Source organism: Vicia villosa, linkage group LG5 (genome assembly GCF_029867415.1).
Source record: "Vicia villosa cultivar HV-30 ecotype Madison, WI linkage group LG5, Vvil1.0, whole genome shotgun sequence".
Classification (NCBI taxonomy): Eukaryota; Viridiplantae; Streptophyta; class Magnoliopsida; order Fabales; family Fabaceae; genus Vicia; species Vicia villosa.
This window is the reverse complement of record NC_081184.1, coordinates 128,643,403-128,715,491: the sequence shown is the minus strand read 5'-3', so window position 1 is coordinate 128,715,491 and position 72,089 is coordinate 128,643,403. Positions and strand designations below refer to the sequence as shown.

Below are 72,089 nucleotides of genomic sequence, written 5' to 3'. Positions count from 1 at the left end.
GGATACAGTTCTGTATATGTCATGGGGATAGGATCAAAATTAGGCTTTCGTCTTGCTGGCTGTTGACTAGCCTGAGCCACATGAGCTGTATTTACAATGGGAGTCACTGACGCCACTTGCTGAGGTTGATGACTAGCTTTTCCCTTGGATCGACTACTCCTTCCGTGAGAAACAACATTAGCATCCAATTCATTCTTCTTCTAAAAAGATGAACCATACTTCTTCACAATGCTAGATACACTGTCATTCTGAACCAGACGTCCTTCTCTTATAGCTTCTTCAAGTCTGACACCCATTCCCACCATTTCGGTGAAGTCTACAGGAGCACTTGCAATCATCTTCTCATAATAAAATGGACCAAGAGTCTTCAGGAAAATCTTAGTCATCTCTTTTTCTTCCATCAGAGGAATCACTTGGGCGGCAACCTCACGCCATCTCTGAGCATATTCCTTGAAGGATTCCTTTTCTTTCTGCATCATAGCTCACAATTGATCTCTATCAGGAGCCATGTCCACATTATACTTGTATTGCTTCACAAACGCTTTAGCTAAGTCATTAAAGGTGCGAATATGGGTGCTATCGAGGCCCATATACCACTTTGAAGCAGCTCTAGTCAAACTATCTTGGAAATAATGGATCAACAGACGTTGATCATCAGTGTGAGTGGACATCTTCCTTACATACATCACCAAATGTGCCTGAGGACAGGAATTTCCTTTATACTTCTCAAATTCAGGTAACTTGAACTTAGCGAGTACTTTCACATTGGGAACAAGGCAAAGATCATGCACATTCTTTCCAAACAGTTCTTTCCCACGCAAGGCTTTCATCTCTTTCTACAGTTCTTCAAACTGATCTTGGAAGCCATCCATTCTGTCATGAATTTCACTTGGAGCAACATCATAAATGGGCTCTGGGACAAATGGACCAGTATGAACAATAGGAGATGTGTTGACCATAACAGGAGTCAACGGACGAGTCATCTCAGGAACAGACAAATAACCTTCAGGCATGCCCCAAGGATATTCATTAGGCATACGTTGCTGAGTAGCACCAACAGGAACAGCAGGAATTGTTATAGCAGCAATTTCAGAAATCACAGTGGTCTGACCCTGAGCTTGGGCATTGGGAGGAGGAACTTGATTCTGATTCTGATTCTGATTCTGAGCAGCCATCAATGTCTCAACTAAAGCAGTGAGACGTTCCAAACCAGATCTCAAAGTAACAACCTCTTCACGTAGCTCACGATTCTCTTGTTCAAGACCTTCCATATTCTTCTTGCAGTTGGCTCGAGTATTTTACCGGTGAGACAGCTTGATTCTTTCACTTCAATATGAAGAACACTGAATAAGACCTCGGGAATACTCTCGGAAGCAAGACCATAATGCGGAATGATGCATGAAATGCAGATGATTTATTTTTTATTATTATTTGAGTTTCAAGGAAATTAAGATATTAACTTGTAAACACTCAAACATTGGACTAAAGTTTCGATTAAGTTATCATCAAAATCAATCATCCATTTTGGTGGATTAAAGTTTTCACCCCATCAACACCCAAGATCCATTGAGTTTGATGAAACTTATGATGTTTACAAGGAAAGACCTCTAAGTTCCTTGAAAATCAAAAGAAAAAGAGTTTTCATGGATGCATGAATGCATGGTTTATGCATCAACCACAACCAAGAGCACGCAAGGTCACATAAGATCACACAAAATCACACAATCGAGGTTCAAAGGTTCGACGTCACGAGCATGGAGCCATGGGTCTACCCATCCCACAAGGCGTGATCTAGGGAATTCTGTACCTGCCAATCGGGTTCTACAAAAGGTTCCCAGAGTTTTCAATCTTCTATCGGATATTACCGGCACGCACAATTGCGAATGGGCGCTAATAATATGCCTAAAAAGACCTCGTCTGAGCGTAGTATCGCATGACAACAAGCTCAAATTGGTACTTGATCTTGTTTCTGCACTACATCCTAAAAAGGCTTAGATTGGTTAAAAAGGTTCTAGGCCATTCAGCTTCTACGGACACTCACTATTGAAAGTAATAGCGTTATCACGATGGTTCGTAACAACCTCTACTACCTTCCATGAGGCCTCCACTGATTGGGGTTCCACCATATGACGCTCATGGTAAGGATTGCTCCTGACATGCGACTATTGGTCTTACCACCTCCTATCTCAAGTTACTCACCAAAGTTCAGGTTAGAACTTTGTCTCATTACAGAGGAACCATCGAGCACCAAAAAGAAAAAAAAGAAAATAAACACACAAAGCACACAACAATATATACAGATAAAAACACAGATAAACAAAAATAGGCTTAACACACTTAAAACTGGATCCCCAGTGAAGTCGCCATTTTTCTGTAGCGGGGAAAATCTGATATCGAAGCCATAAGATTAACTCGAATCAATATTCCGTTTGAAATCGCCACCGCGCTTTATTGTTTCCAAAGGAAAAGGGAAAAGAACGAAAAACCCAAAATTTTGTTTTTAAAACAAGAAAGAGATCTCAGGTACGGGTGTTGATTATATGAGGGGAAGGTTTAAAGCACCCCTCATATCTGTGGTATTCCACAAGAACCTTTTTGAAAATCTGTGTTGTGTGTGCTAAAAAAGAGTTTGTTTTATTTTAAAAATAAGCTCGGCAAAGCGTTAAGCTTTGTGCCTACATACCTCCTTGGTGCAATGGAGAAATCAGAGCTAATGTAGTTCCGCTTAAAGGGAAAACGTTTTTTAAAAAAAAGAGAATAAACACTTTATCATCGTCGGACAGAAATACTCAGCCATTGATCTTGAGCATGAGAACAAATGAGTTCTTTGCATCGCAAATGAAAGAAGGGCTCCAACTCGGATAAAATCAACGAGTATGCCACTAGCTCTCTCACGCGGAAAAGATCTCATTTTATCAATCAATTTCAACATCGTGGGGTATAACCACTCGTTTCGACAATTAGTCGTGTCTAAACTTTTGAAGAAAAGGCCACTAAGGGAAAAAGATATTTTAAAGAAAAAAAGGTTTTGAAAAGATTGCAAACATAAGGTTTTTGAAAAAGGGAGAAGATTTTGAACTTATTATCTTTAGCACCACTTTGCATTAAGCACATTAAAAATTCTGACAAAAATCGGGCAGAGTAACAGCTGTTTTCGGGTAAAATCCTTATCTCAATGCCTTGGAATTAACCGCCTAGGGCTTTCAAGGAAATACCTGCATATACAAACAGACAACAATCCAATGCCAGACAGACAGAACAACCACAGAGTAATAACAGAATAAGGGTCCAGAGGCCCTAAGTCCATAAGTCCGAATCTCCAAAATGCTCAGGATAGTAACCAATATCCGAAAGAGAGCGTTATGTGTTTTTTAGATTTTTGTTAATTATTAGTGTTTTAGCATAAAAGTAAATTATGGTCCAAGTGGACAAAAAGAAAATGGCGGAAACATAAACATAGTGTCCAAATGGACAAAGGGAAAATAGCGGAATATAAACGTCCAAATGGACAAAGGAAAAATAGCGAAATGTAGATATGATGAAATGATAAAATAAAGTGATAAAGCGAGAAATATAAAGAGCAATATAATAAAAGTGCGGAAATTAAAGTCAATTGTTAGATGTTAAAGATAACCATCTTGAAACTTGTCAAGTATGTTATCGAAGTTAGTAATGAAGATCGATGGTGAGTGAAGGATGTTCTCGGATTTAAAGTCAATGGAAACTTATCAGAATCTTGATAAAATCATAGCGACTACTCGATAAATTTCCATAAGTCTTAAATCAACCGCATACAATTCTCTTCCATATTTGATCTTTTTTATTCGGGACACGAAATATTGCGCTATGTTAAGCAGATCGCCAAGTGATTTATGTAGAAATCACCCTACAACGAGGCCGGTCAAAACTTTATGTGCTAATGCATGCGAGAGAAGCGTTATGTAGATCACTCTCCGAAAGCAATACCGCACGAAAAGAAAATAGGTAACGATTTAGTCTTTACCAAGAATCCATAAGAATTCTCAAGGTATTAAGACTTTCATCCATCAAAAGAAAAAAGAAGGAGAAGAAGAATAAAATGCATAAAAGATAATCAACTCACACTATCATTAATATCATTCATCTATTATTATGGATTTGGTCATTTCAAACCTATCAACATCCTAGATCCAATGATATTAATGAAGTGGAGGAAGTAGGAAGCCAAAACAAGCATAAAAAGGCAAAAAACCACATTCTGCCAGCAGGAAATCGATTTCATGCAGGGGAAATCGATTTCCTGAGTGCAGAGTTGAAATTTTGAAGATAAAAAAGGTGGAAATCGATTTCCTACAGAGGGAAATCGATTTCCTTCACGCAGCATTCAAAAAATCAGCATTAGGAGGCATAAAACTTGACTTAAGCAAACATACAAACACCTTATGATCACACATCTATTGGAGCACGGATTTTCCATCAATTCACCATCAAATAAGACCAATATAGCATCAAAGATGCATCACACACAAGCACAAAAGAATCACATTATGATGGATGAATAAAGATGAAGAAAATTACCAAATCTTGAACAAAACTTAGATCTACTTCAAGAATCACCAACACAAATCTTGATCTCTCAACAATTGAAGAAAAACGAGTGAATGGATGGTGGTTTAGCTCAAAGTTTGTGAGGTTCAAGATGTGACTCACAAACTTTATGAAAGAAAAAGAGTGATTGGAAAAATAGCAAGTGTACTATTTTTACCGATGTAGTAATAATGGGTGTTACCCCAAGTATCGATCACGAGGATTGCGTAGGAAACACAAGTGATTAGAATTAGTCAGTTAAACAAAAGTTCATATGGTGTGTTGTTTCATAGAGATTAAACTACTAAGAAATAACGGAAGTGAAAGCTGAATTTAAGAATGTAATAAAATAATGCTAAGGTAGGGTGTGTGATTCTTTCTCTAATTTTCTCTGGATGTAGATTTCATTAACCGGATCATGTAGTTCAAGTATTCATTCTCAAGAATGATAATCCTAAGTCCTTAGTGAAAATCTTATTTGATTTGAACTCCGATTACTTAAGTCCTTAGAGAAAACGGATAAACCAAATCATTTATTTATCAAGAATTTCCGAATAACCAAATTATATCCCTAGTCCTAGGTGATGATCATGAGGTTCAATTGCATACAAACCCTAACAATTGTAGTCCTACGAATTGTCAACCACAGAACAATCCTCATCGGTTTGATAAAGAAAGCATTAAAAACAGTATACAATTGACATGAACAATATATAATTTCAATTAACGAAATACCAAATCCAGAGTTATTACAGATCGAATCAGGGACACCCCCTAGCATTGGGGGGTTTAGCCTCTCATAGTATTTAAAAAACGCAAATGAAAAAGTTTAGACATTGCAATCAATTGGGAGTACTAAGATCTTCAATGGTGTCCACCGTTGAATCTCTTTGATTTCCAAATTCTCTCTTCCGTCTCTTTCTTCTCTGCAACTCTCTATTATGATTTGTCAAAAAGTGCCTCTTTCTTTGCCTCAGGTTGTTTTTATATTCACTCTCATATTCAGGTTGAAGCCAAATACCAAAAGTACCCCTAATGATCACATTGGAGCAAGAAACATAAAAAATCAAAATCAGCTCGCATCTGCAACACGGGCCGTGTTGCTGCACACGGGTGCCCGTGTTGCTTGTCTGGCTCCTTTATTCAAAACTTCACTTTCCACGCAGCTTTCCACGCGGACCGTGTGCCTGAACACGGGTGCCCGTGTGAAACCTCTGTTTCAGCTCCAAAAATCACTTTTCTGGCCATATTTCAACACGGGCCGTGTTGCTCCACACGGGTACCCGTGTTGACATCTGAAATCAGGTTTTTCCAGCTTCTTTTATCCGCTCGTGCGCGCCATAAGTTTCTATCTCTCCCTTGCATCAACCTGGCCAAAAACAACCTAACAACCAGCGCATAAAACGACACTTTTGTAATACTCAAAACACAATAAGATGCAAGAATGTCACAAAGACGAAAATATGAAAACTTACTTGAAAACATATGCCAATGCCACTTAGTATTACCAAGATTACGAATTTCGGTCGGAAAAAGATGCGGAAACTTACTAGAAATGGTGACCGATCACAACCCCACACTTATCTCATTGCTTGTCCTCAAGTGATGTATCGAGGCAAACAGAGGTCAACTACGAGATTCTTTTCTCCACAACACAATCAGGTTTTTCGCAAGATTCCCACACTTAGCAATCGTGTTTCTGGTTTCCTTCTTCAAACTATCTACTGCATTATCACTTTCGAGCACGTTTTCACCTGCAAGCTTTTCACAATCTCACAAAATCTCTCAGGGTTAAAGTGTCTACACTCACAGTACCAAGGCAAGCATATTACTTTCAACTTTGAATATATTCTCTAATCACTTCACACACAGATTGCACACACTTCATGAGGTCTTAGGGTTGTATCGTGGCTTGGGTTTGGTGGGTAAACAAGAAACGAGATAACAAATGGTTTGGTGCTCGGCATTTATATTGGATTCACTTCTCTACTCATACTGATTTGAATCGTAAAAATGGGATTTGGACCTTATTTGGTCTTTCTCAAAAGTGGGCAAAGGTAAAGATTTTTCTTGCTTTGAATTTTTAAACCTCTTTTTTTTTTTTTCACAAGATCCATATTCATCTTTTCTCTCTTTTTTTTTTCTTTTGAGATATTAACTTTTCTTTTCCCCTTTTCTTTTTCAATGGTTTACAACCCCACACTTAGATTCTTTAGTGTCCTTTAAGTGATTAATATAAATGCCGAGCGATAATATGAACAATGGGAGTGCGGGTGGTAAGAAAAATAACTAACAACAATGAAAAAAACACACATTACGGCTCAAAAGGGTGACAACTGATATCATGCATACGGGTTGGCTAGAAAGGCTTGGGGTTACAAAAAAAAACTTGCCTTAGTGTGCGCTTTCGTAGTGTGCTTGTGTTATGAGAACGTATGCAAAATCAAAGTGAATAGTGCCATACCTGACTGGACTCTCATGTGGAGTTATGAATTTGGCTCTGATATCTCACCGGGTCGGTTAAGCTTGCATGCTTTAAGGTGCTCTTGGTGTCCTGCAATTTCCTTTCATCTAAAGTATACCATACTCCTCTCTTGGTTCAGTGTCGACTTCTTGCGTCCTACCTTCTTCTCTTTGATTGTGTCAGCTTCCGTAGTGCCTGCGGAGATCAAGTGTGGAATGTGTTGTTCAACCACTAACTATTAGCTCGCTCCCTTCCGACTTGTATCCTTTATCTGGTAACACCATGCTGGCACTGCACCCACAAACTTGAAAGAAACACACTTAAAGGTAAAAGTAAGAGAAATAAAACATAAACACACTAAACAAACTATTCTATGAATTCAAAACGGAAAGCAAAGCAATAAAATAACAAAAGAACCTCCCCCACACCTGAACGAAACATTGTCCTCAATGTTTCAATTCCAGTGTGACTGAGATTACCTAGCTCACTGATAAGGCGGTGGAGGAGGAGGATCCTGAGGAAACTGCAACATAAGGCGTCGCATCACCTCTTGGACATCATCCACCACAGCTCCTTGTCTGAACAACTCAACACCTTGTCGTGTTTGCTCGGTGCGGAGAGCGCCAATCTCCGTTTGTACCCACCCCCATTGATCCTGAGTCATGGAGGATGATCCAACAGTGTGCTGGAAGAACTGCTGAGGAGGCGGGACAGGGTGATCTTGGGCTGGAAGGTCATCCTCCATGTCGTCACCTGCAAAATTATGGTCATGTGGAGGGCTTTCACCCATATACTCACCTGTAGCTACATACAACCAGTTAGCACGATTTGCAATAGAAACAGTATCAGGTGCAGGTAGTGCCATAATATGCTGTCCATGGACAGTCAGTGAGAAGTACCCGGGCTTTACTACAATCATCCTCTGATTTACAAGAGTTTGCAAATCAATTTTCTTACCCGGTATTGAGGGTTCATCATTCAACAAGTGGCCATAATCCAAGTGCTCAGCCAATTGAGAGATCATTCCCCCAATTGAAATCTCTCCGAAAGAAGCATAACCAACTTGCTTCAGGTGGTTAGCAGCAAAGGCCGCGACATTCACCCGACTCACCTCAATCATGTTATGCAACAAAAATAGCTCTCTTCTCGCACAAACCCCTGTACTATCTCCCCTCCCAAACAGGGTGAAAGCCAAACCCTTCTGAGCATAACGGAAACAAGGGTTATGAATCCCCGAGGCCTTAGCCTTGCTTGGATTGTACCCAGCTGCACCTGTGATGGCTTCCCAGAATTCACAAGCAGGAAAAGTTTCGGGGGGGGCGCCCGGTCCAGAGGACGGTAATTTCAGTGCCTCCCCTACCTCTTCCACAGACAAAGAGTGCTTATGTCCAAACATATAAAACTCCAGATCACCAAAATACTCCATTTCGGAGCCATTCCATCTGTGTCTCAATTTGAATTCTACAGTGCTCAGGAATTCCAGAGTTAGGCCCTCATAAGTCGGTGCCTCAAACAACATAAAAGGCAACATTCCGATGTTGTGAAACATCCGGTAGACTTCATCTTTGAGGCCTAACTTGGTAAGTGTGTCGTCACAGATATACCTGGTCGGGAGCAATTTACGCTGAACTAAGATATCATACCTTGCTTTGTGTTCAGGCATGGCAAATGTAATGCCATGGGCATTCTCTTCTTGGTTCCCGCTACGACCGGATGCGCGACTAGGGGCGTGACGGACCCGCTGCCTCGTTTGGGAGGATTCGGCGAAATCATCCCTGACATTGCGGCGTTGGGTTGTCTTTCGAGGAGGCATGATAATAGCTCTGCAAGAAAATTTTACAAGAAACCACAAATACCACAAGGAAAAATTCGGAAAAATAAAATTGCACAAAATCAAAAAACTAAACCGATAGAAGTGAAGAGGATGGAGAGTAGAGCAACTTTTGTGAAGGCACTATAGTGTTTAAATGGATGGTTGATGGTGGTAGAGTGAGTTTAGTGAAGGTGGAGGCTAGGGTTTAATGGAGGAGGAGAAAGAAAAGTGGTAGAATGAGTGGAAAGAAGAAGAAGATTGTTATAAAGCAGATGGGGCCCACATGGGTGGTCCACAAAAATTTCAAATTTCTGCCCCGCATAGCCCACACGGTCCGTGTGGCTGCACACGGGCGGCCGTGTGAAAGTGCTTCCTATTTGCAAGGGGGCGTGCTGAGGGGCAACACGGGCCGTGTTGCTGCACACGGGCGCCCGTGTTGCTGGTGCTGAAGCTTCTCTTTCACTCTTTCTTTATTTTCCTTTTTTTCTGAGTTCTGACTTCAACACGGGCCGTGTTGCTGCACACGGGCTCCCGTGTTGATGTTCTTCTATGCATCAAAATGGAACAATCTTCGTGCCTTGTTACTCGAGTTTCGTCTACCGGTCCAAACTCTACCACCTACAATAAAAACGAAATAAAACAAAGAAAACGAATGTTAAAGGAAAAAAGCGTGGGTTGCCTCCCACGGAGCGCTTCGTTTAACGTCGCATGGCTCGACGGTCTACACCTCATCCGGTGAGACGCAAATGATCAATCACTCCCGTTCCTACTCCAGTGTAATAGGGTTTCAGCCGTTGTCCATTTACCTTGAACACATCTCCATTGTTTGGATTTTTAACTTCCACAGCACCATGAGGGAATACCTTTTGTACCACAAACGGACCAGACCACCGGGATTTTAATTTCCCAGGAAAGAGTTTAAGCCTTGAGTTGAAAAGAAGCACTAATTGGCCTTCCCAAAATACTTTCTGTTTTATTCTTTGATCATGCCATTTCCGGGTCTGCTCTTTATAAACCTTAGCATTCTCATAGGCTTGATCACGGAATTCTTCTAGCTCATGGAGTTGAAGAATCCTTAATTCACCTGCTCTTGCAAGATCATAGTTCAAGTATTTGGTGGCCCAAAATGCTTTGTGTTCAAGTTCAAGAGGGAGATGGCACGCCTTACCATAAACTAGTTGATACGGGGACATACCAATGGGAGTCTTGAATGCTGTTCTGTACGCCCATAGTGCGTCTTCAAGTTTCATAGACCAATCTTTTCTCGAAGCACTAACCGTCTTTTCGAGAATCTGCTTGATCTGCCTGTTCGAAACCTTCACCTGACCACTGGTTTGAGGATGATAAGCAGTGGCAATCTTATGTTTCACATTGTACTTTTTCAACAGATTCTCCATCAACTTGTTTAAGAAGTGGGTGCCTTCATCGCTGATTAGTGCTCTGGGAACCCCAAATCTAGAGAAGATATTGGTTTTGAGAAAGTTCACTACCACTCTTGTATCATTTGTGGGTAGAGCGACTGCTTCAACCCACTTGGAGACATAATCAACGGCTACGAGGATGTAGTTCTTTCCAAAAGATGGTGGAAAAGGTCCCATAAAATCGATTCCCCACACATCGAACAATTCGACTTCAAGTATACCCTTCTGTGGCATCTGGTTTCTTTTGGAAATGTTCCCTGTTCTTTGACACCTGTCACATTCTTTCACAATGCTTTGGGCGTCTTTGAATAGTGTAGGCCAATACAACCCAGATTGTAGGACCTTCGCAGCCGTTCTATCACCACTGAAATGTCCTCCATATTCGGAATCATGGCATGCTTTTAGCACATCCCTTTGTTCATCCTCGGGTACACATCTTCTGATCAAACCATCGAGTCCCTTTTTGTATAGGAATGGATCATCCCATAAGTAAAACCTGCAATCATGTAAAAACTTTTTCTTTCTGTTAGAGTCAAAATCTTCAGGTACAATACCACCTACCAAATAATTTGCATAATCGGCGACCCAAGGCACACCAATAACAGCGAGGATATGTTCATCAGCGAACTCGTCCTTTATTGGGTGTGTCTCTTCTGTTTCTGCAATCGGTGAAATTCGAGACAAGTGGTCAGCCACAGTGTTTTCAGATCCTTTCTTGTCACGAATCTCCACATCAAACTCCTGAAGGAGTAAGATCCATCTTAGCAACCTGGGCTTAGAGTCCTGTTTAGCAAAAAGATACTTCAAGGCAGCATGGTCAGTATAAACAATGACATTAGAACCCAACAGATATTGCCTGAACTTATCAAAGGCATATACAACAGCTAGCAACTCCTTCTCAGTAGTTGCATAGTTCATCTGTGCAGGGTTTAGCACATGACTAGCGTAGTAAATGACATGTAACAAATTTTCTCTACGCTGTCCTAGAACTGCCCCCACTGCAATATCACTGGCATCACACATGATCTCAAAAGGTAGAGACCAATCCGGGGCTACAACAATTGGTGCCGACACTAATTTTTGTTTTATAGTGTCAAATGCCATGGCACACTTTTCATCGAAAATGAAGGCTTTGTCTTTAACTAGCAGTGTAGTTAATGGTTTTGCAATTTTTGAGAAATCTCTTATGAACCTACGGTAAAAACCCGCATGTCCTAAGAAACTTCGAATACCTTTTTCGTTCATGGGGGGAGGCAGTTTGGCTATTACCTCTATCTTTGCTTGGTCCACTTCTATTCCTTTGTGAGAAATTTTGTGACCCAACACTATACCTTCGCGTACCATGAAATGGCATTTCTCCCAATTGAGGATTAAGTTGGTCTGTTGGCATCTTTCTAAAACAAGAGCAAGGTTAGTCAAACAATTATCAAAAGACTTACCAAAAACTGAGAAATCATCCATGAATACTTCCATGTGTTTCTCAAGCATATCTGCAAAGATGGATTGCATGCATCTCTGAAATGTGGCTGGGGCATTACATAACCCGAATGGCATCCTCCTGTAAGCGAAAATACCAAAAGGGCATGTAAATGCAGTCTTCTCTTGGTCTTCTGGTGCAACAGCTATCTGATTATACCCCGAATAGCCATCGAGGAAACAGTAATAGTCATGACCCGCTAACCTTTCTAACATCTGATCGATGAAAGGTAGTGGGAAGTGATCCTTTCTAGTTGCTAGATTCAATCTTCGGTAATCTATACAGACTCTCCACCCTGTAACTGTTCTTGTGGGAATCAACTCATTCTTATCATTCTTGATTACCGTAGTTCCGCCCTTTTTAGGCACCACATGCACTGGACTCACCCATGAACTGTCAGATATGGGATAGATCATCCCTGCGTCCAAAAGTTTTACCACCTCCTTTCTAACCACCTCCTTCATTGTTGGATTGAGTCGTCGTTGAGGTTGGACGATCGGTTTGTGATCATCTTCCATTAAGATTTTGTGCATGCAAAGCGTTGGACTTATCCCTTTCAAGTCTTCAATTGACCATCCAAGAGCACTTTTATGCTTTTTGAGGACTTTGACAAGCTTATCCTCTTGAAGAAATTCAAGGTGAGAACTTATAATAGCCGGGCACTTACTTCCAGTGTCTAAAAAGACGTATTTGAGGTTCTCCGGAAGTTGCTTTAGTTCAGCCCCTTTCTTTGGTACGTCTTCACTTCCTTCCACTAATGGTTGCCTTAGATCTTCCCATCGATTGTGACGAGAAGTTTTGGTAAATGACGTTTCCATCATGGCTAGGACTTCACTGTCCTTTTCATTAATGATTTCCTCCTCTTCGAAGATTGATAGACTCAAAACTCTTTCCAAAGGTAGCTTTTGTGTTGTCAAAGAATTTTCTTCATCACAAATTTGCTCAATTACCTCAATGTGTTGACTCGTGGCAACATCATCCTTGTACTTCATCGTGTTTCGCACATCAATCTTCAACTCTTCATCATAAACTTTCAAAGTCATAGTACCCTCTTCTATGTTGATCAAGCATCTTCCAGTTTCCAGAAAAGGTCTTCCCAAAATGATTGGTATCTCTTCATCTTCGGGCATCTCTAAAATAACAAAGTCTACCGGGAACACGAACTTGTCGATTTTTACCAACACATCTTCTACCACTCCGTAGGGTCTTTTAAGGGATTGGTCAGCAAACTGAAGTGTCATACGAGTGTCTTGTACTTTACCTATTCCCAATATTTTGTAGATGGATAAAGGCATAAGACTCACACTTGCCCCCAAATCGATCAAAGCTTTCTTGAAGGATCTATCACCAATTGTGCATGGAATCGTTACCGATCCTCGATCTCTTTTTTTAACTGGAATCTTCATCCCCTGCAAAATAGCACTACATGTTTCAGTTAGAATAATCGGGTCACTGTCGATTGTTCGTTTCTTTGAAATGATATCCTTCATGAATTTCGCATATGTAGGCATTTGCTCCAGTGCCTCTAAGAATGGAATATTCAGCTCAAGTTTCTTGAACATCTCTAGAAACTTCTCGAAGTTCTTCTCATGTTGTTCTTTCTTCCTATTCCTTGTGGGAAAAGGAAGTCTCACCGCTGGTTTAGGTGTAGCAACTTTTTCTTTGACTACTCCTTCTTCGCCTATGACTTCTTTCCTTACTACCTCATTTTCTTTAATCTCCACATCTACTTCAATCAACATATCTTCTTCATCAGAGTTTTTCTCATGTGTTTCCTTTGATTTATTGCTCCTTGTTGTCACAGCGTTCACATGATTGTTGTCTCTAGGATTCGTAACCGTGGTACTTGGTAAAGCTCCCTGTGGTTGAGTATTGGTCATTTGTTGTGCAATTTGACTCATTTGAATCTCCAGATTTTTGATTGAAGAACCTGTGTTCCTAAGAGTGCTCCTTGTTTCCTCTTGGAATTGAGAATTGTGAGCCACCATCTTTTCAAAAGCAATTTCCCAATCCGCTTTCTTTGGTACCTGTTGTTGACCTTGAGGTTGGAACTGTTGTGGATGGTGCTGAAACTGTGGTTGATACGGAGGTTGTTGTTGTGGATGTCTGTACTGTTGTGTCTGAGCTGGAGCTTGGAACTGGGTTGAATCTTGCTTCTGAAAGTTTCCTTGTTGATCCTTCCATGCAAAGTTAGGATGATTTTTCCAACCTGGGTTATATGTATTGGCATATGGATTGTTTTGCCTTAACATATGAATCTGCTCCACCTGTTCTTGTGTTGCCACACAATGCATAGCAAAATATGGCCCACTACATATTTCACAAACAACGGAGGTAGTTGGCTCAACTTGAGCCACCTTCTGTTCACCGATATTCATCTTCTTCATTCTTTTCTTTACCTCAGCCGCAATTTGGTCTTCCATTTTGACTACCTGATCAGCAAGCTTCAAATCAATTTTTCCTTCTGGTTGGCTCATAGCGCGGTCATATAACTCAATGTGCTCATTGACGGCAATCGCTTCTATGATTCTCTTGATACCAGTGGCTGTTGAAAAGTTGGTTGAGCCACCGGCGGCTGTGTCGATAAGCTATTTTGTCTTCAGTCGAAGACCGTTCACAAACGTCTGCATTTGCTCGGTCGGGTCCATGTTATGAGTAGGACACGCAACCAAACATCTCTTGAACCTTTTGTATGCATCTCCCAATGATTCCCCTTCTTTTTGCTTGAAATTCACAATATCATATCTTTTTCGAATAAAAACTGATGCAGGGAAATATTCATTAAGGAAAGCCGTTTCCATTTGTTGCCATGTTTTGATGCTTCCAGCTGGAAGTGAGTAAAACCATTCTTCCGCGTCTTCGGATAAAGTGAATGGGAACATCACAAGTCTCTTGGCTTCTTCAGAATGGCCTTCAATCTTCAATGATGTGGTTGTGGTGAGGAATCTTTGTAGATGCTTATTTGCATCTTCATTGATTCTTCCCGCAAACGGCTTGCTCTCCAACTGTCGGATAGTTGAAGGATGGAGTTGGAAGTGTGCCACATTGACCGGTTGGTTTACGATGGTCATTCTTCCAAGCGGGGCATTATCCCTTCCATAGTCTCCTGAAAGCCTCTCTGGAGGAGGTGGATCAGCTGCCATAGTTTCTGGCTCAGATTCTGACTGTTCGGATGAACTAGATATTCTTTCTTCGTCTTCTGATTCGGAAACTATAGGAGATTCTCTTGTTGAAGCCAGTCTTTTCTGTTTAAGTTCTCGGAGTCGTGCTCGCAATAGCCTTTCTGGTTCTGCGTCAAAAAGAAGTTCAGCTGAGGCCTTACCTCGCATACAAGATTAGAAGTTGATTAGTTTGAAGTAAACAAGAATAAAACTAAACAAATACAAGTTCAGCAAAAATAAAATTTTAATTGCAGAGCAATAAAATTTTAACTGACTAATTAGCACTTATATTTTGGCAATCCCCGGCAACGGCGCCAAAAATTTGATCAGAAAAATAGCAAGTGTACTATTTTTACCGATGTAGTAATAATGGGTGTTACCCCAAGTATCGATCACGAGGATTGCGTAGGAAACACAAGTGATTAGAATTAGTCAGTTAAACAAAAGTTCATATGGTGTGTTGTTTCACAGAGATTAAACTACTAAGAAATAATGGAAGTGAAAGCTGAATTTAAGAATGTAATAAAATAATGCTAAGGTAGGGTGTGTGATTATTTCTCTAATTTTCTCTGGATGTAGATTTCATTAACCGGATCATGTAGTTCAAGTATTCATTCTCAAGAATGATAATCCTAAGTCCTTAGTGAAAATCTTATTTGATTTGAACTCCGATTACTTAAGTCCTTAGAGAAAACGGATAAACCAAATCATTTATTTATCAAGAATTTCCGAATAACCAAATTATATCCCTAGTCCTAGGTGATGATCATGAGGTTCAATTGCATACAAACCCTAACAATTGTAGTCCTACGAATTGTCAACCACAGAACAATCCTCATCGGTTTGATAAAGAAAGCATTAAAAACAGTATACAATTGACATGAACAATATATAATTTCAATTAACGAAATACCAAATCCAGAGTTATTACAGATCGAATCAGGGACACCCCCTAGCATTGGGGGGTTTAGCCTCTCATAGTATTTAAAAAACGTAAATGAAAAAGTTTAGACATTACAATCAATTGGGAGTACTAAGATCTTCAATGGTGTCCACCGTTGAATCTCTTTGACTTCCAAATTCTCGCTTCCGTCTCTTTCTTCTCTGCAATTCTCTATTATGATCTGTCAAAAAGTGCCTCTTTCTTTGCCTCAGGTTGTTTTTATATTCATTCTCTTATTCAGGTTGAAGCCAAATACCAAAAGTACCCCTAATGATCACATTGGAGCAAGAAACATAAAAAATCAAAATCAGCTCGCATCTGCAACACAGGCCGTGTTGCTGCACACGGGTGCCCGTGTTGCTCGTCTGGCTCCTTTATTCAAAACTTCACTTTCCACGCAGCTTTCCACACGGACCGTGTGCCTGAACACGGGTGCCCGTGTGAAACCTCTGTTTCAGCTCCAAAAATCACTTTTCTGGCCATATTTCAACACGGGCCGTGTTGCTCCACACGGGTACCCGTGTTGACCTCTGAAATCAGCTTTTTCCAGCTTCTTTTATCCGCTCGTGCGCGCCATAAGTTTCTATCTCTCCCTTGCATCACCCTGGCCAAAAACAACCTAACAACCAGCGCATAAAACGACACTTTTGTAATACTCAAAACACAATAAGATGCAAGAACGTCACAAAGACGAAAATATGAAAACTTACTTAAAAACATATGCCAATGCCACTTAGTATTACCAAGATTACGAATTTCGGTCGAAAAAAGATGCGGAAACTTACTAGAAATGGTGACCGATCAAAGAGCTTTGGTGAATTTGGTAAGGATGAGGAGAGAAAGTGCAAGGGGTTTTTTGGCTCTCAAAGCTTGAAAAACGAGAGAGTAGAGACCTCTATTTATAGGATGGGAGTAAGAGTAGTGGCAATTTGGTCTTTTTGTGTTTGGTAATTAATTCGTGGTTAATTGGTAATTAAATGACATTTAAATGGTAAGAAATGGTAAAATGAGGTTTAAGTGGGTTTAATGAAGGGGTTAATTTTGATGAGGTGGAAAATTGGTAAAATGATCAAATAAAAAAGGTGCCAAAATGATGTCAAGCTTCCCTCCTTATATTTTTTGAATTTCTCCTTAAGGAAATCGATTTCCCCAGGAGTGAAATCGATTTCACAGTGTTCTAGAAGAGAATTTGGCGCAAAATACACTAGGGAAACCGATTTACCCAGGAGGGAAATCGATTTCATGATGTCCAGAATGTGATTTTGTTGAAGATTGCTGCAGGGAAATCGATTTACCCAGTAAGGAAATCGATTTCATCAGTCCAAAATATGAAAAATGCCTTGTTTATTGCATGTCTTGGCTTGGTACCTACAAAACAAAAGCATACAAAGAAACTAAGCAATATTTTTGGTATTTGGGTTAGTATAATATGCATACAAGATAAACACTCATTGGTGCTTAATGGTCCCTCTTATTGAAGAGGTGAGTGCAACACCACAAACAAAACTTCCAAGTGAAGCTCTTGATTAATGATTGGGATATGAATGATATATGATCTTAGGGTCAAAAATTGGGGTATGACAGATGCCCCTATTTAAGTTTCTTCGATTCGTAGATACGATGATTGGAAATCTTCGTTTTGACGAAATCGAAGAGACTTAAATATATAAAACACAATTTTTGAACCTAAGATGCTATGCAATGTTTAATTAATGTATATGATGAGGATAAAACACGACAACACTGGGGAGGAAAAGGAACTCCACTGGGGAAAGCAAATGTCTTGCGGGAAGAACTCCACTGGGGGAACAAGACTTTGTTGGAAAGACAAAATTTTGCTGGGAAAAGAAACTTCACTGGGGAAAACATTTCGCACCAGAGAGGTTAAAGCATCACCTTTCACTGGGGATGAGAAAAGGGGACATCCTCTTTCACTGGGGATGGGAAAATATGCATCCTCTTTCACTGGGGAATCAGAATACCTATCTTCCGTTAACAGAAAACACACCATCGTACCATTGATGATATGAAGAGATGTACCGTCGTACCACTGACGACACCAACGTTCCACTGAAGGTGAGCTACCAGCTCAATAGTTGAAGATAGAAGAAGATTGAATTATCGCCTCAATGGTTGACGATAGGCTACCAACTCAATAGTTGAAGGTAGAAGCAAATTGAATCATCGTCTCAATAGTTGACGATAAGCTACCAACTCAATAGTTGAAGGTAGAAGAAAATTGAATTACCGCCTCAATGGTTGACGATAAACTACCAACTCAATAGTTGAAGGTAGGAGAAAATTGAATTACCGCCTAAATGGTTGACGATAAGCTACCAACTCAATAGTTGAAGGTAGAAGAAAATTGAATTACCGCCTCAATAGTTGACGATAAGCTACCAACTCAATAGTTTAAGGTAGAAGAAAATTGAATTACCACCTTAATGATTGATGATAAACTACCAACTCAATAGTTGAAGGTAGAAAAAGAATGAATTACCGCCTCAATGGTTGACGATAAGCTACCAACTCAATAGTTGAAGGTAGAAAAAAATTGAATTACCGCCTCAATGGTTGACGATAAGCTACCAACTCAATAGTTGAAGGTAAAGAATGATTGAATTACCGCCTCAATAGTTGACGATAAGTTGCTGAGAGTATTAAGCTGCCGCTAAGAATAGGGATCAACTTCTTCTTTAATCAAGGACATGGCTTGAAAAAGGAACTGGATGCAAAATGTCACTTACACTGAAGCGACATACCATTTGCTGAGCTTCTACCATTTGGAATCAAGAAGTTCATAAAGCCTGAGAGATTATCACTTGCTTTGAAGATAAGATTGATATGTGGAGACGTAAAAACTTGCTCAAATAAAGAGGCTTCAATTTGTTGTCAACCAAAACATGATGGGGATAACACAAGTTGCTCAAAGTCAAAACCTGCCCCTTGCTTTCAAGCACATCACTGCTGGAAAATAAGCCTTTCAATATCTGATAAGAACATCCATCACAAATGAATTTTCCATTGTTGAGGAAAGAAGAATCCTCAAGAGGTGCAAAATAAATGCCTTCTCAATCTAGATTTCCCAGCCTAGAGAGGTTCAAAATAGTATTGCAAGAGACCAAAGTTCAACTCCAAGAACAAACTGGATAGAAACGGTCAAACAAAGCTTTGCCCTTTGAGGAATAAACTCAACTGGGGATTAATTCCATCCTGACAAATGAGCTGAGGAGGAACACCGAAGCAAAATTCTTCCACGAGAAACAAACTCAGTGGGGATTATCAATCTCTGCAAGGAATTTATAGATCATCTTCTTCTTATCAAAAAGATTGGATAACACATCAAGCTCTATTATGGGGAATCAGAGAAAATTTCTTTGGAGACAATCTCCATCCCGAACTTTCAGAGGAACTAAGAAGTTAACATCAAAGAAAACAAGTTAACATGCGGGGGATTTTAGTTCAAAACTCAACACGAGGTGAGAAAGAAAACCCAACAGTAAACCGTTGTCTCAAAACTCCTTGGTAGAGAGTGACATACTCTGGACTAACCACGGAAATAACCTTTGTACTTCAAGCTAATGAGGTGATCAAGGTAACTTTTTGATTCACAACTTGCCCCAGACTACATGGTCTATGAAAGGAAACTACCTCAAAAAGGTTCATAGGGATCCTTGGCGTCATGAAGACTCGGAATAATCTGCCCCAGATCAACAGATTCTTGGAGAGATTTGTCAAATCTCGACGTAGCTGCCCCAGATTGACTAAACTTGGCACATTCTTTTACTCGACAAAGTCTTCGAGCTTTGCCCCATGATGGTAATCAAACTTGCAAAAGCATTATACTGGGAAAACAACATGCCCCTGGCAATGTTTTAGTTTTCTACTGATGATCAGATGTAAACTTCTTGGATGTCAAACAAATGTTTACGAGCAGAAAAATGTTTATTCTGAGAATGATAATGAAAATGCAACAATTATGTAAGTCTTGAAGTTTTATTAAAAAGATGTCGCAAAACCTTGTGAATGAATCACTAGTTAAGAGATGACATTGATTTTTGTATGCATATGATACCAACACAAGTTTTCAGCATAACCGATAGGAGTCAGGAACGCTTTCCTGTTTAAGTATGCTCTCGAAATAAACCCTGCTTCAATTAGGACTTTTGAGGGTTGTAACGTGGCCTGGTACACGGTTTTCAGAAAAAAAAGATTTTTAGGCTCAAAGTTTATTTAGCCCACCCCAACTTCGTGATGTTCTCCAGTCCTATGTTCAGTTGATTCAACATGAGTATTCATCTCTCAAAAGGATTTTGTGCCATTAAGGACCTAATGAAGCTTTCTTGGGAGTAGCAGTCACCTCTTTTTGTCTTCGTGTTTGCATTCACACGGATTTATTCATTGTTGAGGACTTTTGCTTTGTAGTCCTTTCTTTTCACTTTTCACTTTTTTTTATTTTTCCTAACTTTTGCCTGGACTGATTCTTTTGAATTGGTCGTCCAGCGGGATGCTCTAACTTTTGCCTAAGTCATTTATTTTCAAGTTTCTGACTTAGCGAGCCTTTTTTCTTCTTCTTTTTTTTCATTATTTTGATTTTAACAAATCGTGTGACATTGACTTTGTCTTGACTTGTTGAGAGGGTTATGAATGCCTCATTCTTTGGCGAATGGAGGATAACCATTGTGGTTTCACATTTTCCAGCCTTTTGATGCGCGGGAAATAACCATTATGGTTTCCCATGATCCATCCTTTGATGTGGATATGACGTATTCGACCCTTGGATGCACAATCCTTTTTGAAATTTGAACACTTGGTCAAATCAACTGAACACTACCCTGCCCCAGGTTAAAAATTAGGGTTTTTTCGAAAAGAAACTCCTACTTCAAGGCTCAAAGGGGTTAACAAGGGATTATCTTCCTTATATCTCCGGTGTTTGGGAATTTGAAATAATGCATGTACATCATCAGCAGGGTTTTATTCAAAAGCATACAACCAGAAATTTTGCGTTTTCAGATCATCATCCTCCCTCCAATCTTTGCATAAGCAAGAGTTTGGCAAAAGCAATTGGTATCATAATGCATAAAACAAATAAACATGAGTGAAACGAATGGATTACTTCAAGACAAAAATTATCATTGCATTATCATTAACATTCAAAAACAAACAAGTTTCTACATGCAAACAATGCATTGAAAAACAAGAAATATTACAAATGGAAATCAATAAGAATACAAAAACTGAGAAGGCTTTCTCCATCTGGGTTTGTGCTGAAGGAAACATCTTTCAAACTTTCAGGGCTGCCACTAATAGATCTTCATTCATGCTTTGGCAAGGGATTGTTTTGAACATTAGGGCCAATGTCTCGGAAAGACAAAATACCAGCACGAGTCAATCTTTGAACTTCAACTTTTAGAGCCCAACAATCCTCTAAACTGTGTCCGGGAGCATCCTGATGAAAAGCGCAAGTAACATCAGCATTGTACCACCATGGAATCTTCTCTGGAATTGGAGGTGGTGATCTTGGTTGAACCAACTTCTTATGAATTAGAGCGGGATACAGTTCTGTATATGTCATGGGGATAGGATCAAAATTAGGCTTTCGTCTTGCTGGCTGTTGACTAGCCTGAGCCACATGAGCTGTATTCACAATGGGAGTCACTGACGCCACTTGCTGAGGTTGATGACTAGCTTTTCCCTTGGATCGACTACTCCTTCCGTGAGAAACAACATTAGCATCCAATTCATTCTTCTTCTGAAAAGATGAACCATACTTCTTCACAATGCTAGATACACTGTCATTCTAAACCAGACGTCCTTCTCTTACAGCTTCTTCGAGTCTGACACCCATTCCCACCATTTCGGTGAAGTCTACAGGAGCACTTGCAATCATCTTCTCATAATAAAATGGACCAAGAGTCTTCAGGAAAATCTTAGTCATCTCTTTTTCTTCCATCAGGGGAATCACTTGGGCGGCAACCTCACGCAATCTCTGAGCATATTCCTTGAAGGATTCCTTTTCTTTCTGCATCATAGCTCGCAATTGATCTCTATCAGGAGCCATGTCCATATTATACTTGTATTGCTTCACAAACGCTTTAGCTAAGTCATTAAAGGTGCGAATATGGGTGCTATCGAGGCCCATATACCACTTTGAAGTAGCTCCAGTCAAACTATCTTGGAAATAATGGATCAACAGACGTTGATCATCAGTGTGAGTGGACATCTTCCTTACATACATCACCAAATGTGCCTGAGTACAGGAATTTCCTTTATACTTCTCAAATTCAGGTAACTTGAACTTAGCGGGTACTTTCACATTGGGAACAAGGCAAATATCATGCACATTCTTTCCAAACAGTTCTTTCCCACGCAAGGCTTTCATCTCTTTCTGCAGTTCTTCAAACTGATATTGGAAGCCATCCATTCTGTCATGAATTTCACTTGGAGCAGCATCATAAATGGGCTCTGGGACAAAAGGACCAGTATGAACAATAGGAGATGTGTTGACCATAACAGGAGTCAACGGACGAGTCATCTCAGGAACAGACAAATAACCTTCAGGCATGCCCCAGGGATATTCATTAGGCATACGTTGCTGAGTAGCACCAACAGGAACAGCAAGAATTGTTGAAGCATCAATTTCTGAAATCACAGTGGTCTGACCCTGAGCTTGGGCATTGGGAGGAGGAACTTGATTCTGATTCTGATTCTGAGCAGCCATCAACGTCTCAACTAAAGCAGTGAGACGTTCCACACCAGATCTCAAAGTAACAACCTCTTCACGTAGCTCACGATTCTCTTGTTCAAGACCTTCCATCTTCTTCTTGCAGTTGGCTCGAGTATTATACCGGTGAGGCAGCTTGATTCTTTCACTTCAATATGAAGAACACTGAATAAGACCTTGGGAATACTCTCGGAAGCAAGACCATAATGCGGAATGATGCATGAAATGCAGATGATTTGTTTTTTATTATTATTTGAGTTTCAAGGAAATTAAGATATTAACTTGTAAACACTCAAACATTGGACTAAAGTTTCGATTAAGTTATCATCAAAATCAATCATCCATTTTGATGGATTAGAGTTTTCACCCCATCAACACCCAAGATCCATTGAGTTTGATGAAACTTATGATGTTTACAAGGAAAGACCTCTAGGTTCCTTGAAAATCAAAAGAAAAAGAGTTTTCATGGATGCATGAATGCATGGTTTATGCATCAACCACAACCAAGAGCACGCAAGGTCACATAAGATCACACAAAATCACACAATCGAGGTTCAAAAATTCGACGTCACGAGCATGGAGCCATGGTTCTACCCATCCCACAAGGCGTGATCTAGGGAATTTTGTACCAGCCAATCGGGTTCTTCAAAAGGTTCCCAGAGTTTTCAATCTTCTATCGGATATTACCGGCACGCACAATTGCTCATAGGCGCCAATAATATGCCTAAAAAGACCTCGTCTGAGCGTAGTATCGCATGACAACAAGCTCAAATTGGTACTTGATCTTGTTTCTGCACTACATCCTAAAAAGGCTTAGATTGGTTAAAAAGGTTCTAGGCCATTCAGCTTCTACGGACACTCACTATTGAAAATAATAGCGTTATCACGATGGTTCGTAACAACCTCTACTACCTTCCATGAGGCCTCCACTGATTGGGGTTCCACCATATGACGCTCATGGTAAGGATTGCTCCTGACATGCGACTATTGGTCTTACCACCTCCTATCTCAAGTTACTCACCAAAGTTCGGGTTAGAACTTTGTCTCATCACAGAGGAACCATCGAGCACCAAAAAGAAAAAAAGAAAATAAACACACAAAGCACACAACAATATATACAGATAAAAACACAGATAAACAAAAATAGGCTTAACACACTTAAAACTGGATCCCCAGTGAAGTCGCCATTTTTCTGTTGCGGGGAAAATCTGATATCGAAGCCTTAGGATTGACTCGAATCAATATTCCGTTTGAAATTTCCACCGCACTTCATTGTTTCCAAAGGAAAAGGGAAAAGAACGAAAAACCCAAAGTTTTGTTTTTTAAACAAGAGATCTCAGGTACGGGTGTTGATTATATGAGGGGAAGGTTTAAAGCACCCCTCATATCTGTGGTATTCCACAGGAACCTTTTTGAAAATCTGTGTTGTGTGTGCTAAAAAAGAGTTTGTTTTATTTTCAAAATAAGCTCGGCAAAGCGTTAAGCTTTGTGCCTACATACCTCCTTGGTGCAATGGAGAAATCAGAGCTAATGTAGTTCCGCTTAAAGGGAAAACGTTTTTATAAAAAAAAAAAAGAGAATAAACACTTTATCGTCGTCGGAGAGAAATACTCAGCCATTGATCTTGAGCATGAGAACAAATGAGTTCTTTGCATCGCAAATGAAAGAAGGGCTCCAACTCGGATAAAATCAACGAGTATGCCACTAGCTCTCTCACGCAGAAAAGATCTCATTTTATCAATCAATTTCAACATCATGGGGTATAACCACTCGTTTCGACAATTAGTCGTGTCTAAACTTTTGAAGAAAAGGCCACTAAGGGCAAAAGATATTTTAAATAAAAAAAGGTTTTGAAAAGATTGCAAACATAAGAAGGTTTTTGAAAAAGGGAGAAGATTTTGAAAATCTAAGAAATGGGAGGAGATGAAGAGGCTATCCTATTGCGTAAAATAAAAGCTAAGGAAAGAAATGGTTTAACCAAATAAGAAGCCAACACTTGACATTAAGAGTCAAGGTAGATTTCCCATCCTTTGGACTTATCAGTACCAACACATTACTACTTGGGGATCCAGATGAACTTATTATCTTTAGCACCAGTTTGCATTAAGCACATTAAAAATTCTGACAAAAATCGGGTAGAGTAACGACTATTTTCGGGTAAAATCCTTATCTCAATGCCTTGGAACTAACCGTCAAGAGCTTTCAAGGAAATACCTGCATATACAAACAGACAACAATCCAATGCCAGACAGACAGAACAACCACAGAGTAATAACAGAATAAGGGTCCAAAGGTCCTAAGTCCATAAGTCCGAATCTCCAAAATGCTTAGGATAGTAACCGATAGTCCGAAAGAGAGCCTTATGTGTTTTTTAGATTTTTGTTAATTATTAGTGTTTTAGCATAAAAGTAAAGTATGGTCCAAGTGGACAAAAAGAAAATGGCGGAAACATAAACATAGTGTCCAAATGGACAAAGGGAAAATAGCGGAATATAAACGTCCAAATGGACAAAGGAAAAATAGCGGAATGTAGATATGATGAAATGATAAAATAAAGCGATAAAGCGAGAAATATAAAGAGCAATATAATAAAAGTGCGGAAATTAAAGTCAATTGTTAGATGTTAAAGATAACCATCTTGAAACTTGTCATGTATGTTATCAAAGTTAGTAATGAAGATCGATGGTGAGTGAAGGATGTTCTCGGATTTAAAGTCAATGGAAACTTATCAGAAGCTTGATAAAATCATAGCGACTACTCGATAAATTTCCATAAGTCTTAAATCAACCGCATACAATTCTCTTCCATATTTGATCTTTTTTATTCGGAACACGAAATATTGCGCTATGTTAAGCAGATCGCCAAGTGATTTATGTAGAAATCACCCTACAACGAGGCCGGTCAAAACTTTATGTGCTAATGCATGCGAGAGAAGCGATATGTAGATCACTCTCCGAAAGCAATACCGCACGAAAAGAAAATAGGTAACGATCTAGTCTTTACCAAGAATCCATAAGAATTCTCAAGGTATTAAGACTTTCATCGATCAAAAGAAAAAAAGAAGGAGAAGAAGAATAAAATGCATAAAAGATAATCAACTCACACTATCATTAATATCATTCATCTAATATTATGGATTTGGTCATTTCAAACCTATCAACATCCTAGATCCAATGATATTAATGAAGTGGAGGAAGTAGGAAGCCAAAACAAGCATAAAAAAGGCAAAAAAACCACATTCTGACAGCAGAAAATCGATTTCATGCAGGGGGAAATCGATTTCGTGAGTGCAGAGTTGAAATTTTGAAAAAAAATAAGGTGGAAATCGATTTCCTGTTGTTGCACCCCAAAATTTGCCCTCTTTATTTGAGCTATAAGTTAATAATGACATTTATTTCGTCATTCAAAAATGGAAGAAAAATAATAAAGAGTTTTCGTGGGTTTAAGAGGGTAAAGTGTGGAAAAATGGTTTAAACGGTGAAAGTACGAGAAAATTCACAAATACTATTTGGAAGGTGATATGAGCTAAGTTCCCGCTCTGTCCCCATTGTTTCGACGATATCTACAACTTTCGTGTTCGGCTCGGGAGCCAATTCTTTGAGAAAGGTCGTCAAATTTGCAAGTTATTTGAGGTTTCGCAGTGAAAAATAGTGCTGAATGTAGGGTTTTGTGCCTCGGAAAATTCATATCTCCTAATCCGCTTGTCGGATTCGTTTGAAAATTTAACTGGAGCTCCGTGGAATCATTACCAAGATTTCATATGTTCGGACCGAGGGCCAAATATGCATAGAAAATTCCCAGAATTTTAAGGATCGTCGCGTTGTTTCGGGAAAAAGTGTGTTTTCGAGTATGTCACGCCGAGTTCGAAAATTCATAACTTCTTCGATTTTTATCGTATGAAGTCCATTCCGGCGGAATTCTCTCAAAAATTTCGTTATCTTCGATTCTTCGTCACACATGCCTATTCAGATTCTGAGCCGAAGATAGGGTTTTATCAGTTTCTTTGAGCGATACTCACAAATTTCACATAGTCGCACCAGATGAATCGACGTTTCTCGTCATTCAAACAGGCGTATTTTCTTTATCGCTTATCGGATTAAGGTGATTCTCGCGGCGACGGATCACAGATTTGGACATCTTCACAGTGGCATTGGTTTCGTTCCGGAATTCAGAGCCGAACCGAGTTTCCTTAAAAACGAGCCAAAATAAGACGCACCGAGGGCAATTTGGACATTTCGCGTTGACAATATATAAACATTTTGCTCTTCACAAATCAAGGGGGACTCTCATAATTTCAATTCACCGATTCTTCACAAACATCTTCTCTCAATTCTCTCTCAATTCTCACAGATCAAAACCACAAATCACATAAAAAATTCATCAATCTTCATCAAGATCAAGAACATGGATTGAAGATTCAAAGATCGAAGTTCGAATTTCTCCTCCTCTCTCCACCTAGATTGGCGCGCCCCCCTCTCTCTCTCCCTTCGGATTTCGTTTCGTGTTGCGTCGCGTTCGTGTCGTGTTCGCGTTCGTATCGTGTTCGTGTTCGCGCTTCGGTTAGATCTTCATTCGGTAAGCTTTCGGATCTTGAATTAAGTGCTTAATTGTTGATTATTATGTGAATTCGGATCTAGATCTACCTTTTGTTCTTGATTAATTGATGATTGATGATGATTGATCGGTGACTTTGCTCATCTTTTGCTCGAATTAGTCGTGTTCATGTGAATTGTGATTGGATTTAATGTTGATTGCATATAATTGTTGCTCATTGATGATGAATTGTGATATCCGTGTTCGAATCCGTGATTATTGGATGATTTTGTGTGCTTAATTGATGATGCTCATGTATGTTACTTGTGTCGCACTCAAAGTGTTTGTACAAATGCATGTGGTACACTTTTGCTTGATATTTGCTTGGCTCGACGCGTCGTACTTGGCATAATAAGAATAATTTTACTTGTGGACTCGTGCTTAATTCATGATTCGATGTTTGCTCGTGATAATTGCTTATGGAACGATTTTGGATTGAGTGCGAACGGCTCAGAGGTCTTAAAAATGCTTAAAAATTGGTTTTGCTACGCCAGGAACCGGGTTGTCCCAGGCGGGAACCGGTTCCCACTCAATCCAAAATTGTTGATTCTCTGGTTTTTAGTACCAGGAACCGGGTTGTCCCTAGGTGGGAACCGGTTCCTGCGTTGTTTTTGCCCTCTGGTTTGTGTGCCAGGAACCGGGTTGTCCCTAGGTGGGAACCGGTTCCTAGGAACTTGAAACGTGCTTGCCTCTGTGTTTTTGTACCAGGAACCGGGTTGTCCCTAGGTGGGAACCGGTTCCCAGTTTCTGCCTCTGTTTTTTTGTATGGGGAACCGGGTTGTCCTATACAGGAACCGGTTCCTGTGTGTAATTTTTGTGTTTTCTTTTCTAACTTCTATCTTGCATAACTTTTCACCCGTAGCTCCGATTTGCACGTTCTTTATATCGTCGAAAAGCTTATGAGATGTACTATCTTGCTAGATGCTTGGTTTTCATTAATTTGTAGATCATTCATGTTTGTTTTCTCTTTGATTTTTCATTGTCCATTTCATGTTTACCTTACTTGTCGATTTCCTTTCGTTTTATGGTAATAACGCAATTCCGATTGCGATGTTTGTTATCTCTAACTTGTGTGCTAGTGTGCAAGGCTCTTGGATGGTTACCGATCGGAATTTGTTACTTGTGTGTTCCGTTTCGCTTGCGGGACACAATCCTATTCACTCGTATCGTGTTCTCATCTCGGAGACACGATCCCTATTACTTTATATCTGCTTGTTTGGTTTGCTTGTTCCTCTTGCAGGTGTATTGTGGTTGTGTTCGACGCGCGTGTCGACCTTTGTGTGCTTTCATGGCTAATCGGTGTGCTGACCATTTGCTTTTGCTTTGCTAGCTCGCTCGCGGGATTCTAGTTTCTTCGCTTTGCTTCGCTTTAGTTTACGGATCATCATCCGTTTGGTATTGATCCCGTTTCATTTTATTTCTCTCGCACTTTATCGCTTTCTCGCATCATCCTTTAACATGAGAAGTAGGACTTAGACATGCATCTGGCCAAGACCTCGAAAGAGGCTCTGTTTTTGTTGGTGTGTTTACATTTGTGCTTTGCGGCAGGGAGTCACGGTGTAATAAGTCCTATATGGCACTCCGTTAAGTCCTCATGGAAGGCACGCAGAAAGGGTTAGCAATCAACCCCCGCCTAGTCTCATAGAGTTTGTTCAGTATGCGCACGCTACGCGTTGCTTGCTTCTGAACCTGCACAAGATCTTGTTATCGAGTATGTCAGGAAAAGGGTTCATGTAGCCGGACCCCCGCCTTTCCTATAGCTCGCGTCGCTCGACGTTGATTCTCGGTGTACGCATGCACCGTTTTCCTTTACGATCCGTGACGGCTTGGTTGGTGAGAGGGATCCGCCCTCTTGTCTATGGCCCGATCATTTTCACGAGGTCTAATGCTTGGTTGACTTGGGTTGAGTTGCTCCCCTTGGCTATGGCGGGACCGCTTTTCTACCACTCGGTCAGTACCGTTGGTTTGTTTGCTTTACGAGCGGATGCTCGTTTGTATGCTCATTGCGTGCTTTTTCCTTTTCCCCCGTAGGTTGCTAGTTTAGTTTAGACTTGTACCCTTTGTATGATAACATTAGGTAGCAAGCTTTCCCCCTTAGCTTAGGTTTTCCTCATGCATTCTTTAAAACACAAACCACACTCTTTGATTTTCTTTTCCTAAGAGCTTGTTATTTCCGCTCCATTCCCAAGCGTAAGTCTCCAAAGGTCGAGCAGCGGAGTGTGAATGTAACTCGTTCACCTAAAAAACACAAAACAAACAGAAATTAGTTAGCCGAGCTACGGTAGCTCTGATTCTGCAAAACAGATACGTAGGCAGCGGGGTAGGGCCCGTGCGAGCATAACACTTTCTTTTCCCTACATTTTGCATTCATTTTAGTCCAGATTAGCGCAGTTTGCTTACACACCCATAGTTTTAGACACAGGCGTGGATACCATTGAGTACGATGGGCGCGAGGGGTGCAAACACCTTCCCCTCGCGTAACCGACTCCCTTACCCTTTTTCTCTGGTCGTGAGACCGTTGTTTTGTTTTGTGGTTTGCTGGCATTCCCTTCCTTTTCAGGATAAATATGTTAGTGGCGACTCTGTTAATTTTCGCGGTAGCGACAGCTGGCGACTCTGCTGGGGACGTCTTGACCTGTTGCTGGTCCGGACCTAGCGAGTCAATCCTAGCGCTTGTGTGTTTATCTTTGGGTGTTTTTACTGCTTTGCATATTTACCTGTTTACATTGCATTCTATGTGCGCTTTTACTTTTCTGCATCATATTCTGGACTGTCTGGATTTCTGTCTGTGGGTGGGTGTTTCAAGAGGTAAAAGGCCCAATACCCAGGCTATGAGTGATACCATAGGAACTAGGACTAGAGTGGCCGTGACGGACAGAAGGCGTATGCCTGATTGATCTGATCACATATCCACGGGCAGAGCTTGGTGGAATGAGGCAATATTGTATGATAACGCCTACATTCGATCCTCTGTTGGCTTTTTGACTTACCTTGGCCTAGATTTTACCCGTGAGTGGGGCGGGAATCAATCATTGCTTAACAGTTACATTGTTGGTGATCGTTGTTCTTGTTCGTGGGTTACTGCTGTTCTTGTTCGAGTGTACTATTGTTCCTGTTCGTGGGGTACTATGGTTCTTGTTCGAGTGGTGATCTGTGTTCTATTCCAGTGTATTAGTGACTATGGCCTTTGGTTCCGTGAATTGACATTCCATGTTCCGCATGGTATACCATCTGGGGGCCGAACCTTTGGCTCTGTATTATGTGTGTTACCGGCAGTCCAGAATGCCTGGTGGGCGGCAACAAGTCCCACCACTTTGCATCATAGCATATTTATTTCCAAAAGAAACGCTAAAAAAAATGTATATAATAATAAGCATTTGCATGTCATATTTTTCAGGGAAATTCAGGAGTTCACCCAAGTTGAAGATGGACATTCCTACTAATACTGTCAAAGAACACACGAGGCATACCAGAGCTTACAAGATTTCGGGTATTGATGTTTCGGGGTTGATTGGTTTGAGTTCTCGGTTGGAAGGGGAGGTTCTCCGTGACTTCAATCATGATTATGGCAATTTGCTCTCCATCCTCAATACATCTTTCGATCCAATGGCTTTGATCACCTTATTTCAGTTCTATGATCCGCACTTGAGATGTTTTACATTTCAAGACTATCAATTGGTGCCAACACTCGAGGAGTTTTCTTACATACTCAACATCCGGATCACTGATAATGTACCTTTTGTTCGGGTTCCCGAAGTTGTGAGATTTGAAAAAGTAGCTGAAGCTCTTCACATGGGTATAAAGGAGGTGGAAAGAAATTGGAAGTCATTGGGCGGTGTTTCTGGTTTCTATCTTTGCTTTTTGATTAGTAAGGCTGAGGATGCGGCTAAGAAGGAGCAGTGGGTTGATTTTAGTCGTTTGCTTGCTATCATGATCTATGGTATTGTCTTATTCCCATCAAGAGAGAACTTTGTGAGTTTGGCGGCGATTTGTGTCTTTATGAACAAAAACCCCGTTCCAACGTTGCTTGCAGATGCTTATTTTTCGATCCATTCGAGAAGTAAGAAGGGAGGATATGTTGTTGGTTCTTGTCTTTCGTTGTTGTATCGGTGGTTCATGTTGCATTTGCCGGTGAGAGGACCTTTTGTGCTCAAGAAGAGTTCCCTTAAATGGTCAGATAGGATTGTTAACCTCACATCTTATGACATCAGGTGGAATTTTTGTGTGGGGAAAATTTGGAACATCATCACTAGTTGCGGTCAATATCCCAACGTTCCTCTCATGGGAACCAGAGGTTGCATTAGTTACAATCCCACACTCGCCTATCGTCAATTGGGATATGCAATGGAAAGGGCTCAGAATGATGTAGAAGCGTTTGAATCAGTGTACTTTGCTGATGGTAAAGATCCTCTGGAGCTAGAAAAGATAGCATATGCTTGGACTAAAGTTCACAAAAGAGATCAAAATACTTTGAGTAAGAAAGTTCCTATTGCCATGGGTCCTTACCGAAAGTGGGTTGAAGCAAGAGTGGTAAATCTATTGTTGCCATTTGCGAGGTCACGTCCATTGTATGAGCAATCTCCCACGGTTTTATCGGATACAGTTGCGGCTGAACTCTATATTCAAACCGAAGCGGACAACATCAAGTTGAAATCGAAGGACCGAGAGGTTGGCTTGGAGAGATATTTTCAAGATCGCGAAAAGGCGGAGTTGGCTCGTAAGCTCAAGCATGCGCAAGGTGAAGGTTCAAACATGACACATGCTCAAAGGCGATCTCATGACTTGATGGAAGAAAGCTTGTACCGAAAACAACAGGAATGTGCGAAATTGTGAAGGTCCGAAAACAATAGTAAGAGAAGGATGCAGGATTCAGAAAAACAATTGATGGAAGAAAAAGCGAAGTCAGCTCGACTTGAAGAAGAGCTCGCAAGCCTCCGAGCCCAACGGAGAGGAGATGCGGGAGCTCATTCTATTACCAGGCGATCCTATTGTTGCCATGGAGTTGATTTGCAGTTTATTCTTGATGTTTGGCACCCATGTCCAGGATTGTTGGATGGGGTCGCATTTTGTTATGTTGGATTTCTTTTGTATGCTTTATGAGCACTTTGTGACACGGTTATGTGCCATGTTGTATAAACTCAAATTCTCAATTATGTTGGAATGAAGTATGCTCAGTTTGATGAATTATTCTCATGTGTGGATTGGTGTTCAAATACATTCTGTATCAAGGTTGCTATGTCCTATCTGAAAGTGGGATGAACTCTTGGATACCTGAAAATTGACAAACATTTCATGCATATCATTCATATATCATACATGTCATATGTTCGCAGGTTTTGCAGGTCTTATATCTTATGTCTCGCTATTTTAATGCCAGAAGGAGTTCTAAGACGGCTAATCACTCGTATCCGACTAGGAGCAATCAAAGAAGACAGATGGAACAAATTCAGGAACAAATGGCTAAGATGAGAGCTCAATTGATAGAGCAGATGAATGCGCAGATGGCGCAGTTTATGGAAGCATTGACTAATGTGACCAAGGGGCAGGATGACTTGCGAGTTCTCGTCGAGAACCTAGAAGGGTCGAGAATGGAGGACATTCGAGGCTGTTTGACGATGTTTCTGGCAGGATTGACGATCATCATGATCCGAATGAGTTTGATCGCTTGGGAGGGCACTATAATCCTTTCAATCAGCATCATGGGTTTCCACCTCCACCTCCGTCTCGTCTGTTGGGAAGGAGAGATAATCAGAACCGTGATAATTTGGATTTCAATGTTGAAAACTTTGATCAGGTATCGAGGCATAGTGCTGATGGTGCACCTGAGGAAGCCGAGAGGTATCGTCTGATTGAGGAACGTCTTAGGGATGTTGAAGGCAAAGGGGTGTTAGGCATGGATATCAATGACTTGGGGTTGGTTCCGGGTGTGAGGATTCCACCGAAATTCAAAGTTCCATCTTTTGACAAATACAATGGGGCGACTTGTCCCATGACTCATGTCAAAGCATACTATCGCAAGATGTCAGTTTATTCAGAGGATGAGGGTTTTCTAATGCATTTCTTCCAGGATAGCTTGGCTGGAGCTTCCTTGGAGTGGTATGTTCAACTCGAACGCACTCATATTCATTCTTGGAGAGATCTTGTGGAGGCTTTCATTAAGCACTATCAATACAATGTTGACATGATGCCCAATAGGACTCAGTTGCAGAGTTTGGTTCAAGGATCTAAAGAATCTTTCAAGGAGTACGCTCAGAAATGGCGTGAGATAGCTGCAAGAGTTCAACCACCTATGACTGAACGTGAGATGATTGACATGTTCACCAATACTTTGTCTGGACACTATTACTTGGCCTGTAGTGCTTCAGCCAACTTTTCTGAAATGGTGAGGTATGGCGAGCGTGTTGAGATGGGTCTAAAGATGGGGAAAATTCAGTTGGGAGCTGTCGCACGCTCGCGAAAAATGAACAGAGTCGCCACCAATATATTTATCCCATAAGGGAAAGGAATATCAGAAAACCTAACAAAGGAAGGAACAGGTTCTTGCGACCAGAGAATCAAGGTACGGGAGTCGGTTACGCGAGGGGAAGGTATTAGCACCCCTCGCGCCCATCGTACTCGATGGTATCCACCTATGTTTGTTTCTATCTAAAGGGTGTGTACTATGTCTATGTCTATATGAGAATGAATGCAAAAAGAAATACGGGGAAAAGAAGGAATTATTTACAAATGTGCTCGTTCAAGCCCCGCAACTTGATGCCTACGTATCCTTTTCAGGAATCAGAGCGCCGTAGTTCGGCTCCATAGTTTCTGTTTGTTTTTGTGTTTTTTAGTTGGGCGGCGTTAACGTTCGCGCTCTTGCACAAGGGGACAGCCTAGGATGCAATGGAGCGGAAATAACGGTGCCCCTTAAGAAAGCGAGAGAAGAGAGAGAGAGTTTGAGTGTTTCGAGGAAATCCCTTAAGCAAGGGAAACTCGAGTTACTCTTCGGTTTGTGTTTTTTATGAGTTTGGGAATTTACGCCTGAATGGAACCCTTAAGCAAGGGAGCTCCAAGCACTCGAACATCCCTTAAGCAAGGGAAGTTACAAGCTATCATTCCCTTTTTATTAGTCAAAGTATTTATTAGTCATTTTTTATGAGTTTTCTTGGTGTTTTTTATGGGAAATTTATTCAAGTATTTTTAGAGTGTTTTATGGTTGAAAAGGAAAAGAAACTAGCCTAAGTATGAAGGGAATTTCTACCTAATGTTATCATGGTTTCTACCTATGGTTAGGAATAAAAGAAACATGGAAAATAAAGCGCTAAGTAGAATATTGTAAATAGCATGAAAAATAACAAGTCAAAATATAGCACAAAAGTGAATTAGAAGTACTATTATTTTTATGTGATTTTTATGAAAGAGAACTCAAAGGATTAATGTCAAAATTAACCTAAAATCTACTTGTTTTTATGAGTTTTTATTGTGAAAAATATCAATTAAAGTGACCAAGATTAATTCCTAAAAATGATCTAAAAGTCTAACAAGTTTTATCGATTATTTTCTATGTCAAAAATTAGCACTAAGGTCTAAAGTTAAAAGGAAGAAAATTAACATTTTTGTTACCTAAAAGAAAATGGTAAAAAATCTAATAGAACCTAAAAATTTAATTGAAAACAAAAGTAAACAGGGGGTGCAAAGTGAAGTTGATGGTGCAGTTGGAAACTGGGCGTAGGGCCCAGGAGAAATGGCCCAAAGGTGATTATTGTACAATTTTTCAGAAAAAGAATGATGGGCCCGGTGGGGATGTGAAGAGCAATTCGTGGCCCAGGTGTAGTTTTCATTTTGATCCATGTTCAGATTATTATTCATATTTTCTATCATACAGATTTATTCATTTCAAAATAATAAAACAAACAGATTAAAATAAATAAAAAGAAAGTTAAATGAAATTAGGAATTTAGGGTTTTTTGTGAGTGACCTTTGGAGTTATCGCGAGTCTTCTTCTCTACCTCTTCACTCAAAACGGCGAACGATGGCTCTCCCTCTCATCTTGTTGATGCGGCGGCGGACCTGCTTCGGTGACTTTGCCACTTCGCCATCACCGTTAAACGCAAATACCTCATCTCCGAGATTTCTCTTTTCTTTGATCAACCTGGACTTGCGAACAGAGGTTGAAGATTGAGAATGCCGAAGGGGAGCTTCTGATGAGCGATTGGCGAAATAAACGCGGTGGACCTTGATTTGAAGCCGATGCGAAGATGACTACGATTCCCTACGGTATGTGTGTTCTGAGCTCTTTCTTGTTATTGATTCTTCTTCTCCTTCTATTTTGGTTTTTTTTCTGTGATTCTTTCGTGTTGTGTTGTTCTTGAGAGTAATTGAGATGACGGTGACGATTCAGCAAGAACGTGTGAGTTGAGAGCTTAGGGATTGATGGAGGTTGAGCTCAGGTTGGTTCAGAGCTCAAAGCAAGCTCTGAACAACCTTGGTGATGAGCTTTTCGTGAAGGTGAAGTGGAGAGAGTTGATGGAGGAGAAAGAGGGATTGAAGAAGATGAAAGTGAGAGAGTGATGAAGATTGTGGTGAAGATGCAGAGAGATTGAGAGTGATGGATGATGAAGAGTGATGGTGAAGATAGGAGGTGGTGAATGGTGGAGTGAAGAATGAGCGTGTGAAGGTTGAAAAATGGAGGGAATGGCCTGAGGGAGTGTGAGGGAGTGATGGTGATTCTGTTATGTAGAGCACAGGTTCGGGAGACTTTTGGTTTGGAGTTAGGATCGGAGTTTGTTAAGTGTGGTTGAGAGTTAGTTGGCTTTAGGCTTGGAGATGCTGACTAGGATCGGAGATAGGTCTTTAGTTATGAAGGTTGTTAGTTTCTGTTATAGAGGTTTAGAGTGGTGAGAAATCAGTTAGAGATTGAGAGTGATTGAGGGCCCTTGGATTGAAATCGGTTAGAGAATTGGAGGGTGGGGATTAAGACTGATTTTTGGTTAGTTGCAATTCTGTTTTTCTGTTAGGAGTTAGTTTGAATTGGTTAGAGGGCGGTTGTTACAAACTGTTATTTCCGTTCTGAAACTGTTATATGTTGGTTGGTTAGTTAGGAAAAGAACTTCTGTTAGCAGGTGGTAGGTTCGTGTAACTGTTTTGCTTATGGCTAACTTAGTTTGGAAAGGCTGCAAGTAACTGTTTTTCTTTCTTTTGCGAATTGTTTCTGAACTGGTTTAGTTATGCAGGTTTTGGATTATGATGTTAGTTGATAGGTGGTTTTGAAGTTAGTTAGGGGATGGAAATTCTGTTTTGGGAGTTTGAGTCAATTTGTTAGTTTATGAAAGTTAGTTATGTTGTGAAACTGAATTAGTTGATGTTAGTATGCTATTGCTGGCCCTTGAACTGTCCCGATTTTCTGATGCTGTCTTGAACCTGTTGAAACTTGGCCTTCATGTGTGCAGGTTATGTACGCGACGTTTATTGTTATAATCTGTAGAATGTGACTGTCTGACAGCCGTTCTATTGACAACAACTCCTCGGGAAATCTAAGAACATAACACAACTTCTGAAGAATAATCCACAGTACTAGAGAACCTGCTTAACGACGGTTTCTTCGACTTCACAATCTTGCTGTTGGTACCTTATTTCCTTTCGCTTACTGAGCCAAACTTGGTGCCATCATCTTCGTCGTCGACTTCAGGTGCAGTGTTTTCATCAGCTTCATGTGTTGTGTTTGGCTTATGTAAGAATGGCACTGAGTCAATTAGGAATCGAATGTATGTCTGCCTCTGTTTCTTTTTTTTGCGCCACTGAATAGTTTAATAGAATCATGTATTGTATTGATGTATGGATTGGTATGAATTGCAGGATAGTGACTGGAATGAATGTTGAATGACCGTCTTTTGCGATGCAGGTCTGTTTTGGTATTGTGGATGTGAGTTTGGAATTGAGAAGTGTGAAACTGTTCTTGATTTTCCTTAGTGACAGAATGACTCTTTTAATTGTAGGTCAAATATGGATGAAGTCTTGATATGTGGTAAAGATGATGAAGGTCGATTGAACGGATTACCGGCGAGCTACAGTAGGAAGCATGTTGCAGCAGCTTTATGGAGTGTTTCATGGGATTATGTTGGTGGGTTAGCAGTAGGTTTGTTTTTGTTGTTTGGAACTGTTTTGAATGTGTGTAATGTATGTATGTGATTGGTGAGTTAGTAAACTGTCAAAATGAATTTATCTGAACTGTTATGTTTGAAATGTATGTGGTGGCTGCAAGTTATAAGCTGGAAACAAATTGGGTGAGTAATTGTGTTTAACAGAGGCTGTTAGTTTTGATATGATAATGTATGGTATGCTTGGACTAAAACAAATGCACTGGCTGTTTTATCGATGCAGGGAGGTTGAGTTTTTGTTTTTGGTAGTTATGGGAAGTTTGTTATATGCTTCCATTATGCGATAGAAAGTTAGTGACAGTTAGGATGCTGACAGTTAGGAATATTAGTGAATGTATGCATTGTGAGTTTTATTCTCTGGATGCAGGGCTGATGATTTAATGGTTAGCATTTCTTTTTTGAACTGATGCATGACTGAGCAGGATTTAGGGATTTTGGCAGGTCATAGCTGGAATGTCGCGAGGGCACAAATCTGTTCATGGCAGCAGTAGCAATTTCGGTGTAGCAAGGATTAAGTTCGATTTGGCAACCGTAGCATGGATTGAATTCAAGCTTGAAGTGTGATGGATGATCATAGCCATTAACAAGAAGATAACATTTGGAAGCATGGTGGAGTTGTAGATTTAGAACTTGGGAGGAACTGACTGCATCCTTGTATTTTAGCTTTTGTAATGGACTTTTTGTAATATTTGTAATGAATATTTTCTTGTATTGAATAGAGACATGGGATTTTGAATGGAAATGTGAATTTTGATATGAACAACCTCTTTTGTTGGGCTCTAACTTTATTCTAATCAATCCTCATGAGTAGTTCTTTCAGTAAAGTGTGTTTAAAACTTAGACACCATCAGTGAATCTTTGGCATTTTGAATCATCAAATGATCTCTTGAATGAATACCTTTTCCACTCAATGAAATCTCACTTGCATTCTTAAGGAAGACTCCAACTTTAATTCCCAAAGCACAAGTAACTTGCGCTTCAAGCAACCTAGCAATTTGAAAGACTCATGATGCTTTGATTGTAATCAATCTTCAAGTAAAATATCATGCCTTGACAAAATGTCATCTTCAATAAATGGCTTTTAACATGATGCCTTGGGGAATCCTTTGATGAAGACAAAGACCTAATCTCACACCTCACTGCTTGTAGAATCAGAAGTACCGTATCTTATTAGCTGTGTACGCATCAATCTCATTATGAAACCTTACGCTTCCAAAATCCTTGATCCCATGCTTTTTATATGTTTTATTTAATGAATGAATGCGAAGCTGTGCAAATGCCCTAACGGAGGTATGTAGATGAAATGGAAAGTTTAAGCCAGACAAAAGTAAAGGGGTAGGACAAATTTGGGGTATGACAGGAGCTTCTTCTAATACTCCTAGTGGTAAGAAACAAGCTGAGGGTTATGCCCGAAAGAAGGAAGGAAATGCGGATGCCATATATGGAAGAAGGGGTTCAGGGAGAAACAATTCACAGGTCAATGTTGCCATGATCCCAGTACCGCAACAACAACAACAGCAAGGACATCATTCCAATACTGATCGCTATCCTCCCAGGACCAGGCCTCACAGAAAGATTGATCTGATTCCTATGACCTATGCTCAAGTGCTGCAACATTTGCTCAAGATTGAGAAGATTACTCTGAGAGATGCTCTGAATGCTCCGGACACACAATCTCCGAATTACAATGCAAACGCACGATGTGCTTTCCATTCAGGTGCCGCTGGCCATGATACAGAGAGGTGAATTGCATTGAAGAACAAAGTCCAGGACTTGTTGGATCAAAAGATAATCCAGTTCACTCCTACACCCAATATCGTCAATAATCCGATGCCTGCTCACGGAGGTTCGGGTGTGAATGCCATTGGGAGTGAAGAGATAAGGGTTGTATCTGAAGTGAGTTGTTTAACCTTCCCTCTTGTGTCTGTAAAGCAACATCTGGTCAATAGTGGCATCTTCCCGGGTTGTGGTGTTGACTGTGAGAATTGCAAAAGTCAACCTGAAGGTTGTGCTGATTTGAAAAGTATGGTACAAAAGCTGATTGACGAGGGTCCTCTTCAGTTCTATCGAAGGTTGAGAAGTGCGAAGAGCAATAATGGTGAAGTGTCTGTGATCTCAATTCCTTATGAGCCGGTTGCTCCAATATGTATTCAAGTGCCTATTCAGATACCTGTCAGTATCCCGTATGAGGAACAACCAACGGCGTTGATGATTACCGTGCCTGGGCCTATTCCATATGAGAGTGAGAAGGCCGTCCCTTGGCATTACGGTTCAGACGTGTACTACTATGATACGAAGGAGGAGGGTGTGTCATCTAAACAGAGTTTTGTGGAAGCCTCAGTTGCAAACACTGATAATTTTGTCGGTACTGGTAGAATTACTCGCAGTGGTAGGGTGTTCTCCCCTCAGTTTGTTCAGAACAATGCAGATGCTTTGGCTAAGGACAAAGGAAAACAAGTAGTGACTGATGTCCAAAATTCGCCGACTCAGAGTGGGGCACCTGATAGTGTTGTGTCCTCCAAGGATGTGGAGGAATTGTTGAGAATCATCAGGAAGTCTGATTATAAAGTGGTTGAGCAGTTGGGTCAGACCTAGTCAAAGATCTCCATCTTGCAACTACTGATGTGTTCATAAGGTCATAGAGATGCTCTCTTGAGAATTCTGAATGGTGCTTATGTCCCGCATGAAATATCTGTGAATCAGCTAGAGGCGGTAGCCAATAATATCTCCGCTGGGAACGGTTTGGGATTTACGGATCATGATCTTCCTCCAGAAGGGAGAAACCATAATAAGGCTTTGCATATTTCGATTGAGTGTAAGGGGACGACCTTGTCCCGTGTTTTGGTTGATATTGGGTCTTCTTTGAATGTGCTTCCCAAATCAGCTCTCATGCGAATTGACTATGCCGGTGTTGAGTTAAGGCCAAGTGAGTTGGTAGTTCGCGCCTTTGACGGTTCAAGGAGGTCTGTGTTCGGGGAGGTAGATCTACCCATCCAAGTGGGCCCTCAGATCTTTACTATAACCTTTTATGTGATGGATATTCAACCCGCTTACTGTTGTTTGTTGGGACGACCGTGGATTCACAAGGCTGGCACTGTGACATCCACTCTTCATCAGAAGTTGAAGTATCCGGTTGAAGGTAAAGTGGTGACGGTTTGTGGTGAAGAAGATTATATCGTGAGTCACTTGTCCTCTTTCCGATATGTGGAGATCGAAGGTGAAATACATGAGACTCCGTTTCAAGCGTTTGAGGTTGTGAATGCTGTGAGAACTCCTCCTTATGAGATAACGAAGCCAGAAACGATTATGTCCTCTTTGAAAGACGCTCAGGTTGTTGTTGAGACTGGAAGAGTGGAAGGTGTCGCGGGGAAAAATCGTTGTCTTTTTTCTGGATGAGACACCTGATGCCTTCTTTGGGCTCGAGTGCTCAAAAAAAATGATTTTTCTTTTGTACGGACCAAACTTTTTATTATTTCCAAAGGAGGAAAAGGAAAAAAGTTGCAATAACCTAAAAAACAGGTGCAAAGCCCAAAACTAAAAGCAATGCACAAGTGGGGGAGAGATTCCGGGTAAGAGGGTTGGTTATACGAAGGGAAGGTATTAGCACCCAACGTATCTATAGTACTCTATAGGTTTCTTTGTTTTGTTCATTCCATTCTTGTTATGGTGGAGGCTCTTGTGAAATAGGAGGGACCTAAGGTGTTTGTTTGATTATGCTCGCAAAGATCATCGCGATCCTCTGCATACATATCCCTTAGAGGGAATCAGAGCATCTGTAGCTCGAGGTCTACGGGTGCTAAGGTTTGAATGGTTTTTTTTTTGTTTTGTTTTGCTCGCCAAGGATCGACCTTGTGCCTACGTATTCTCAAAGGGATGTTGAGAAAGTCAGAGCAATCGTAGTTCCCACTTATGCTAGTGGAAGCAAAGGAAAATAGACAAATGTCGTCTAAATGCTAGATGTATCTAATCTATATCATCACATACATCTGTTTGATTTTTGTTTGTTTAACCAGCCTTGTGGCAAAAACTTTCAATGAAGTCAGCCTTGTGACAAAAAGTTTTGATTAATCAGCCAGCCTCGTGGCAAAAGTTTCAATGAAGTCAGCCTTGTGACAAAAACTTTGATTAATCATCCAGTACGGTGGTAAAACAGTTTGATTGATTAGCCAGCCTTGTGGCAAAAAAGTTTGATTGATTAGCCAGCCTTGTGGCAAAAAAAGTTTGATTTTGATTGATTGATTGTTTGTGATGATATAAAAGAGATACTCCTAACATAGAGATGAAAAATGTCTAATCTCCTAGGGTATTTGATTTGGATATTTGGGATGCTTATAAGAAGCCCGTGGGTCCTTGTACGAAGCCCAAGAGGAGGCTATCCGAGGGTCCTTGCATTGTAAGCCCAAGAGGAGGCTATGGGAGGGACAATCCAGGGTCCTTGCATTGTAAGCCCAAGAGGAGGTTATGGGAGGGTCACTCGTTTGTACAAAGCCCAAGGGGAGGCATGGTATAGTTGGTTTGAGCTCTTAGAGCGATTTCACCGGGAAACCATACTCTATGTCCTAACCTAAACTAGGGAGATTCTTTGCACGAAGCCCAATAGGAGGCTATGGGGAACCTAGTGTTGTACTAAGTTGAACAAGCATATATAACACAATCACAAGTATGAACAAGTACGAACAAACATGAACAAGTACATGAACAAATATGAACAGTTATACATATATGACAAAGTGTGTGTATATAATGGAGTTTATGAAGGAAATATACCTGTAAGCATGATCCATTTGTATACACAGGGGCTCGGGACTTATACTCGAGGAGAGGTCCACTTGAGTTTATTCAAAGCTATGTAAACAGGTATTTACAAGGGGCTTGGGACTTATACTCGAGGAGAGGTCCACTTGAGTTTATTCAAAGCTATGTAAACAGGTATTTACAAGGGGCTTGGGACTTATACCTACATGGAGGCCCATGGTATTTTTGGGAAGATTTAAAGAAAACCTTCATTTTTGATTAGTTATTCAAGGTTAAAAACAAACTGATCGAAGTATGTACAAAAAAGATGTACAATGAAATACCTAATTTCATGTACAGGAATGGGACTTATACCTATGTGGAGGCCCGTGTTTTATTTTATAAAACATGGTTGATCGTTTTATTTACAGACGCGTCGTTTGAAAAACAGTTTGAAAGTTTGTTTTGAAAGAGTTTTCTGTACAAAGAAAAACTGTAAAAGAAAGAGGAAAGGGACTTATACTCTCTAATATTCGAGAGGCCCCACATCGTTTTAAAAATCAATTGATCAATTAAAAGATTTAATCAAAAGTTTCAAAAAGAAATGGTTTATCGTTTTTTTTGAAAAGAATCGCGATCGCTCGTCTTAAAATGATTTGAATTTGACAAAAGTCAACTTAATTAAGTTAAAATCAAATTTTAATACTTAATTAAGACCTAAGTGATTAGGGTTTGATCACAAAAATATTGACAAGTGATTAGGTTTGAAAATTAAATGAAAAACAATATTTAAAGTATTTAAAAACACTTAAAAATGTGTCATTTTAAACCTAATTAAAAACATATTAAATAAATCTTTTTTTTGTGATTTTTTTGTATATTGTCAAAATGTGTATATTAAATAAGAAGTGTACAAAAAATGAAGTAAAAATGATTAATTTTGATTGGTTAATTAATTAGATGAAGTTGTGTGAAAAATCAAGAAAAACAAGTGATAAAAAAGAGGTTTTGGCCCCTAAGGGTGTTGAACCCACGACCTGGAGGTTGTTTCTCAAAACAAAAGCCAACTGAGCCACGCTTGTGGCTTGTAACATACACGCGTCCATTTAGTTATATTAAAAAACAAGAATTTGAATTTTCTGAACAAAAAAACGCGCCAAGAACACCATCCCCATTTGATTTTGAAAATCTTTGAAACTGGATTGTTTTGATCAAGTAGATAGTCTATCTCACTCGGTTTTTCATAAGGAACATGATGGTGATCTTTAATTTCATTTATTTTCACTCTAAGGCTATCAATTTTCTGATGAACACGAAGAACTCTAGAACTGAAATTCAATGTGAAATCGTGTATGATCATGTTATGATGCAATTGATTGAGGGTTAATGATCCTCATAGGTGCAGAAACAAGATGGTATGCTCATATTTCATTTATGATGCGTGCAAGTATGAGTTTGAAGTTCAAGTGCACTTACCTCAAAAACGGCCAAACTGAGAATTGGATTTTGATCTGGAGATGTTACAGATGCTTTGTATCAATCTGAATAGCTTCAATGATGATTATGGAAGGTGTCTGGATGCTTGGAACCATATGAATTCATCTGTGCTAAGCTGTGGTACCCGATCTGCATAACCTTGGAGTGTGAATCGAATCTGAAGATTATGAGGTTACAGATCATATGTGAGTGTTTGGATAGTTCATATGTGATATATGTGAGGTGTTGGAAGTGTTATTTTGGACAGAAATGATCTTGAATGGATTTTGGCATGATAAGGCTTAGATTATGCATATTTGAGAAGTGAGGTAGTGATTTTGAGTTTGAGATGTTTTTGGAGTGTGTGAGTGGATCAAACACATCCCATATGATGTTTGTGGTTTGTGGGAAGCATCACTTTGGTCAGAAATTCAAAGGTTTAGAGGTTGAGCATTTTACCTCTTTGAAACTTAAGAAACTTGCATTCTAAGAAAGAAAGAGAAAGCCTATAATTTGTGTGACTTTGGTGTGATTTTGAATGGAGTTTGGACCTCTATTTATAGGCCAAAGAGTCTGCACTCAGAGCTTTGCAACTTGCTTCAAAGTTTGATGATTTGGCTTAAGGGATAGAAAGGAATCTTTTACATTTAATGCATGTGGTTAAAAGTTACTAAACCATGGTTAAATCCCAAGCTTCTTATCCTCTTCCATTCTGATCTCATATCAGAAAATATCTCTCAATTATTGCTTCTATGAATCATTACTTGGATCATTTGGCAAAATGGTTCATAACTTTGGCAAAATGACTTGAAATTTCAAGTGAAAAGTTCACTAATGTCAAAATTCAAAACCATGGCTACACTCCATATTTTTTCATGCTCTTTGACATTTTGGAAAGCTCATGTTACATACTTCAAAAGCCTAGTTGAAAGCTTCCTCAAGTCTCTTAAGGAAATGGGTGAAAAAGTTCCATGAACTTTGAAGAAAGTGAGATTTTAAGTGAAGTTTTCAAAAAGTACCAACTTTGAAGCTCCATATCTCTTAAATGGTTGATCTTATGGAAAAAAATTATATGTGTCAAAGTTGTTCATTGGATCAAAATCTACAACTTTCATGTTGGAAGTTTTTTTCAGTTTGTAGGTGAAATTTTGAGAAATTCCCTTCCAAAGTTTGGAAAAAACCATGAAAAACACTTAGAAATTTTTCTAAGTATGAAAAGTCAAACTTTTGACTTTTTGATTCTTGATTGATTTTCTTGATTTTTCTTGATCAAATGACTTCATATATCATATATTTATGATTCAAAACTTCAAAAGTCATGTTTGACCAAAATTCTCCAAAAGTCAATGGTGATCTTGTACAGTTGACTTTTTCAGACGAATCGCGTTTCTGGAGATTTCAAATGAAACAGGCTATCCTCACCAAATGAATGTTATGAATGGATAACATTGAAGCATTAGAGGATATTGAGCCATGGTTTGAGTTATGGCACCATGTCCTGATTAAAAAGTCAGTTGTTCAGTGAATTAGGTCAAAAAACCCTAATTGTCGACCTGATGAAATTGATGACTGTGGACCTTGAATTGAGATGCAATTTCCATGGGATATTGTCATAGGGATTATTTGAGGATGATTGAAACCTTTGATTGACTTCCTGGGGATTTTTAGGGTTTCCCAAATGTAATCCCTGATTTCAGTCCCTGATAGTTCCAAAACCCTAATCTGATGTTCTGAAATTTCTCTGTTGATCAATCCTTGTGTAGGAGATGTTATGAGCCAATGGATTAGGTCAAAATGATGTACTTGGGGTTTTGAGGTCATGTCCCAAGTTATTATGTCAAATTCTGAGCAAAAGTCAGGAGTATGCTAACTTCAGTCAAAACCCTAATCTGGTTGATTCAGAGTCTTTGAGCTTGTTAAAATGAATCTCTGAGGACCAAATGTTGATTGTTGATGAAGATGATTCATTTGAAATGAAAGGAGAACAAAACCCTAATTGATTTGTACTTGTACTGATGAGTGATTTCTTGATCAAATCCTGCTGAGTCACAAGTAGCAAACACAAGCTATGCAATTTGTTAGAGATGCAAATGATGTATATGCAATGATATGAGGTGGTATCTTAGGTCAAAAATTGGGGTATGACAGATGCCCCTATTTAAGTTTCTTCAACCTGAGACATGAAGATTGAAAATCTTCGTTTTGATAGGGTGGAAGAGACTTAAATATCAGAAGACGCGAATTTTGGACCTAAGATACCAAAATTGCGAATGATGCAAGGATATCTTTACCGAGGGGATGTCAAGAACTGACTCCACTGGGGACAAGAGATCGGGAAGGATATCTCAATCCGCTTTAGGAAGAGAATCCGTTTTTTTTTCGGGAAAGCAAGTGTATGCTTCACCGGGGAATGATAGCTTTGTAAGAAAAGCTTACCTATCGACATTACCGACTATCAGCACAGGGATAGACTTGTTAATAATGAGAAGGTGAAAGGTATGAAACTATATTACCGACTATCAGCATGGTGATAGACTTGACAAGGTAAAAAGAGTTTCAATGGTTTGGTTAATATTACCGACTATCAGCCTTGTGATAGACATGTTAAATAATATAACCAGAACAAAAGGTTACCGACTACCAGCCTCGTGATAGTGGTTTTGAAGACATGATCAATTATCAGCCGAGTGATAAAATGATCCTGGAGACTTTGCTAGGGAAGTTACTGGTTATTCAGCCTTGTGAACAGTAATAAGGCCCTGATTGTCAAATGGTCTTCATGATTGATTTCCTAGAGAGGAAAAATCTTTTGAAAGAGACATAAGTTGCTCAGATGATGAGGCTATTGCTTATTGTCTGTTTTTCACGACTCTATTTAAGGAATCGGAATTTGAATCTCTGGTAAAGACAAAGTTCTATCCATGAATGAATTGGAAAGAAATAGGCAAACAAGACTTTGTACCCATGAGGAATGAACTCAAATGGGGATTTTCTCCTTCGTTTTGAGAGGAGAAACTAAAGCAACCTTCTTCCACGAGGAATGATCTCAGTGGGGAACTGGAGAAAGAAAAGATATTCTTTCTGCTTATGGGTGACAACTTACTGGAGAGATGACACGCCCATACCTATTTCTTTTTTCTTTTTCTTTTTTTCTTTTTCTTCTTTTTTTTTGGGATAGATATATCCTGAGCAAGTGATTTCGAAGCAAACATTGAAAAATGCAAGAATGCATAAATGATGCCAATATGTATGAATGATGAATGTCATAAATGTAGCATGCATACTGACGATACTGACAGACAAAGAAGTATATACTGGAGAAGGACCGACGTCGCAATACAACCAGATACTTGGCAAATGTTCTTCAACACGGTGTAGATAACACGGGTGATGAATGGTGTTGCGTGCTTTCAACTTCTCTGGGGAAGATAAGCATCTTTTCTTATTGAGATGGAAGAACCTCTTCACTGGGGATGGAAAATCTTCGTCACTGGGGATAAAAGACCTTTTTCACTAGGGATGGAAGAGCTTTTCCTATCATAATCCTTGATTCGTCCTATGGAGATAGCTGTTGATGTTCCTTCTGTTGTTCACAACTCAAAGGAAAATTTCGCTTTTATTTTTGAAAAAGAAAAGTAAATTCATTTAAAACTTATTTTTTTTTCTTTTTTTTCAAAAGTGAATAACACAGTTAAAGCGTCATTTTGCAAGCTAAAAGAAATTAGAGATTGCAAACAAGTGGGCACAAGGCTCAAATTTATTTAATAGGATGGAAATCAGCTAAAGGCGTGATTCCATGGAGTATTTACAAAAGTTGGAAATGGTAATTATGCGGAAAAGGCTACATTGAAAGCAATAACCACTATTCCCCCCAACAACTTTGAGTTCCAACTGTGCTTGTTGCTTCAGATTGGCAATGATTTGTTTGAAGATCCTTTGATGAAAGACTCCTCAGGTGACGAAGTATGGACTGATGCAGTTACTTTGTCATAAATCCTTAATTTTTGCCTAGATTGCCCTTTCAGGTTTTCAATCTACCAGGATGAAATTTTTTCTGTTTATTGTCTCTAATTTTTGCCTGGACCGCCCTTTCGGGTTTTCAGTCCACCGAGACGCTCATTTTTGCCTAAGTCGCCCTTTGCGGGTTTTCGACTTACCGAGCTGTTCTTTTGTAATTTTTTTAGACAAAGTATTTCTTGACTGCATCAGCATTCACAGGATGTGGGAGTTCATCACCATCCATGGTTGCGAGAGTCATGGCGCCGCCAGAAAATGTTCTTTTGACAACATACGGGCCTTCGTAATTAGGAGACCATTTGCCCCTAGAATCTGGTTGAAAAGACAAGATCTTTTTAAGCACGAGGTCGCCTTCTTGAAATTCACGAGGTCGAACCTTTTTGTTGAAGGCTTGTTTCATCCTTGCTTGGTATAACTATCCATGGCATAGAGCAGTCATACGTTTTTCTTCGATTAAGTTCAACTGATCGTATCTGCTTTGACACCATTCAGCCTCTGATAACTTAGTCTCCATGAGGACTCTCATTGATGGGATTTCAACTTCTACGGGGAGCACAGCTTCCATGCCGTATACTAGAGAAAAGGGAGTTGCCCCTGTTGAAGTACGCACTGAAGTACGGTACCCATGTAAAGCAAATGGCAGCATTTCATGCCAGTCTTTGTAAGTGACGACCATTTTCTGGACGATCTTCTTAATGTTCTTGTTAGCAGCTTCAACGGCGCCATTCATTTTTGGTCTGTAAGGAGAAGAATTATGATGCTCAATCTTGAATTCCTCACACAATTCTTTCATCATTTTGTTGTTCAAGTTTGAACCATTGTCAGTAATGATCTTGCTGGGAATACCATATCGACAAATGATGTTATTCTTGATAAACCTCACAACCACTTGTCTTGTAACATTGGCGTAAGATGCTGCTTCGACCCATTTGGTGAAGTAATCAATTGCTACCAAGATGAAACGATGACCGTTTGAAGCTTTCGGTTCGATCATTCCAATCATGTCGATACCCCACATGGAGAAAGGCCATGGAGATGAGAGAACATTGAGTAGAGTCGGTGGCACATGGATCTTATCTGCGTAGATCTGGCACTTGTGACATCTCTTCACGTGTTTATAACAGTCAGATTCCATTGTCAACCAATAGTATCCTGCTCTTAAGATCTTCTTGGACATTGCATGCCCATTTGAATGAGTTCCAAAGGATCCTTCATGCACTTCATGCATTAACATGTCTGCTTCGTGTCTATCCACGCATCTGAGCAAAACCATGTCGAAGTTTCTTTTGTATAGCACATCTTCATTCAGGAAGAAACTGCCAGAAAGCCTCCTTAGAGTTTTCTTATCTTTGTTTGATGCCCCAAGCGGGTACTCTTGAGTTTGAAGGAAGCGTTTGATGTCGTGAAACCACGGTTTATCATCGATGACTGCTTCAGTTGCAAATACATAGGCGGGCCTTTCAAGGCGCATAATTCTGACTTTAGGCATATCATTCCAATGATTAACTTTGAACATGGAAGATAGAGTAGCCAAGGCGTCTGCCATTCGATTCTGATCTCGAGGTATATGATGCAATTCAACCTTGTTGAAGAAAGTCAACAGACGTCTTGCATAATCTCTGTAAGGAATCAAGCCAGGGTGGTAAGTTTCCCACTTGTCTTTGATTTGGTTGATCACGAGAGCTGAATCTCCATATATGTCTAGGATCTTGATCCTTAAGTCAATGGCTTCTTCGAGACCCATGATACAAGCTTCATATTCTGCGATGTTGTTGGTACAATCAAATAGTAATCTGGCGGAGAACGGGATATGAGTACCCTTGGGAGTGATGATGATTGCCCCAATTCCATTGCCAAAAGCGTTTACTGCTCCATCAAAAATTAGGCCCCATCTTGATCCAGGATCAGGACCTTCTTCAGGTAATGGTTCGTCACAATCTTTCATTTTCAAGTACAAGACATCTTCATCAGAAAAGTCAAACTTGAGAGACTGATATTCATTAATTGGTTGATGCGCCAAATGATCAGCGAGAATGCTTCCTTTAACCGCTTTTTGAGCACGGTATTCAATGTCATATTCAGATAACAGCATTTGCCATCGGGCAATCCTTCCTGTTAGGGCGGGCTTTTCAAAGACATACTTGATCGGATCCATTTTGGAGATTAACCAAGTAGTATTGTTGATCATGTATTGGCGGAGACGTTTTGAAGCCCAAGCCAAAGCACAACATGTTTTTTCGAGCATGGAGTAACGAGACTCACAGTCTGTGAATTTCTTACTCAAGTAATAGATGGCATGCTCCTTCTTACCGGTTTCATCTTGCTGTCCAAGCATACAACCCATGGATTCTTCCAACACAGTAAGGTACATGATTAGTGGTCTTCCTTCAACTGGAGGAATCAATATTGGTGGTTCTAACAGGTATTCCTTGATACTGTCAAACGCTTTCTGGCAATCTTCAGTCCATACAACCCCCTGATCTTTGCGGAGAAGCTTGAAAATTGGCCCACAAGTAGCAGTCATTTGAGAGATAAATCTGGAGATATAGTTCAATCGTCCGAGAAATCCTCTTACTTGCTTTTCAGTTTTTGGTGCAGGCATCTCTTGAATAGCTCTGACTTTGTCGGGATCTACTTCAATACCTCTTTGGCTGACAATGAAACCCAAGAGTTTTCCAGATCTAACCCCAAAAGTACATTTGTTAGGATTCAAGCGAAGCTGATATTTTCTTAGTCGTTGAAACAACTTCAAAAGGTATTCAATATGTTCTTCTTCTGTGCTGGACTTGGCTATCATATCGTCCACATAAACTTCAATTTCTTTATGCATCATGTCATGAAAGAGAGTAGTCATCGCTCTTTGGTAAGTTGCGCCTGCATTCTTTAATCCAAACGGCATTACTTTGTAACAAAAGGTACCCCATGGGGTGATGAAAGATGTTTTCTCCATGTCTTCGGGAGCCATCTTGATCTGATTATAACCGGAGAACCCGTCCATGAAGGAAAAGACGTTGAACTTAGCGGTGTTATCGACCAGCATGTCAATATGTGGTAATGGAAAGTCATCTTTGGGACTGGCTTTGTTCAAGTCACGGTAGTCAACACACATTCTGACTTTGCCATCTTTCTTTGGAACTGGCACTATGTTGGCCAACCATTGAGGATACTCTGAGGTGACTAGAAAACCTGCGTCGAGCTGTTTTTGAACTTCCACTTTGATCTTGTTAGCCATATCAGGGTGAGTCCTTCGCAATTTCTGCTTAACTGGCGGACATTCTGGCTTCAATGGCAAGTAATGCTGAACAATATTGGTATCCAACCCAGGCATGTCTTGGTAGGACCAAGCAAACACGTCAACATATTCTTTGAGAAGGTCTGTCAACTTACTCTTGACATCAGCATCAAGCAGCGATCCAATAGTCACTTCTTTTTTGTCTTCTTCAGAACCCAAGTTGATCTTTTCTAAAGGCTCTTTGTGAGGCAGAATGGCTCTTTCCTCGTGCTTAAGTAATCGAGAGATCTCGTCCGGGATCTCCTCTTCTTCCTCTTCTTCGGCTTCGAACACAGGAAACTCAAAGTTGGGAGAGGGCATAGGGTTATTGCATTCAATGGGTTTATCAATAGTAAATCTGCACATGTGATTTATATCTATTTCAGAAAATTTATGAATGCAGGAGTGTATGCAGATTTTTTTTGAAAAAGTTTTTTTTTTTTTATTTTTTATTTTGGTTTTTTAGGATTACCATTTCCAGAAAAAAGCGAAAAATAAAACATATAGTGTAGGGAATTCAAAATGACGCTTTATTTATGATTCATTTTTGAAACAAAGCCCTAAACACAAACTCATTTGTCTTGGGCAGGACAAAGAGGGAAACTTTTAAAACAAAGCCCTATACACAAAGTTATTTGGGCGGAACATTTAAAAGCAAAGCCCTATAAAACATCTCTCTGCTTTGGGCAAGGCAGGAGGTCAAAATAACAGCGAAGTGATTACTTTGAGCGGCGAACAACATTCGGAACGTCGACAGCTTTCCAGTAGCAACGAACTCCTCTGTGTATTATGTATTCAGGAAAATTCTCCCTAGAGTTGTCTTCAGTATTGACATTGACCGCTGGTCGAGCAGGATTTGAAGGTCCTGGTTTGTCAACCTTGTTCTTTGTAGAGTTGAAACGGTCTTCTTCTACTTCTTGAAGAGCATATGATGAGTCACAATCTTCAGAATTTTCAGGATGTATTTCCCAGTCTTCAGGATGAAGAGACTCATTGTCAGCGACACTTTCCGAGTCAGTTGCGGGACCATCTTCCCCTTTATCTTCAAAAATGGCATTTATGTGATAATAACCATCTTCAGGATTATAAACCTTGGCGGATGCATTGAAGCCGAAATCTTCAGTAATTTCAAGCTGCTGAGAAAATTGACAGGACTGATAAGCCTCTTCTGGTTGACTATGATATTCAAAGGAATCTCCCCATCCAGTTGGTTGAATATCTTCCATGGAAATCTTTGAACTTTCAGGTGCAGTGTACTTCACCATATAATCAAATTTGCCACTTGGTTGTCCCAAGGTATCCCAGACCTCTGCAGGAACAGGCTCAATTTCTTTGCCTTTGGATTTCTCTGAAGGAGGATATGGTTCTTCCTGAGATATGTATCCCGAGTCATTGAGATAACATTTCCATTCTTCTTCAGGATCAGGTAGACCTTCTTCGATACATTCTTCGATAAGGACATTAACCTCTTGAGGAATCGGGTTAAGGAATCCTCCACTAATGAATGTTTCTTTGATCGGACGAAGGGTTTCATCCTTCTTGGTGCAGTTTGAGAATGTTGGTGAACATCCGAGACCTGCTCTAGTTTCATTCTTGGTAGGGATCACAACTTGCCCCCAGCCAGTGGTAGTTCCATCTTTTACTACTTTCACTGCCTCTTTGTAAGAAGAGATTGATGCTTTCTTTTTGGAAGATTCGTCTTCTAAAGAGAGACCTTGGAACTGAGTTCCTTCCACATCATCAGCACCGATAAAAGAGAAATTGGACAAATGGCTCACCATTAAGGCTTGTTCCCCACTTATTGTTACCAATTTTCCATTTGTTACAAATTTTAACTTTTGATGGAGCGTAGAAGTTACTGCCCCTGCTTCATGGATCCATGGTCGTCCTAACAGACAGCTATAAGCAGCTTGAATGTCCATGACCTGGAAGGTGATTTGAAATGTATGTGGACCAATTGTCATGGGAAGGTTGACTTCACCGATGACAGATTTTCGCGATCCATCAAATGCTTTGACTACTACACCACTGAACTTCATAGGCATTCCTTGGTAAGACAAGCAAGCAAGAGTCGTCTTTGGCATCACATTCAAGGAAGATCCGGTGTCTACCAACACATTAGACAAAGAATCTGACTGACAATTCATAGAAATGTGCAGAGCAAGGTTGTGATTTTTACCCTCCTCGGGGAGTTCTTCATCACAGAAGCTTAAATTGTTACAAGCTGTTATGTTGGCTATTATCCCATCAAAGTGATCAACAGTCACATCATGATCTACAAAAGCTTGATCCAAGACCTTCATCAGGGCTTCCCTGTGGGCTTCTGAGTTTAAAAGCAATGAAAGTATTGAGATCTTTGAAGGAGTCTGCATAAGCTGATCCACAATCTTGTATTCACTTCTTTTGATAAGTTTCAAAATTTCATCAAAATCAGGATTGACATTGGTTCCACTGGATTGACGAACATCAATGTTTGTATTACTGACAGGAGTTTCCTCAGGATTCCCCACTGGCGTATTGACAGGATTTTGCCTGGTTGCAGGAGTAACAGGCTGCTTTGGAGGTAGTGGAGTATACACACGTCCACTTCTTGTTACACGACTTACATCAACAATATTTACGACAGATGAAAGAGTTGGTAAAGGAACTTCTTGTCCATCCTTAATCATTGTTGCATTGTAGTTGTATGGAACTGCCTTGTCAGAGTCATAAGGAACAAGTCCAGGTAAACAAATGATCAAAGGAGCAATTGGAACCTTCGGCTTGTTGTAAGTAACTTCCATGCGCTCAGGCATGTTGAAATGAGGAACGATGACGTTAACTTTAGGCATTTCCGAGTTGATATCTGAGACTAAAAGCTCATGCGGATAACATCCTATCATGTTAACTTCATTTTCATCCCTATTTCTGTAGATCTAAAGAGTACCATTATCCAACAGAACTTGGAGATCTCTTCTCACAATCGAACATCCGTGAGGATCTACACAACATATGCTACAGGAACCGTAGTGATGCTGGCGAAAATTCGGCCCTCGACAGAGAGTGGCGTGCATTTGTACCAAATTGGCTCTTGAGAAATTGATATTATAGACTCGGTATTGGCCAGGACATCCATATACCATGTTTACAACATGCCCTCCATGATTGGGCAGCGGATTTGCTTGCACATTTGGATTCAAATTTCTGAAAGAGAGAAGATTAGATCTAACCAACCTCTGAACTTCATATTTCAAAGCTATGCAATGCTCAAGATCATGGCCAGGTGCTCCTTGATGATAAGGGCATGATACCTCAGCTTTGTACCACCATGGGAGTCTCTCAGGTACTGGTGGTGGTGCTCTAGTTTGAACGAGACCTTTTTCAATCAAAGCAGGGTACAACTCTGTGTAGGTCATTGGAATCGGATCAAACTGTGGAGCTCTTTGTACACGATTCTGATTATTGTTGAACTGCTGAGCCTGTTGTCGAGGCTGTTGTTGTTGAAATTGCGGGGTAAATCCAGGATTCGGTGCTGTATTAACGACTGGCGCGACAGCAGCAATCTGTTGTTGACGATTGATGTTTCCTCTTGACTTTCCTTGGGACACCATGTCAACACTTTGCTCTTTCTTCTTTTGGAAACCACTTCCGAACTTTTTGGTTCCGCTTGAAGATCCACTTTCTTTAGTCAGACGTCCGGTTCGGACCCCTTCTTCTAGACGCATCCCCATGTTTACCATTTCGGTGAAATCACTTGGAGCACTAGCAATCATGCGTTCATAATAAAACGGGCCAAGAGTATTCAAGAAGATCTTTGTCATCTCTTTCTCTTTTAACGGTGGATTAATCTGAGCAGCAGTTTCTCTCCATCGTTGGGCATATTCTTTGAAAGCTTCATGATCTTTCTGAGCCATGGATCGGAGCTGATCTCTGTCTGGAGCCATATCCGAGTTGTATTTGTATTGTCGGACAAAGGCCTCGCCTAGATCGTTGAAAGTCCGAATATTGGTGCTATCCAATCCTGTGTACCACTTCAGTGCGGCACCAGTCAAACTGTCTTGAAAGTAATGGATAAGCAACTGATGATTATCTGCATAAGTAGACATCTTTCTGGCATACATCACAAGATGGCTTTGTGGACAAGAACTACCTTTGTACTTCTCAAAGTCTGGGACCTTGAATTTAGCAGGTATTTGTACACTGGGAACCAAACATAGCTCCTGGGCATTCTTTCCAAACAAATCTTTGCCACGAATAGCTTTGACTTCCAATTGAATCTTGTTGAACTGTTCTTGGAGATCTTCCACAAGATTACGCTGATTTGTGCTATCACCTTGATCATGATAAATCTCATTGCCATCATAAGGAACAGTGTGAACCGTAGGGGTCGGAACTGTCATAGTGGGTTGAGAAAGTGCCATAGTAATCTGGGAAAAAGTTACCCCTGAATGTGGAATAAACGCCGAACCCTGTGCAGCAGGCGCTTCAGTTGTAGCTGTTTGAACCCCAGAGAAATTATGGCGGAATCCTGTACCAAAGCGGAAAGGCGGGCCCCAACCTTCTGGCATGGAGAAAGATGGAATGTTGAATGCAACTGTAGAAACTGGAGTAGTGACTTCAGATGTTACTGTTGCTTGACTGTTGGGTGGCGGCGGCTGATTCTGTGCGGCCATTAAAGAGTCAACCAAAGTAGTGAGACTTTCCAACTTTTCCTGAAGGGTGGTCACTGTACCACGGAGCTCAATATTCTCTTGTTCAGAGTGTTCCATTACTCTTCTTCTGCTTGAACGAGTATTGTATCTGTGATCTGATTGCGAGCGCGGTCGAGAAACTTTGAGACGCGACAGCTTGACGATCTATTGGAGAAAGATCCAAAAGATAAGACTCTATACAACAGACTCGATATGCAGAATGATGTATGCAAAAAGAAATTTATGATTTTTCCAAACATTTTAAAGATTATTTCCTTGCAAACATTTGAACACAAACAATTCTTTTATTGAAATAATGGGCAATGTTACAACATTGGAGCGTAGCTCCTTACAGAATCAAATGATACATGAAAATCTAAACAAATCCTAAACATCTTCATCAGACGAAGAACCAAATGCGTTGTGCAGCTTGAGCTTCATGATTTCTTTCCCATAGTGAGCTTTCAACTCGGCCTTTTCAGTCCTCAGCTTGTCAACAATATTCTTCCAATCATCAGGAGTCGGAGCGTTGCTTGTCGAGGCTTCAAGATTTTTCTTGCTTTCTTTGATGTATCTTCTGATTGCGGCATCTTTCCGACGAATCTTCTCATCTTTGTTCATGAGCCATCCATCCTGATAATAGAGAATTTCTTCGTGATCTTTCACCCTTTTCTTCAACTTTCTATTTTCCTCATCAGTTTTACGAAACTTTTCTTCCCAAGAGTCTTTTTCTAACCTTATCTTGGCTAAAATCTCCTGGTACTCTTCCACAGTGTTAATGGGAACATTGGGTAGTTGAGATACCACAGGGAACATAGGTTTTTCATAATCATAAGGCATTTGAAACTCCTTTGCTCTTTTCTTTACCCAGCTGGTGTAGGCGTTTGTAGCAATGCAGTTCCTTATCTCACCTTTTCCTTTCCATCGGACGTCGTACCAAGCTCTCACCATTCTTGTTTTCAACCCTTGAGGATCCTCCCCTTCTTGGTAGAAGTAACTTTCCACTACGAGACCGATTGGTTTAACTGAATTTGCATACCCGAGTTGTCGTCGGGCTAGGACCGGATTGTAGTTAATTCCTCCTTGTGTACCAATGAGGGGTACGTTGGCGAATTCTCCACAACTATCAATGATTTCTGTACCGCAACGAGCCAGAGCATACCAATGGATATCATTATTAGTAAGGGACATAAGTCTTCGAGGCCAATGCAAACCTTCTCGGTTTTCCATGAAAATAGGAGACTTAGGTAAGTGTGAAACAATCCATTTGTACAAAAGAGGTGCACAACATACAATGATTCCACCACCTTGGCGATTTTTGTGATGAATAGAGAAATACATGTCACCAAGCAAAGTCGGAACAGGATTTCCATTCAAAAAGATCTTTATGGCGTTGATATCAACAAAGTCGTTGATGTTGGGAAACAGAACCAACCCATAGATGAGCAAGGCTAATACAGCTTCAAAAGCTATCATGCTACCAGTTTCAATGAAATCAAAGGCTTTCTTTATTAGAAACTGTGAAGTCAAACCCGGCAGGTTTCCTTTGGTAGTCCAATTACTTTCTACTTCAGATTTCTTCAAGTGGGTACCTGCTGCAATGGCTGGTGACTTAGGAATGGCTTCCAAACCATTGAAAGGTATTTTGTCAGACACAGGAATACCCAAAAGATTGGCATATTCTTCCAAGGTTGGTACCAACTGATAGTCTGGAAAGGTGAAACACCGGTAGACGGGATCATAGAACTGGACCAGAGTTTTGAGAAGTCCTTCATCAACATGAGTGTTCAAGATAGGCAAAAGCTTTCCATGGCTTTTCCTAAAATCGGAAGGATCTTGTACAAAAGATGCTAACTCTTTCAGTCTTTCCACATTAGGAGCTTTGAAACCGTACTTCTTGGTATGCCTTTTTACCCACTCCATAATCTAATCCTATTGCAAGGAAAATTTCTCTAAAATTTTTTTGGAAAAATCATGTTTTTATGGAAAAAGATGGGTTTTTTAATGAATGTATGAATGTATGGATGCATGGATGCCACATATTCAAACATGGTAAAGCAAACATGGTAGTTCAAACATGGTAACGCAAACATGGTACTACAAACATGGTAACACAAACATGGTACACATAGGTTCAAAGGTCCAGCGTCACGAGCATGAGGTCAGAGAACCAAACATGGGATAGTACTAGGGTTTATCACCTGCAAAACATGTTCTACTGATACGTCAGAGTCCACATTTTTCTTTCGGATATTACCGGCTTGCACAACTGAACTTGTGAGCCAGCAATATTCTCAAGAAAAACTCGTCTGAGTGTGGTTCTCCGCATGACAACTAATCCAAGTCTACACCTGAATAGTTTATGCACCACAACCTAATAAGGCCAGGATGGGTTGGGGTTCTACAGCCAACTCAGCTTCTACAGTTCAATGAAAGCAATAATGTCTTCGCAACTGAACTTGCTAAACATATACTACCAACAAGGAACCTCCACTGAGCGGAAGGATTCTCATGCTGACTTTTTAAGGACTGAACTCCTTGTATGCCATACATGACTATACCCTCCACCTAATTCTTATGTGTACTTAATCCGGGTTAGGATTTGTCCATAATGTATCACTTGTAACAGAACCACACAAGTAACAGAACCAAAGAACCACACATGTAACAAGAATAAAATAAAAACAAAACAAATAGAAATAACCCTTTCTTTGGAAACAATAAAAAGTTTTGTCCCCAGTGAAGTCGCCATTTTTCTGTCGCGGGGAAAAATCGTTGTCTTTTTTCTGGATGAGACACCTGATGCCTTCTTTGGGCTCGAGTGCTCAAAAAAATGATTTTTCTTTTGTACGGACCAAACTTTTTATTATTTCCAAAGGAGGAAAAGGAAAAAAGTTGCAATAACCTAAAAAACAGGTGCAAAGCCCAAAACTAAAAGCAATGCACAAGTGGGGGAGAGATTCCGGGTAAGAGGGTTGGTTATACGAAGGGAAGGTATTAGCACCCAACGTATCTATAGTACTCTATAGGTTTCTTTGTTTTGTTCATTCCATTCTTGTTATGGTGGAGGCTCTTGTGAAATAGGAGGGACCTAAGGTGTTTGTTTGATTATGCTCGCAAAGATCATCGCGATCCTCTGCATACATATCCCTTAGAGGGAATCAGAGCATCTGTAGCTCGAGGTCTACGGGTGCTAAGGTTTGAATGGTTTTTTTTTGTTTTGTTTTGCTCGCCAAGGATCGACCTTGTGCCTACGTATTCTCAAAGGGATGTTGAGAAAGTCAGAGCAATCGTAGTTCCCACTTATGCTAGTGGAAGCAAAGGAAAATAGACAAATGTCGTCTAAATGCTAGATGTATCTAATCTATATCATCACATACATCTGTTTGATTTTTGTTTGTTTAACCAGCCTTGTGGCAAAAACTTTCAATGAAGTCAGCCTTGTGACAAAAAGTTTTGATTAATTAGCCAGCCTCGTGGCAAAAGTTTCAATGAAGTCAGCCTTGTGACAAAAACTTTGATTAATCATCCAGTACGGTGGTAAAACAGTTTGATTGATTAGCCAGCCTTGTGGCAAAAAAGTTTGATTGATTAGCCAGCCTTGTGGCAAAAAAAGTTTGATTTTGATTGATTGATTGTTTGTGATGATATAAAAGAGATACTCCTAACATAGAGATGAAAAATGTCTAATCTCCTAGGGTATTTGATTTGGATATTTGGGATGCTTATAAGAAGCCCGTGGGTCCTTGTACGAAGCCCAAGAGGAGGCTATCCGAGGGTCCTTGCATTGTAAGCCCAAGAGGAGGCTATGGGAGGGACAATCCAGGGTCCTTGCATTGTAAGCCCAAGAGGAGGCTATGGGAGGGTCACTCGTTTGTACAAAGCCCAAGGGGAGGCATGGTATAGTTGGTTTGAGCTCTTAGAGCGATTTCACCGGGAAACCATACTCTATGTCCTAACCTAAACTAGGGAGATTCTTTGCACGAAGCCCAATAGGAGGCTATGGGGAACCTAGTGTTGTACTAAGTTGAACAAGCATATATAACACAATCACAAGTATGAACAAGTACGAACAAACATGAACAAGTACATGAACAAATATGAACAGTTATACATATATGACAAAGTGTGTGTATATAATGGAGTTTATGAAGGAAATATACCTGTAAGCATGATCCATTTGTATACACAGGGGCTCGGGACTTATACTCGAGGAGAGGTCCACTTGAGTTTATTCAAAGCTATGTAAACAGGTATTTACAAGGGGCTTGGGACTTATACTCGAGGAGAGGTCCACTTGAGTTTATTCAAAGCTATGTAAACAGGTGATAAGTGCCAAAATGTACTTATTTTGTGTATGTAAATAGTGGCACTTATCAATACTTTTGTTAATACCGTTTGAATAATTCCCCGTTTTATGTATAAATACGTATACTTTGTGAATAGTTGTATTTTCATATACTTTTATACCATTTGATATTTTTTCCTTTGTTTTTATAGGTATTCATGCTTATTGGAGCCTTGAGGAATAAAGTGTCAAAGGCACGGCTTCGATTTCGCAGTTTTGGTGCAAGCCCGCTTAGCCATCGTCAAGCGGACTTCCAAAGACTCAAAATAAGGATGACCAAAATCATCATTTTGGGTTCCATTCATTCATTATTGGATAGAGCATTGAATAAGCTTTCCAACGCTTCGAACCGGGCGCAATTCGGAGTTACGGTTCTCGAGTTATGGCGAAAACAAAATCTGGTTTTTAGCAGACTCCGCTAAGCGGACTCTGTTCCGCTCAGCGGACCTGCGGATTTTCAGACTTGTTAAAAAGGGGAAAAATCACATTTTTAGGTTATGGGTTGGGTATTTTTGAGTCCCAACACCATCAACTTCATTCTTAGAGTAGATTAGCTTAGAAAACAACTTCGGAGGTTGCATACGGATGATCGGGGGTGGATTGAGCGTCGAACGGAGCTGACAAACCGGGAGATTTTCGGTTCATTTCTCTTCTTCTTTGTGTATTTCTCTTTGGTTGGGTTTTGTTTGTATAGTTACTCGAATCTTATGTATATTTACCGATTATAATGTTATGTTTAACTTGCTTTACAAATCTGTGTTGATGTTGTTCTGGATTTTTGCTCTATGCTGGGGATTTGGGGTGCTTTAGAGATAAACTTCTTGAATCCTTATCTAGGATGATAATCTGTTGGTTCTGAACTCTAGATATAGATTTAGAGCTAGCATTCACTGTGGGTATCTGTACGTAATGCTTTCGTGTTTGAGCGGCGCGCGAGAGATCGCCGACGCGAGAACACGGATATTCTCGTGACTTCGCGTTAGAGATAACCTTAGTTGTGAGATAATCTCGTTTGTGCTCCAGAGATGGACGCTTATGTGAGAGATACGTGATGACATAGATGAGTATCGTAGGTTGAGTATAACGGGTTGGTAAGTGTATGTTTGTGAAGAGTGGATATATTTACATTCCTGATAAGTTCTTTCTCTTCTAAGAATGTGTTTATTCTTACCTGTCTATATCTTTGTTTACTTTTTGCTCATTCAATCCCGAGCTCGAAACCGTAGAAACTGTTGAATGGCATCTCTCCATCTCTGAGGACGATAATTCCCGGATCAATATTTCCAAATCTTTTTTGTTGCTTGCCCTATACTGCATTCAACAAAATGGCGCCGTTGCCGGGGATGGTTGTGATTGCATCGCAATAGTTTCCGTGGTCTTGAGTTTTGTATATATCGTATATATTGTATAGTTTCACTTGTATATTTTCACTTGTATATGTTTACTTGTTTACATTCACAAATTTTTCTCTTTTTATATGATAATAGTATTTTGTGTTTCATACTTGTATATATGTGTTTGTTTGTGTACATAATTGTATATTTGCGTTTTCTTATGTTCGTATAATTGTTGTATATATTTGTACCCGTAACGTTTGTTGAGTGGTTGGTTAGGACACTTTCTTTAGGCTTGTGCGGTGAGACGTCACGATGGCATGACAAGAGGAGGCTACTTTCCAAACACCGAAACAATAAAGGCGTCGAGCTAACGACGTAAAACAAGCGCTTGTTGGGAGGCACCCCAACGGTTGTAAATATTGTTTATATTTCTGTTTAAGAGGAATTTAGGTGAAGTGGTGTGTGATTGGAACAGCTGGTGCAATTCTGATTTTTCTGAGTTCTGATGTGCCCGCTAAGCGAGCTCAGCTACGCTAAGCGAGCATAGCAGAATTTTGTTTTTCTGCTCTGTACCAGTGGGGTTCCTATTCCACTTAGTTCCCTTCTTTTTTCCCACTTTCACCAAGGCTAATTACTAGTAGATAATAATTTTGTTTTTCTAATTCTTTTATTGGTTGTTTGGATTCAAATTTTGTTCGGTGAATCAAAGATTTTTGAGGTGATTCTCCGAAGCTTGAGTGTTTCAACTTTCGGATGTATGGTAGGATATTGTTTTTGAAGTTGTATCATTCAAGGTACTCATTTATCGCTTTCTATAGCATAACATGTTTAGGAAACTTTTCATTTGTACAATTACCATGCCATTCATTCTTTTGCATTACTTGCTTATTGATTGAATCACTTTAGTTCCCAAACCATAAATGTGAGGAAGCTTTCCATTGTTTACATATGCTGGAGGCCACAATCTTTGTTTTAACTGGATTTTATTATGCTTAATCTTTTATTTATGTTGATTTTATGAAAGCATGAAAAGGATCAAGGCATTTTGTTTCATTTTGAGCACAACCACCATAACCAAATAGTCAATTCACCTTGTGAGTGTGTGATCATTTGTTAACCCTTTTGAGCTTTTTGTCAATGTCCATGTTGTTTTTGCTAAATACTTATCTTTGAGTGTTTAGTTCTCATTTTTGCATGGATGATTGATTCTTTGTTTTCTTGAACCCTCAACCATGATTTTTGGTATGAATTTTTACCTTGCCTTAGAAAGTAGGGAGTATTCATATGATGGTGTGGTTGAATTCAAGTTGGGGAGAGAAATGGTTGCTACTTATGTGGTTGTTGCTATGAGGTTGAAAAGAAAGAAAAAAAAAAGAAAAAAATGTGAAAAGCAAAGAAAGAAAAAAAGAGAAAAAGTTTTGAAAAACAAAAAGAAAAGAGAAGTGAATAATTGTGCTAATAAGTATTGTGATTGGTTTGAGAAACTTGTGGTTAAGGAAGAAGTTTAATCGAGATTTTGTTGCTTAGAACTTTGTGGATTGATCACTCCCTTAGGTTTAGGCAAGTTTTTGTTTCGATTAGCCTTAGGACATATCCCTTGTTTGTTAACCAAGCCACATTACAACCTTGAAAAGTCCTTGTGATTCTTGCTTTTGTATCTTCAATGTGATTTTTGGATGAATGCATAATTTAATCTTTTGTTTGCAAGATTGTTGGATGAGTGTTAAAAGTCCTTCACCTTTGTGTGTTCTTCATCCATTGATGAATTTTTTCTAGGTGTGATTCATGATGTGAGCATGTATTGTGTTAGAATGTTTTGTATGCTTTTTGTGCTTAGGATTCGTTTCGTTTACATGTTGTCGTTGTAGTATAGTGGTAAGTATTTACTTTGTCTATACATTTTTGTGTGAGCCATACATTTGTTTTTGGTTTTCAAAACTTGTTGATTCACAATTCTTTGGTTTATTACTTTTGATTCTTTGATTTATTTGACATTGTTTGAGGACAAACAAAGTTTCAAGTTGGGGAGAGTTTGATAAGTGCCAAAATGTACTTATTTTGTGTATGTAAATAGTGGCACTTATCAATACTTTTGTTAATACCGTTTGAATAATTCCCCGTTTTATGTATAAATACGTATACTTTGTGAATAGTTGTATTTTCATATACTTTTATACCATTTGATATTTTTTCCTTTGTTTTTATAGGTATTCATGCTTATTGGAGCCTTGAGGAATAAAGTGTCAAAGGCACGGCTTCGATTTCGCAGTTTTGGTGCAAGCCCGCTTAGCCATCGTCAAGCGGACTTCCAAAGACTCAAAATAAGGATGACCAAAATCATCATTTTGGGTTCCATTCATTCATTATTGGATAGAGCATTGAATAAGCTTTCCAACGCTTCGAACCGGGCGCAATTCGGAGTTACGGTTCTCGAGTTATGGCGAAAACAAAATCTGGTTTTTAGCAGACTCCGCTAAGCGGACTCTGTTCCGCTCAGCGGACCTGCGGATTTTCAGACTTGTTAAAAAGGGGAAAAATCACATTTTTAGGTTATGGGTTGGGTATTTTTGAGTCCCAACACCATCAACTTCATTCTTAGAGTAGATTAGCTTAGAAAACAACTTCGGAGGTTGCATACGGATGATCGGGGGTGGATTGAGCGTCGAACGGAGCTGACAAACCGGGAGATTTTCGGTTCATTTCTCTTCTTCTTTGTGTATTTCTCTTTGGTTGGGTTTTGTTTGTATAGTTACTCGAATCTTATGTATATTTACCGATTATAATGTTATGTTTAACTTGCTTTACAAATCTGTGTTGATGTTGTTCTGGATTTTTGCTCTATGCTGGGGATTTGGGGTGCTTTAGAGATAAACTTCTTGAATCCTTATCTAGGATGATAATCTGTTGGTTCTGAACTCTAGATATAGATTTAGAGCTAGCATTCACTGTGGGTATCTGTACGTAATGCTTTCGTGTTTGAGCGGCGCGCGAGAGATCGCCGACGCGAGAACACGGATATTCTCGTGACTTCGCGTTAGAGATAACCTTAGTTGTGAGATAATCTCGTTTGTGCTCCAGAGATGGACGCTTATGTGAGAGATACGTGATGACATAGATGAGTATCGTAGGTTGAGTATAACGGGTTGGTAAGTGTATGTTTGTGAAGAGTGGATATATTTACATTCCTGATAAGTTCTTTCTCTTCTAAGAATGTGTTTATTCTTACCTGTCTATATCTTTGTTTACTTTTTGCTCATTCAATCCCGAGCTCGAAACCGTAGAAACTGTTGAATGGCATCTCTCCATCTCTGAGGACGATAATTCCCGGATCAATATTTCCAAATCTTTTTTGTTGCTTGCCCTATACTGCATTCAACAACAGGTATTTACAAGGGGCTTGGGACTTATACCTACATGGAGGCCCATGGTATTTTTGGGAAGATTTAAAGAAAACCTTCATTTTTGATTAGTTATTCAAGGTTAAAAACAAACTGATCGAAGTATGTACAAAAAAGATGTACAATGAAATACCTAATTTCATGTACAGGAATGGGACTTATACCTATGTGGAGGCCCGTGTTTTATTTTATAAAACATGGTTGATCGTTTTATTTACAGACGCGTCGTTTGAAAAACAGTTTGAAAGTTTGTTTTGAAAGAGTTTTCTGTACAAAGAAAAACTGTAAAAGAAAGAGGAAAGGGACTTATACTCTCTAATATTCGAGAGGCCCCACATCGTTTTGAAAATCAATTGATCAATTAAAAGATTTAATCAAAAGTTTCAAAAAGAAATGGTTTATCGTTTTTTTTGAAAAGAATCGCGATCGCTCGTCTTAAAATGATTTGAATTTGACAAAAGTCAACTTAATTAAGTTAAAATCAAATTTTAATACTTAATTAAGACCTAAGTGATTAGGGTTTGATCACAAAAATATTGACAAGTGATTAGGTTTGAAAATTAAATGAAAAACAATATTTAAAGTATTTAAAAACACTTAAAAATGTGTCATTTTAAACCTAATTAAAAACATATTAAATAAATCTTTTTTTTGTGATTTTTTTGTATATTGTCAAAATGTGTATATTAAATAAGAAGTGTACAAAAAATGAAGTAAAAATGATTAATTTTGATTGGTTAATTAATTAGATGAAGTTGTGTGAAAAATCAAGAAAAACAAGTGATAAAAAAGAGGTTTTGGCCCCTAAGGGTGTTGAACCCACGACCTGGAGGTTGTTTCTCAAAACAAAAGCCAACTGAGCCACGCTTGTGGCTTGTAACATACACGCGTCCATTTAGTTATATTAAAAAACAAGAATTTGAATTTTCTGAACAAAAAAACGCGCCAAGAACACCATCCCCATTTGATTTTGAAAATCTTTGAAACTGGATTGTTTTGATCAAGTAGATAGTCTATCTCACTCGGTTTTTCATAAGGAACATGATGGTGATCTTTAATTTCATTTATTTTCACTCTAAGGCTATCAATTTTCTGATGAACACGAAGAACCCTAGAACTGAAATTCAATGTGAAATCGTGTATGATCATGTTATGATGCAATTGATTGAGGGTTAATGATCCTCATAGGTGCAGAAACAAGATGGTATGCTCATATTTCATTTATGATGCGTGCAAGTATGAGTTTGAAGTTCAAGTGCACTTACCTCAAAAACGGCCAAACTGAGAATTGGATTTTGATCTGGAGATGTTACAGATGCTTTGTATCAATCTGAATAGCTTCAATGATGATTATGGAAGGTGTCTGGATGCTTGGAACCATATGAATTCATCTGTGCTAAGCTGTGGTACCCGATCTGCATAACCTTGGAGTGTGAATCGAATCTGAAGATTATGAGGTTACAGATCATATGTGAGTGTTTGGATAGTTCATATGTGATATATGTGAGGTGTTGGAAGTGTTATTTTGGACAGAAATGATCTTGAATGGATTTTGGCATGATAAGGCTTAGATTATGCATATTTGAGAAGTGAGGTAGTGATTTTGAGTTTGAGATGTTTTTGGAGTGTGTGAGTGGATCAAACACATCCCATATGATGTTTGTGGTTTGTGGGAAGCATCACTTTGGTCAGAAATTCAAAGGTTTAGAGGTTGAGCATTTTACCTCTTTGAAACTTAAGAAACTTGCATTCTAAGAAAGAAAGAGAAAGCCTATAATTTGTGTGACTTTGGTGTGATTTTGAATGGAGTTTGGACCTCTATTTATAGGCCAAAGAGTCTGCACTCAGAGCTTTGCAACTTGCTTCAAAGTTTGATGATTTGACTTAAGGGATAGAAAGGAATCTTTTACATTTAATGCATGTGGTTAAAAGTTACTAAACCATGGTTAAATCCCAAGCTTCTTATCCTCTTCCATTCTGATCTCATATCAGAAAATATCTCTCAATTATTGCTTCTATGAATCATTACTTGGATCATTTGGCAAAATGGTTCATAACTTTGGCAAAATGACTTGAAATTTCAAGTGAAAAGTTCACTAATGTCAAAATTCAAAACCATGGCTACACTCCATATTTTTTCATGCTCTTTGACATTTTGGAAAGCTCATGTTACATACTTCAAAAGCCTAGTTGAAATCTTCCTCAAGTCTCTTAAGGAAATGGGTGAAAAAGTTCCATGAACTTTGAAGAAAGTGAGATTTTAAGTGAAGTTTTCAAAAAGTACCAACTTTGAAGCTCCATATCTCTTAAATGGTTGATCTTATGGAAAAAAATTATATGTGTCAAAGTTGTTCATTGGATCAAAATCTACAACTTTCATGTTGGAAGTTTTTTTCAGTTTGTAGGTGAAATCTTGAGAAATTCCCTTCCAAAGTTTGGAAAAAACCATGAAAAACACTTAGAAATTTTTCTAAGTATGAAAAGTCAAACTTTTGACTTTTTGATTCTTGATTGATTTTCTTGATTTTTCTTGATCAAATGACTTCATATATCATATATTTATGATTCAAAACTTCAAAAGTCATGTTTGACCAAAATTCTCCAAAAGTCAATGGTGATCTTGTACAGTTGACTTTTTCAGACGAATCGCGTTTCTGGAGATTTCAAATGAAACAGGCTATCCTCACCAAATGAATGGTATGAATGGATAACATTGAAGCATTAGAGGATATTGAGCCATGGTTTGAGTTATGGCACCATGTCCTGATTAAAAAGTCAGTTGTTTAGTGAATTAGGTCAAAAAACCCTAATTGTCGACCTGATGAAATTGATGACTGTGGACCTTGAATTGAGATGCAATTTCCATGGGATATTGTCATAGGGATTATTTGAGGATGATTGAAACCTTTGATTGACTTCCTGGGGATTTTTAGGGTTTCCCAAATGTAATCCCTGATTTCAGTCCCTGATAGTTCCAAAACCCTAATCTGATGTTCTGAAATTTCTCTGTTGATCAATCCTTGTGTAGGAGATGTTATGAGCCAATGGATTAGGTCAAAATGATGTACTTGGGGTTTTGAGGTCATGTCCCAAGTTATTATGTCAAATTCTGAGCAAAAGTCAGGAGTATGCTAACTTCAGTCAAAACCCTAATCTGGTTGATTCAGAGTCTTTGAGCTTGTTAAAATGAATCTCTGAGGACCAAATGTTGATTGTTGATGAAGATGATTCATTTGAAATGAAAGGAGAACAAAACCCTAATTGATTTGTACTTGTACTGATGAGTGATTTCTTGATCAAATCCTGCTGAGTCACAAGTAGCAAACACAAGCTATGCAATTTGTTAGAGATGCAAATGATGTATATGCAATGATATGAGGTGGTATCTTAGGTCAAAAATTGGGGTATGACAGAAGGCTGGGGGCAAGTAATTGACGTGCGTCCCAAATTTGACAAGAATGGTCTCGGTTTCAATCCTGGAAAGCAGAATGCATCGCCCAAGTCTGGTGTCCTCAGCCCGATCAAGTTTGTGAGTGGGGGTGTCATTCAAGATGGTCAGGTGAATGCCATTGTCGATGGCGAGGAAGTGGATAGTGACTGTGATTTTGATAGCTGGATTCGTCCAAGTATTTCTGGGGAGATACCTCGCAATTGGACAATTGAAGATGTCATCCAAGTTACACAAGCTCAGGAGTAAATTCTTTGTTTTCACTTTTCTTATCATGCCATAATTCTTACGCTCTGCCCAAGGCGTAGTGAATCATTTGTAGGGCCATGCAGTTTGCATTTTCAAAGTTAATCATAAAATAAAAGGACGTTTTTGCATTCAAATGTTTTGCTCTTTGTCTTTCTTTTTAACTTTTTTCTTTAAATGGCAATGTTTTTGCACACACTTGCACATAGCTTAACAAAAATAAAACTAAAATAAAAACATCAATCATGCAGATGTTCCACCACCACAAATTCCATTGGTAACAGTTCCGCTATTGCTTATTATGATTTTGACGATCCGATCTACCAAGTCGAGGAGGAAGCTTATGAAGATTGTGATCTCCCCGATGAGTTGGCCAGATTATTGAAACAAGAAAAGAAAGCGATTCAGCCGCATCAGGAGGCAATTGAGATGATAAATGTTGGCACTAAAGAGCAAGTTCGAGAAGTCAAGATAGGGGCTGCGCTTGAGAACTGTGTGAAGCAGAGGCTTATTGCTATGTTGAAAGAGTATGCGGATATCTTTGCTTGGTCCTATGAGGATATGCCAGGTCTCAATACAGATATTGTGGTACACCGTCTACCTCTTAAGGAAGATAGTCCTCCTGTCAAGCAGAAGCTTCGAAGGACTCGCCCAGATATGTCTGAAAAGATTAAGAAAGAGGTTGAGAAGCAGTTCGATGCTGGCTTTCTACAAGTTGTGAATTACCCTCCGTGGGTTGCTAATATTGTTCCGGTGCGTAAGAAGGATGGAAAGGTCAGGATGTGTGTTGATTACAAAGATTTGAATAGGGCGAGTCCGAAAGATGATTTTCCTCTCCCTCACATTGACGTGTTGGTGGATAATACTGCTCCTTTCAAAGTGTTTTCCTTCATGGATGGCTTCTCTGGGTACAATCAGATCAAGATGGCACCAGAAGACATGGAGAAAACAACGTTTATCACACCGTGGGGAACTTTCTGCTATAAAGTTATGCCTTTTGGGTTGAAAAACGCAGGGGCAACGTATCAGCGCGCCATGGTGACTCTTTTTCACGACATGATTCACAAAGAGATTGAAGTGTATGTTGACGACATGATTGCAAAATCTCATACTGAAGAAGAGCACTTGGTTTACTTGCAGAAGTTGTTTGAAAGACTTCGGGAATTCAGACTGAGGTTGAATCCAAACAAATGCACTTTCGGAGTGCGATTCGGAAAGTTGTTGGGCTTTGTTGTCAGTGGAAAAGGTATTGAGGTCGATCCTGCAAAAATAAAAGCTATACAAGAGATGCCTGAGCCGAGAACAGAGAAAGAGGTTCGTGGTTTCTTAGGGAGGTTGAACTACATTGCTAGATTCATCTCTCATCTTACAGCCACTTGTGAACCAATATTCAAGTTGCTAAGAAAAGATCAGATGGCCAGGTGGAATAACGATTGTCAAAAAGCATTTGAAAAAGTGAAAGAGTATCTGCAAGAACCTCCGATACTAATGCCTCCAGTTCCAGGAAGGCCTTTGATTATGTACCTCACAGTTCTTGAAAATTCAATGGGATGTGTGCTGGGTCAACATGACGAGTCTGGCCGAAAAGAGCATGCAATATACTACCTTAGCAAAAAGTTTACCGACTGTGAATCCCGATACTCACTGCTCGAGAAAACTTGTTGTGCTTTGGTGTGGGTTGCTCGCCGGCTGAGGCAGTATATGTTGGTTCACACCACCTTGTTGATTTCCAAGATGGATCCTATCAAATATGTTTTTGAGAAGCCCGCTCTTTCCGGAAGAGTAGCCAGGTGGCAGATGATCTTGACTGAATATGATATCCAATATACTACCCAGAAAGCCATCAAAGGTAGTGTGTTGGCAGATTATCTTGCGCATCAGCCTGTTGAAGATTATGAACCGATGAAGTTTGAATTCCCCGATGAAGATGTCTTGTACATCAGAGATTGTATTATTCCTGGACCAGAGGAAGGATCCGAACCAGGATCGCGATGGACGCTCGTGTTCGATGGTGCCTCTAATGCACTCGAGAATGGTGTTGGAGCTGTAATTACTTCTCCATCAGGTTTTCATATTCCGTTCACGGCCAGAATCTGTTTTGATTGCACTAATAACATGGCTGAGTATGAAGCTTGCATCTATGGTATCGAAGCTGCGATCGATTTGCGAATCAAGTACTTGAAAGTTTATGGGGATTCCAATCTTGTCATTAGCCAGATCAATGGAGATTGGGAAACTCGCCACCAGAATCTGATTCCATACAGGGAGCATGTTATGAGACTCATTCCGTACTTTGATGAGATCACATTCGAACATATTTCTAGAGAAGAGAAAAATCTTGTTGATGCTCTCGCTACTTTGGCTTCCATGTTCAAAGTGAAATGGGCCAATGAGGCGCCTAACATCACCATCAACAGGTTGGACGAACCAGCATTTTGCTTTGAAGTTGATGTTGAATTGGATGGTAATCCCTGGTATCATGATATCAAAAAGTTCCTCGAAACTCAAGAGTATCCTCCCGAAGCGTCGGTGACTGATAAGAAGTTTTTGAGAAGGTTTGCAGCTAAGTTTTACCTTAACGGTGGGGTTTTGTACAAAAGGCATCATGACAGTGTGTTGCTTCGATGTGTTGTTAAGGAAGAAGCTTCGAAAATCATAGAGGAAATGCACGAAGGCGAGTTTGGTACCCATTCTAGTGGGCATACAATGGCTAAGAAGATCTCGAGGGCTGGTTACTATTGGTCCACTATGGAAACTGATTGTCATAACCATGTCAGAATTTGTCACAAGTGCCAGATCTATGCTGATAAAGTGCACGTGCCGCCTGTGCCTTTGAATGTCTTGACTTCTCCGTGGCCTTTTGCAATGTGGGGCATTGACATGATTGGAGAGATTAAGCCTACCGCTTCTAATGGACATCGCTTCATTTTGGTTGCCATCGATTATTTCACCAAGTGGGTTGAAGCCGCATCTTATGCGAATGTTACCAAACAAGTGATTACTCGCTTTATCAAACATAACATAATTTGTCGTTATGGGATTCCTGAGAAGATCATTACTGATAATGGATCGAATCTCAATAACAAGATGATGAAGGAGCTTTGTGAGTTCTTCAAGATCAAGCATCACAATTCTTCCCTGTATCGTCCAAAGATGAATGGTACTGTTGAAGCGGCCAACAAGAACATTAAGAAGATTGTACAGAAGATGGTAGTGTCCTACCGAGATTGGCATGAGATGCTCCCTTTTGCCTTGCATGGCTATCGCACCTCTGTGCGTACATCGACTGGGGAAACTCCTTTCTCACTTGTTTATGGTATGGAAGCGGTATTGCCTGTTGAAGTTGAGATTCCTTCCTTAAGGATTATGAAAGACGTCGAGCTTGACGAGTCAGAATGGGTACAGAATCGATTGGATCAGTTGAACCTCATTGATGAGAAGCGTTTGGCAGCCATTGGTCATGGTCAGGTGTACCAAAAGAAGATGAAGAAAGCCTTTGACAAACGGGTGCAACCCTAAAGATACAAACCAGGCGACCTGGTACTCAAAAGAATCATTCTCCCTCAAGGCGATCCACGAGGCAAGTGGACTCCGACGTATGAAGGCCCCTTTGTTGTGCAGAAAGTATTATCTGGCGGTGCCATGATGCTTGCAACAATGGATGGCGAGAACTTTCCGCACCCTGTGAACGCAGATGTAGTCAAAAAATACTTCGCATAGACCTGATAAAAAAAAAGAGAAAGCAAAAAAGAAAAAAAGAAAAAAAGAAAAGAAAATGAATCAGGCAAAAGAATGAAAAAGAAACAAATACACCCGCTAAGTTGAAAACCCGAAAGGGCGGCTTAG

General features: G+C 39.8%; 1 protein-coding gene and 1 long non-coding RNA gene across 2 annotated transcripts; both read left to right on the top strand.

Annotated features, from left to right (window-relative positions):
- Positions 1-30,588: 30,588 nt before the first annotated feature.
- On the top strand, positions 30,589-31,995 carry LOC131605415 (uncharacterized). Its single transcript, XM_058877771.1, has one exon. The coding sequence runs from the start codon at positions 30,589-30,591 to the stop codon at positions 31,993-31,995; it is 1,407 nt and encodes a 468-aa protein (XP_058733754.1).
- A 4,782-nt stretch (positions 31,996-36,777) lies between these two features.
- Positions 36,778-37,272, top strand: LOC131607306 (uncharacterized). Its single transcript, XR_009285249.1, has 3 exons — positions 36,778-36,905; positions 36,997-37,042; positions 37,137-37,272. It is a non-coding gene; the product is annotated as an uncharacterized LOC131607306 (long non-coding RNA).
- Positions 37,273-72,089: the final 34,817 nt, after the last annotated feature.

Excerpts from the sequence above, each read along its gene's own strand:
- LOC131605415 (XM_058877771.1), top strand. The coding sequence starts at position 30,589 with ATGGACATTCCTACTAATACTGTCAAAGAACACACGAGGCATACCAGA.